The sequence below is a fragment of the Heteronotia binoei genome, chromosome 17 (assembly GCF_032191835.1).
Source record: "Heteronotia binoei isolate CCM8104 ecotype False Entrance Well chromosome 17, APGP_CSIRO_Hbin_v1, whole genome shotgun sequence".
Taxonomy (NCBI): domain Eukaryota; kingdom Metazoa; phylum Chordata; class Lepidosauria; order Squamata; family Gekkonidae; genus Heteronotia; species Heteronotia binoei.
In genome coordinates, this window is record NC_083239.1 from 45,021,852 (window position 1) to 45,082,799 (window position 60,948).

General features: G+C 44.7%; 3 protein-coding genes across 4 annotated transcripts in view; 2 read left to right on the forward strand and 1 right to left on the reverse strand.

Moving 5' to 3' along the window:
• CD79A (CD79a molecule) overlaps positions 1–7,666 on the forward strand; it is a 19,785-nt gene extending 12,119 nt beyond the window's left edge. The window contains exons 3-5 of the mRNA XM_060258178.1: positions 4,484–4,602; positions 5,677–5,742; positions 6,466–7,666. Coding sequence (XP_060114161.1) covers positions 4,484–4,602; positions 5,677–5,742; positions 6,466–6,588 — 308 coding nt within the window. The 3' untranslated portion in view covers positions 6,589–7,666. The remainder of the gene's footprint in view (positions 1–4,483; positions 4,603–5,676; positions 5,743–6,465) is intronic.
• Positions 7,667–9,425: 1,759 nt separating this feature from the next.
• LOC132586039 (zinc finger protein 271-like) lies at positions 9,426–39,167 on the reverse strand. 2 transcript variants are annotated; one of them, XM_060257961.1, is made up of 9 exons: positions 39,048–39,167; positions 38,064–38,171; positions 36,380–36,453; positions 34,223–34,358; positions 27,872–28,012; positions 24,987–25,258; positions 23,163–23,230; positions 13,954–14,135; positions 9,426–11,366 (listed from the first exon to the last, which is right to left on the reverse strand). In XM_060257961.1, the coding sequence occupies exons 1-9, from the start codon at positions 39,112–39,114 to the stop codon at positions 9,454–9,456; spliced, it is 2,961 nt and encodes a 986-aa protein (XP_060113944.1). In that variant the 5' UTR covers positions 39,115–39,167; the 3' UTR covers positions 9,426–9,453. The 2 variants fall into 2 exon arrangements, with proteins under 2 accessions (XP_060113944.1, XP_060113945.1); XM_060257962.1 differs by lacking the exon at positions 36,380–36,453 and having other exon boundaries at positions 39,048–39,069.
• A 6,519-nt stretch (positions 39,168–45,686) lies between these two features.
• On the forward strand, positions 45,687–60,118 carry PRR19 (proline rich 19). The gene is made up of 4 exons (XM_060257852.1): positions 45,687–45,854; positions 53,307–54,326; positions 57,310–57,467; positions 58,619–60,118. The coding sequence occupies exons 1-4, from the start codon at positions 45,827–45,829 to the stop codon at positions 59,747–59,749; spliced, it is 2,337 nt and encodes a 778-aa protein (XP_060113835.1). The 5' UTR covers positions 45,687–45,826; the 3' UTR covers positions 59,750–60,118.
• The last annotated feature ends 830 nt before the right edge of the window (positions 60,119–60,948 follow it).

Consider the following 60,948-nt stretch of genomic DNA (forward strand, 5'->3'; position numbering starts at 1 on the left):
GCCAGCGCTATGCCAATTGCACTGGTTACCAAGAGAGTACTACTGAATCAATTTCAAGGTGTTGGTATTGACTTTCAGAGCTCTGTGCAGCCTGGGACCAACATACTTGAGAGACCACCTCTTCCCATATACATCCCACAGAGCCTTACACTCTGCAAAACAAGGATCACTGGTTGTTCCTGGCCCAAAGGACATCTTCTTTGCCTAGATCAGGGGCAGTTCCTTTTCTGCCCTGGCCCCAGCCTGGTGGAACATGCTCCCAGCAGATTTCAGGGCCTCGCAGGACTTGCTACCATTCTGCAGGGCCTGCAAAATGCAGCTGTTCCGCCAGGCTGAAGTCTTTGGCATCCACTAACATCTTCTGTCCTCTCCTGCTGCAGCTGAGGCTACCTTCGTTAAGGCCCAAAGTTTGTTTACTTCTGTTGATCTTTCCAAGCACCAGATGGAAACCATATGGATGTACATCTTAATTATGTTCTTTTAAATGTAGTTTAATTAATTGTATTTACTGTTGTTTTACCCTGCTTGTAATCTGCCCTGAGCTCATTTCAGGCAGGGCAGACCATAAATTCAAACAAGAAAATAAATAATAAATAAAAATCAGAAGTGGCTGTCTGAATCTGACTCAGACAGCAGACAACCCCAGAAATCAATTCCAAGGAGCAATATTTAGTGTATTTTTAGCCTGCTCTTCCTCTAAACCAGGGGTGTCAAACATGTGGCCCAGGGGCCAAATGAAGGCCCCCAGAGGGCTCCTGTCAGGTCCCTGAGCAACTGATTCTTGTCTGCTTCTTTTTCCCTCTCTCTTGCTTCCTTCTGCATCACAGCTTGCTTTGCAAGCCTCGCTCAATTGCACAGGAGTGACAGAGCAAAACCTCTGTTTTCTCCATAGGCTCCTCCCTTGGAAAGGAAAGGAAAGGAAAGGAAAGGAAAGGAAAGGAAAGGAAAGGAAAGGAAAGGAAAGGAAAGGGGGGGAGGTAGAGCTTGCTTTGCCAGGCTCTCTCAATCGCACAGCAAAGCTACTAAGCCAAGCCTCTCTTCCTTCTACTGGCTGAGGCTCTTCCCCATCCTGGTCCCCTGGATGCCCAGTTCCCTGGATCCCATGGGAGAAATGCAAAGAAAACACCTTTAAGACCAATAAGTGCTAATATTTTAAGCATTTTTTTAAAAAAAATATTTAATTGTGTTTGTCTGTGCCTTTATAACATTTATATCTCTGCTACCTGGCATTACATTTTATAACACACATGGCCTGGCCCGATAAGGTCTCATTTATGTCAGATTCGGCCGTCATAACAAATGAGTTCGACACCCCTGTTCTAAGGAGTTTAAGCTATTATTGTCAAACACAGACTGTAATGAAAGGACTGAAGGGCCCAACTGTCATTTGCCAGCTATCTTTTTATGAGTACTATACCAGTCAGGTCACCAAAGTGTTCTGAGAGCTTCATGATTCCAAGGTATGTTGAGGCCGCATCTGAATCAGGACGGCAGTGCATGCAGAGAAGAGGCATGGACTCCCCTCCCCCTATACCGGTTTCTGCACTAGGAATGGCCTCAGAGAGCTCATCTTTGACCTGTTGCCAGCTGTGTGTATACTGATAATGCCACACGGTGAACAAGATGGTCATTGCAAAAGGCAGGAAAGACCTCCGGTAGTCTAGAACAAGAAAAACAGCTTCTGGAACCGAAGGAGATGTTTTAGCAAGAAAGTGCCCCCTCCTCTTATTGAAGTAATCACAGATAGCCATTCCTCCAGTTTTAACTTGTCATGAATTGCATACAAACTCTTGGTAAACTGGCTATCTGTTATCCTAACCAAAGTGTGAGTAGAATTCTACCACTGCATTGTTTCTCCACATTTCTGAGCAGGTGTTATATGAGGCAAAATTCTCATCACTTGGCAAGGAAATACAAACACCCAACTTTCTGAAGGGACATACAGTTTTATATTGGGAATTGTATAGAGTTTTAGCTAAGCAGGGGCTACACATGCAGATGTTCTGCACTGAAGCCTTCTTGAGGGATGCAGTGTGTTTAGCTTGCATAGCAGCAGGGAGAGGGGCAGGTATGTTCTGGGGTGTAAATGGAAAACCCTGACATGAGCACACAATATTTAATTGCTTTATTCTGCCCTTCGTCCAAGGAGTTTAATGTGGTATCAGCGGACCTGAGCACTTTATCCTTACCACGGCCCTGTGAGATAGGGTGTGACGGATAGCAGGCAATTACATGCTTAAAAGCAATGCTGCTTGGATGAGAGGAGTGAGATGGCATGATGGAACTCACTCTGATTGGGGGAACTGCAGCTGTCAAGAAGGGAGTGACAGTTAGGCAGTTGAAGAGCTGGAGAAGTATATGGAGAAGACAGTGGAGTCTTGAGAGACTTTATTGGAAGAAGATTCACAAAAAGCGGAGACTGTTTCAGAGACAGAGCTGTATGGCTTTGAACCTAGGAGAATCTCTGATGAGAAACTGTTCCAAAAAGTTTAAAGTCTCTGTGCATATGAAACAAAGAAACACATCTTGAGAAGGAAAATAATTCTCCTGTTTTAAGCTTAATGTCCAGTGTTAAAAGACTGTCAGTATGGAAGATCAGAGTTTGGCAAAGGTTTTGAAACAGCACTGAAAGGCCCTCAACACGCCAAAGGCCCGGTTTATTTACCTTATGGTGCATTCACAGTACACTATATAATGCGTTTTACATCCAGATTTTACTGTGTAAGAATAGCAAAATTCCAGATGTAAAACGCATTGTTTAGTGTAGTGTGAATGCACCATTAAAGAATAACAGTCTTGCCAGAGAAAAGGGGTCTAGTGGGAAGACCTTAGTCTTAAACAAAGTGACAAAGTTGAGTACATTCTCAAGCCCGTATGCTTATCACATGTGAAGTGTAATACAAAACCTATACCAAGTAATCTCTAAGACTAAGGATTATAACATCTGCCATACCTTAATGAAAGCCAAAGAATGTTAAGTATAAAACCGTCTCTTGTGAAGTCAGCATTCAGATGCAGTTTTGTGTTTAGATTTAACTTCCTGTCTACCTATTCCAAATCCCAAACCCTATATAAATATTGATTCCCTTCCCTGCCAGTTTTTTCAAATAAAACAAAAATTGTTTAAATCTTTACTTATGCCTGAGGGTAATATTTGACAATTGAAGCAACGACGGTGATCATTTTAGAGGGATGATTACTCAGGTGGTCGCCTTGTTACATAGGCCTAGGCTGAGAAACAGTGACTGGCCCAGGGCATCTACTAAGTTCCATAAACCAAGATAGGTTTGGCACTCTGGTTAAATGGTATCTTGGGCAGAGCATCTCCTGTCCCCTCCCTCTGTTAATACTCCACCACCACATACAGTCAACTGGAACTTCCATTTCTGCTCTGAAAGTGCTGTCGACTTGTGACACAAAGGACTGTCGGCTGACACAGCATTGCCTTTGAAGTTTGAAAAGTGTCCAGAAGCTTTAGACAGACTTTATAGTGCAACTTTGCCCTTGTGGTTCCCTAAGTCTTTTAGGAGAATTTCTGCTTGGAAGTTTGGCATTGTAGCGTACCCACAGAAGACAGACTATGCTCGTCATGGAAAAGCAAACATTGTGCCATTGACTAGGTCAGACTTAAACATAAGGGCACTGAAATAAAGTATGGTTAAATTGTGCTTGATTCCTATTGAAACTAATATGGCCAATTAATTGCAACTTCTTTCTCAAATATATATATATATATATATATATATTGGCTTGTGTTTCGTAGGGGGAAAAACAGCAAGATAAATTAACTTAGGTCTACTCATATGTGACCTGGATGGCTCAGGTAACCCAATCCCATCTGATTTCAGAAACTAAGCAAGGTAACCCTGGGTAGTATTTGGATGGGAGACCCCCCAGGAAACCCAGAGTCACTATGCTGAAGCAGACAATGGCAAACCACCTCTCCTATCTTGAAAGTCACCATAAGTTAGCTGCCACTTTAAAGCACTTTCCACCACACCGAGTGTCTCTGGATCAGGTCCCTGTGTGTCATAGAGCTTGTATGTATCTTAAATTGTAGGTAAGGTTCATTTAGTCCCAAGTTTTTGTCAAAGCTAGACAAAATTACTCAAAGTGATACATCTGATGATCGACCGATATTTTCCAAAAACAGAATTAGGTTTTCCTTTGTAGTTGTTGTTATTGCTTCTGTAGTGTTCACATGGGACCAGTGTTCCCTCTAAGCTGAGTTAGCTTGAGCTAGCTCACAGATTTTTGTCTTAGCTTAGGAAGGATGACCCCAGTGCACACTTTATGCTCACAACTTTAATGCCAGTAGATCACAACTTTAATGCCAGTAGCTCACAAAGTAGAATTTTTGCTCACAAGACTCTGCAGCTTAGAGGGAACATTGCATGGGACTGCGGGAATGAGCAAAAGGGAGGGCAGGGATGCCAATGGGGAGTCTGGACCAACCCCCTATCTCTTGCTTCCTTTCTTCTAGGACCTCACCCCACTTCCTTTCTGAATATAAGGGAATCCGTCAAAAACAAGATCATCACAGCTGAGGGTTTCCTCCTACTCATCTGTGCCATCGGACCGGGTCTTTTTCTCCTGTTGAGGGTGAGCAGTTTCTTCCCACTTTTGCATATACGGAGACACACGCAATATATGACCCATTCTGAATCTATCTACCTACAGTTTCCAGTCACCAGATCTTGTTCCGCTTTAGATTGCTATATTAAAAAGCATTCTGCTTCCTTCCTCCCCAGACAGTAACAAACTGTAATGGAATCACTGGTGGGGTTTTTTTTTAAAGTGGGTTCATCAAACCATTTTAAGGTTTTCCCAATAGGCAGGCTTTTCATTCTATCCACAGTTTTATTCTATAGGATGGACCCTTGGGTTGAGCACAAATCCAACAGCCAGACCACCATCCCCAAATGGGAGTTTGTTGGAACCATACAGGCAGGCTGCCAAGAGCTCAGGCTCTCAGCCTTTTATTCCCGCTTTCCTGCAAGGAGTTCAAAGTGGCCTCTTTCACAACACTGTGGTTAGGCTGAGAGTGATTAGTCCAAGGTAGCCTGTGGGTTTCACTGTACAGCATCACCTGAACCCAGTTTTTCCAGATCCCAGTGTGACTGTAATCATTACACCACACTAGCTGTTGGTGCTCTGTGCACTGTTGAGCCCCCAGTATAGCATGTGTGTCTCTCTTAGTAAATAAAAATAAAAATCTGAGACATGCTGGCCTAATGTCTTCAGTGATGGCTGCTGATAAATCCGCACTTTAAACTGAAGACTAATTCATGTAATCATGACTCTCTGCAGCTACACCTTAAGATGGATACATATGTGAAACAGGCTGCAGTCCACAAGAAATTGTCAGGCACCTGAGATTATTTTCTCATTGCAACAGACAAATATCATCACCCTACCAGTGTTAACCCACTTAATGCAATATGCAGCTGCTTTTCAATCTAATCACTGCTGGTAGGTGGGAAACTGAGGAATCTCTTCCCCCTTAAGAATTATAATCGAGGGGAATGACAGCTAGATGATGCCATATACACTCAAGTGGAATGTACCAGAATCTGATATTACTCTGTAGCTGGACATAGGTCCAACTCATACTGCCCATTGTGTCTCTCTGGTTGTCTATGTGGCTCTCAGTGTCTTGTTTACTTCTTTTTACAGAAGAGGTGGGAAAATGAGAGCCTGATTCAGGCCAAGAAGAAATACGAAGAGGAGAACCTGTATGAGGTAACTCAAGGAAACATTATATGCAATGGAATAGAGGCAGATTTCAGAGATGATTTATTCATAAAATAATGCAAATAGTAATCCCAACCAGCAGCCTCCTTCCTCTGTAAGAAACTCTCCAACATCTGGCATAAAAAAATATATGTACACAATGGCAGTAAGCTAAATGAGTGAGCCACAGCTGTAGAAATTTCATGGCTTTCAAAGAAAAAAAATCAGATCTCTTTGATCCTAATCAAGCAGAAAGTTTGCCTTTTTTTGTTTTGCTTTTTACCATGAAGTCGCAGCTAACATATGGCAACTCCATAGGGTTTTCAAGACAAAAGACACTCATAGGTAGTTTGCTATTGTGTCATGACCCTGGTATTCCTTGGAGGTCTCCCATCCAAATACTTGCCAGGGTCAACCCTGCTTAGCTTCTGAGATCTGATGAGATCAGGCTAACTTCGGCTATCTAGGTCAGGGCCATTTTCTTCTTAATTTGTTATAGGCTTCCTTCTTAGTTACCCAAGACAGCTCATTATGTGAGTTTGGGACTGTATTCTGATGTTTGCTCAGGTTCATCCCTTTTGCTCTGTGGACTGCACAAAAAGGAGCAAGCTGTCCCCCTAACAATTCAATCTTATGCATGTCTTCTGAGAATGAAGTCCTGCCGAGCTAGTTTAGGATTGCAGCCTAAAAATACTTGCTTCTTTATAAATGACTTGTTTCTTCCCTCCCTAGGGATTGAATCTGGACGAATGCTCCATGTATGAGGATATCTCACGGGGGCTGCAAGCTACCTACCAGGACATAGGCAATGTCAAAGTGATTGATCTGCAGTTGGAAAAGCCAGAAAAACCATGATACCTTTGCCTTGTGTTGTTTTCAGAAAACTGCTAAAAAGTATTTTTGATTCCCAAATCTTCTAAGTGTCCTACAAAGCCATGGGGAAAATATGCATTCCTCTCTCTTGGATGCTGACAATTTGTGTAACCATTTCAGCGTTACAAGGAAACTGAGGAAAATGGACTAATGATGTTTTTCCAGAAAAATATCCTAGTAAGAACTATGTTGTTCGAAATGTCCTCACTCTTTTGATTCCCCATGTGCTGCTTCCTGATTCTGAAATGGATTCCAAGCCATAAGTAATGCTGTTTGTTTCAATGAGATTCAGAGGATGCATTTGCCAAGCATACATTGACTTGTCTGTGCTTCTGTCTTCCCTTCCTGAGGTAGAGACTACAGACATAATATTTGCAGAGCAAGGGTAGATTTGAAAGTCCCCCTACTACATGCACCATCCTTTTCATTCTGGGATCATGTTAATAATGGCCCTACAAAATTGCTGCAAAACCAAACTATGTTCAGTACCTATTGGGGGTAGTCCCAGATCTCAATTCCCCCAATTCAGATTTTATAACCTTTTAAAGCTTTTCATCACTGAAAACAAATGCTGAACAGTTAATGGCTAAAGCAGCACTTTGGTTTAAAAAGGTGGGTATCTCATGTAAAACATGCAGAGGGGAGGAAAAGGATGGTAAACAGCTTGGTAGGCTGTCTTGCAAATCTAGTAGAATTCCATAATGCCTCTAATTCAACATCTCTTTTGTCTTCAACACCTCTGAGGTATTTTCATACTGTCCCATTATTTAATGGGAGAGTTATTATTTCAGTTCTTCTGAGTAGGGTTCACTAAAGGGCTCCCCTGACATTCTTCAAGGCTAAAGCAAGGACAGAACAAATTGGGGACATTTGAGGCATGTGGACCTGACTTGTAGCTAAGGATGTATGTGGTTCCATGGACCAATGAGTTTTGGTTTCCAAGGGAACCAACAAATAAATGACTAGGCTTTTCCAAGGGCCTGATCATTTCCAGGAAGTAGTGTTCTGGTAGCTTTGTCTCCTTATTGTGGCATGCAAGGCTCTGGATGTGTATTGTAATACAGAGGGCAATCACAGACAATAGCAATGCCCTGGCACAGTCATAAGAACATAAGAGCATAATAGAAGCCATGTTGGATCAGGCCAATGGCTCATCCAGTCTAACAGTCTTTTCAAGTCAGTACTTAATAAGGAACCTACTTTGCGAATCATCTTGTAATCCTATATTGCTGTAACTATATTGCTGTAACATTTTTTTTGCGTGCTTTGAGATGTCAATAAAATAATCAAATCTAACTTTCTCATTTGGTAAATAAAAATTGGGAATGGCTTAGTTCTAAACTAAAGACGGAAATATGTGGAATGCAGGCCTGGTGGCTGCTTTGATAGCAAGGCAACTTTGGTAGGAAGTAATTTGAAATGGAGAAGTAGTGGGAAGATGCTTACCTTTTCCTCCAGCACTACTTTCTCCCCAGCAACTCCTTTTCAAATTGCTTCCCTGCTCCTTATTCCACATATTTTTGGCCAGCTAAACAAGCAGCAGAAGCTGCCCCTCAAAGTGGTAGGGGAGGGACAATAGGAGATTGGTTGAAGAGCTACATAATTCTGTAATTATTTGAAGAAAATAATTTGAGAGAATATAAAAGGTGAAGGAGATTCTTAAACTGCTGGGTGAGGTTATCGGATTTGGGCTAGATTGTCACCAATATGCAGAAGACACTCCGTTCTATCTCCCATTTCCGGCTGATCCCAGAGAGGCTCTAGAAACCCTGAAGCAGTGCCTGGAGGTGTTTTTGGAGTGGATGCAGGCTAATACACAGAAGTTTAATTCCAAGATCCTGTGCTGCTAGTGAATGCAAAGTCTGACCTAGGATTTATGGTGTCAGTTGTTCTGGATGGGATTGCACTCCATTTGAAGGAACAGGTCTGTAGCCTGAAGATGGGGGGCTCTTAGGCCTAGGCCCACAGCTAGGTATGCAGTTGGCAGATGTGTCCAGGAATGTGTCCAAGAACTGGCCCTGTGGTGCATGCCCTGGTTACATCTAGATTGTGTTAGCGATGAGCTCTACAAAGGGCTGCCCCTAAGAAGTGTTTGGAAACTTCAATTGGTGCAGAATGCTGCCACCAAGATGTTGACTGAAGTGGGTTACTCCAGTTTTGGCCCATCTATACTGACTCCCTGTTTGTTTCTGGGCACAATTGAACATGCTGGTGATGACTTTTAAAGCCCTATGTGCCTGGGGTTTGGGACCAACATACCTATAGTATCATCTACTCCCCGTGAACCTGCCCAACCATCTGGTACCAGTGAGTGAAGCGTTTTCTGTTTCTTTTGGTACGCCCTCAGTGATCTCACCTTCCTACCGAATGTTTTGTTGTTCTATGCCTTTGTATATATTTTGGCCTTGGTTGCAATGTGTTGGTTTTAAAATGTGATTACGTTGTATATGTTTTAATTTGTCATCTTCCTGGATGGCGCTTGTGAGGGCAGAAAGATGGGTTATAAACATTGTAAAATAAAGTTATCACATTCATATATTACAGAATGTAAGCATTCTCCCCAGGGGATGATTTGTTACAAACTTTATTTGGTTTGCATTAAATGAAAAGTTGACAGCATTTCATATACAAGCCTGCTTTAACTTTTTTTTTAAGTACTCAGCCTTACTGTACTAACATTGTCCTGCTTCCTATATCAAGTAGGAAAAATAATTAACATACAGTTGGGACAAGAAGAAGGCATAGCTGTTTATTTCCACCACCACCCCCACAACACACACACAGGCACACAAAACCAGAGTTGCTACATTGGAACTGGATGCCCTTCATTAAGATCTAGCAATTCACCTACTCTCCTGTGTGTGTTCGCTTGTGCTGGGCCAGGTTTGATGACTGGGAGAAACTTTTCCCACACACGCTACATGAATATGGCTTCTCTCCTGTGTGCGTTCGCTTGTGCTTGGCCAGGTCTGATGAGTAGCTGAAGCTTTTCCCACACACACTACATGAATATGGCTTCTCTCCTGTGTGTGTTCGCTTGTGACAGGCCAGTTTTGATGACTGGGAGAAACTTTTCCCACACACGCTACATGAATATGGCTTCTCTCCTGTGTGCGTTCGCTTGTGCTCGGCCAGGACTGATGAGTAGCTGAAGCTTTTCCCACACACACTACATGAATATGGCTTCTCTCCTGTGTGTGTTCGCTTGTGACAGGCCAGTTTTGATGACTGGGAGAAACTTTTCCCACACACGCTACATGAATATGGCTTCTCTCCTGTGTGCGTTCGCTTGTGCTCGGCCAGGACTGATGAGTAGCTGAAGCTTTTCCCACACACACTACATGAATATGGCTTCTCTCCTGTGTGCGTTCGCTTGTGCTTGGCCAGGTCTGATGAGTAGCTGAAGCTTTTCCCACACACACTACATGAATATGGCTTCTCTCCTGTGTGCGTTCGCTTGTGCTCGGCCAGGACTGATGAGTAGCTGAAGCTTTTCCCACACACACTACATGAATATGGCTTCTCTCCTGTGTGCGTTCGCTTGTGCTTGGCCAGGTCTGATGAGTAGCTGAAGCTTTTCCCACACACACTACATGAATATGGCTTCTCTCCTGTGTGCGTTCGCTTGTGCTCGGCCAGGACTGATGAGTAGCTGAAGCTTTTCCCACACACACTACATGAATATGGCTTCTCTCCTGTGTGTGTTCGCTTGTGACAGGCCAGTTTTGATGACTGGGAGAAACTTTTCCCACACACGCTACATGAATATGGCTTCTCTCCTGTGTGCGTTCGCTTGTGCTCGGCCAGGACTGATGAGTAGCTGAAGCTTTTCCCACACACACTACATGAATATGGCTTCTCTCCTGTGTGCGTTCGCTTGTGCTTGGCCAGGTCTGATGAGTAGCTGAAGCTTTTCCCACACACACTACATGAATATGGCTTCTCTCCTGTGTGCGTTCGCTTGTGCTCGGCCAGGACTGATGAGTAGCTGAAGCTTTTCCCACACACACTACATGAATATGGCTTCTCTCCTGTGTGCGTTCGCTTGTGCTTGGCCAGGACTGATGAGTAGCTGAAGCTTTTCCCACACACACTACATGAATTTGGCTTCTCTCCTGTGTGTGTTCGCTTGTGATGGGCCAGGGCTGATGAGGAGCTGAAGCTTTTCCCACACACACTACATGAATATGGCTTCTCTCCTGTGTGCGTTCGCTTGTGACAGGCCAGGGCTGATGAGTAGCTGAAGCTTTTCCCACACATGGTACATGGATATGGCTTCTCTCCTGTGTGTGTTTGCTTATGACGGGCCAGTTTTGATGAGCAGCTGAAGCTTTTCCCACACAAGCTACATGGATATGGCTTCTCTCCTGTGTGCATTTGGCTGGCCAAGTGTAACTGTCTTAAGGTTGCCCCACCTTCACTGTATAAAGGAAGCTTTTTTCTTTGGGAAGCATTTAGAGTTCTATTCTCTATCATTATGTTCCCATCTTTTAAAAGTAGCTTGTCTTCTTCACTTTTGTTCACTCCACTAGGCATTAGCTGCTGCAATGTAACACTATAAGAAGAAGCATTTGTGATTTTGGATAGAGACTTCTCTTCCACAACATCTTTTGGTTCCTTACTGTATATTCCATACTCAGAATGCTTCCATCTCATATGTTGGCTGAGGTAGTGCTTGGAAGTGAAAGCCATTTCACAACAGGAGCACTCATGACAGGTTATATCTTGCAGCAATATCAAGCGTGAATTCTGGCAATGCACTATTTACAAACAAAAATCCCCCCCCCCATTTTTTTTTGTAATGCACATTGAGTCTCACAAGACAGGGAAACTGTATAGTAATAAATAAAATAATTTTTGTTTTTTCCTCAGTTTTCCTACAATATTTCTTAAACTTCATTTGGTACGATTGCTTTGGAAAGACTGTGATTGAAGGACCTTTGCATGCAGTGTTCTCCCTAAGCTGAGTTAGCATGAGCTAGCTCACAGATTTTTAGCCCCCAGCTCACTTCTGTCTTAGCACAGGAAGGGTGAGCCCAGAGCACAGTAATGTATGCAGTAGCTCACAACTTTAATGCCAGTGGCCCACAACTTTAATGCCAGTAGCTCACAAAGTAGAATTTTTGCTCACAAGACTCTGCAGCTTAGAGGCAACATTGTTTGCATGCCAAATAGATGGAAAAGTGCATTCTGCAAGTCTTGACACCTCAGTGCCATTTTTCTTGCCTCAGCCACCATGGGCATGATCTTCTCATCACCATTTTTTTAAAAATCAATCAATAACTGACTGTCACTACAGTGTAATGATTTTAACCATCTGTTCTATTGTTACAATCTACCAGTTCCCAGTTTTCATTCCTTTTTATTTTTTAATTACAATTGGGAACCAGTAGATTACAGCAATAGATTGTTATTAGCAACCTGCCAATTACTATTTTTAAAGCAAAAAAAGCCTTTAAGAGAAGGGAAATCTGGAGAAAACTGCCATGTAGACACTACTGTTACCAATGCAAATTCCTCTGCCTTCACAGCACTACAAGATTTACACGAAGAACTGTTGCTGCAAGGAAACAGTCAAACTACAATAATCATGAGAGCACATTTCCAGTTGTTTCTTCCACAGTTATTATTTGTGCTTGGAGGACCCATAGTTCTCCAAGATAATGTAGGAGTATAATGTAGGAATGTAGGAGTATAATGGCATAGTGTCATAGCTATTCATGTGTTGACATATTTTACAAAATTATGCATCAGTCTTAAAGGGTGAAAGAAGTATTTTTCCTTTTGCTATATAAATGCATGTGGTCGCATAAGTAGTCCTTAAAAGAGTGGCTCAGCTTCCTCCCCATGTATGTATGTATGTATGTATGTGTGTATGTGTGTGTGTGTGTATATATATGGAATAAAATATCTATTCCCCTAAATAAGGGCTAGCTGCTATGAAAGAAATTCATTTGTCATCCTTGGAAATGCCTTGAATCTACCATAGTTTGAGCAGGAACGCACAGGAACGCAGTTCCGGCTGGCCTGGTGTCAAGGCGTGTAGCCTAATATGCAAATGAGTTCTTGCTGGGCTTTTCTACAAAAAGCCCTGTGTAAAACAATGGTGACATCGGGGTGTGGCCTAATATGCAGATGAGTTCCTGCTGGGCTTTTTCTGCATAAAAAGCCCTGGCTGTTCTAATGTACCAATTTATTCACCTCTATAGCAATACTGAGCACAATACACCTCTGTACAAAAGCATAATACTGAATATGCTACTTTTAAGGGACTATGATGTCACACTTGAGAAAGTTCTAAAGTAGTAGTAGACTTCTCATTTTGTGTTAGGTCTTTCACAAGGACTTTCCATCAGACTGTGCTACAAGTTTTCCTCAATCAATTTGGTTTCCAGGTGTGTAGGGGTCTAATACAGATGGGCCATAGGGGAAGGGGGCTTAAACTTCCCCTTGTGTCATTTTTCCAACCTGAAACAGCTGCTGGAGCCTACAACATGCCCCACTGTGGAAACTTTGTCAATTGTCAAAAATTGAGACTCCAGTGGAACAAATAGCAGCTCCCCCAGATTAGGGAAATGGAGGTGGGTTTAAGCCCCATCTTCCCATATTCCAGTCTGAAATAAGACTCCACACAGCTAAAAACAGAGTTCTCAGTGAGAAACACATTGTCTGATACAAAGTCCTGTGGTAAATCCAAACAAGATGGAAGGACTCAAGTGTATAGATAGGCCATGAAAGTAGAAGTTCCATGCACATTTTTGGAAATGATAGAAGCTGTTAAGCGATAGTTTCAGCATGTGCCACCAACAACTGTTGAGAAGATTAGGTTATGGTTTAGCTAAGTTTGGGCTGAATTATGAACTGGGCACATACTGCAACATACATATCAGTTCCATTATGTCCAAAATTTGACATTAGTTCTCTTAATTAACCATATAACTTTACTATATAAAATAGTATTTTAAAGGGCATAAGAACAAGAAATACTTTCTTTATCCACAAGCTCTGGCATATTTCTCGTACCAATGTTAACCTGAAGATTACATAAAATGAACAGAAAAATATGCATCTACTAATGAATATGTAACTACTAATGTATTTACACAGTCACTTTTTGCAACTGCATATTGAAAGTATTCCATGTTCTAAAACTATAGAAAAGACTGGTATGCAAAAACTGAACACAGTATCATCTGGATTGCCAATTTTTTTTAAAGGAGGAGAAAGCACATTGTAGAAACTCTAGACTAAATGCCTAATGTGGAATCAGCACATTTTGAAAAAACAACAACCCAAAACCCTGCATTATATCCATTTAGCTGTAATGAAGTAGAATTAATGTAATACCTCTTTGTGATTTCCATCTTGATCCCCACTTGATACAAAGCTCCTTTCCATATTCTTCTCCATACCAAACCAAAAGCTCTGAATGAAGGAATATTATCTTACATGCTCGGTAGAAAATTTTACCATGATACTGAAATGCAACAAGGTTTTGTTCTTCCTCATTCCTGGCACAGTTAACATACCTATAAGTGCAAAGTTAAGAGCAAGACTCATAGCCAGGGAAAAGTGGCAACAGAAAAAACAGTGAAGATTGCACTTTCGATTATTCTTATTGTAATATTCTGCTGTAATATTTCAAATTAAAATGTTTCCAGACTTCAGATATAAAGTAAAATATTATAACCTATATTTGAGCAATAAGCACAAAGTCAGCTTGCATTTAAAGAAAATACTGTAAGAACCAACATAAAATTGTATACCATAAAACAGCAAGCAACATTAACAGAAAAAAGTCAGTCACTAGTAGTATAAAAGAATAAAGTCTTAACTTGCCAACTGAAAGTTAGTTGATTAAATATTATTCAAGAGTTCTAGAGACAATATTCCTTAAACAGGACAGTACCACAAGAGAGAGGTAGAGGTAGTCCCCTGTGCAAGCACCAGTTGATTCCAACTCTGGGGTGACATTGCTTTCACAGCATTTTCACAGCAGACTTTTTTACAGGTTGGTTTGCCAGTGTCTTCCCCAGTCATCTACACTTTCCCCACAGCAAGCTGGGTACTCCTTTTACCAAGCTCGGAAGGATGAAAGTCTGAGTCAACCTAGAGCAGGCTACCTGAACCCAGCTTCCGCTGGGATCAAACTCAGGTCGTGAGCAGAGTTTAGGACTACAATACCGCAGCTTTACCACTCTGCGCCACAAAGAAGGTCCCAACTAAGTCATTACCAACTTAAGTTTTGATCATAGAGATGCTTAAAGCTCTTTAAGAAAAAACTGCTCTGTGAGAGCTGAAAAGGTTGCTCATGACATAACATTTATTTAATCCCAATCTGCATGATTTATTTAATTCAACCTGCATGATTTGTTTACCAGAGGTATACAGAGATACAATACAACAATCCCATTGTAACATACTCGATCAGGAGACACGAGTAGGGCAACATTCTTTATTAGGAGCACGTTGCAAGAGAGCGAACACGCGGGCCGGGCCCCGCTTATATACAATCCCCGGTACAGCCTACAGGGCAGGTCAGGCCAATCCTGACCTGTTAAACTTCCCGCCACAGCTGGTGATTGGCGGGGGACTCCGCGCTCTGCACTGGAGGCGCCTGGGACAGCCCAGTCGCCTCTGCGCATGGCGCGGGTTGCTGCCGATACACTACACCCCTCCCCCCCGGTTAATGAACATAGTCCTTGAGATATGCGGGAGGTTGGCGCTCCCTGGTGGACCGCCTGGGGAGGTCCGGTGGAGGCGGCACGGCTTCCGCTGCTGGTGCGTCGGTGGCCCGTGGCGCTGCCGGCTGCTGCAGGTCTGGTTCCGCGGGTCTCTCGGGCTCTGTTGGTTCCGGCGTGTCGTGCGTTGGTGTAACCGGTGTTGGGGCCGCGTCCTCTGGTTGGCCCCTAGTGGGCTCCTCCCCGGAACTTGCCTCTTCTGTGTCCGCAGGCTCCTCCGGTAGCGTGCGGCAGCGTAACTGGTCTATGTGCCGCCATAGTACTTGGCCCCCCTCTGTTGAGATATCGTAGTGGCAGGACCCCGTTACGCGTAACACTCAGCCCGGCACCCACTCGGGCCCCCTCGCGTAGTTCCGGGCGTATACGGGGTCTCCCACAAAGAAACCCCTGGCCGCGTCTCGGACCTCTGGGTTCTCGCGGATGTCTGACGCCCTGTCGGGGTGTAGTCTGTCCAGTCGGGTTATGAGCTTGCGCCCCATGAGGAGCTCTGCCGGACTAACCCCTGTGACCGGGTTGGGGGTGACCCGTTTATCGAAAAGGAACGCTGCTAACTTGTGGTCCCAGTCGCCCTGCACGATTCGGCTTAATGCTTCTTTGGTTGTGCGGACCATCCACTCTGCCTGGCCGTTTGTGGCCGGGTGGAAGGGGGCAGACCTTATGTGCCTAATCAGATATCGGTGGAGGAATGCCTGGAAGTCCACCGAAGTGAACGCGGTCCCGTTATCTGAGACTATGGTGTCCGGGATACCGTGTGTGCATAAGACCCTGCGCAGCGCACGGATTGCGGCGGCGGACGAAGTGGACCCTACGGGAATGACCTCTAGCCATTTGGTGTAGGCGTCCACGATGATCATGAAAATCTGCCCCTGGAATGGCCCCGCGAAGTCGATGTGGAGTCTCGACCAGGGCTTCCTGGTGGACTCCCACCGTGTGGCGGGGGCGCTGGGAGGCTCGGGCCGCATTTCCTGGCATGTCTGGCACCTGTGGACCCAGCTCTCAATCTCCCCGTCCATCCCCGGCCACCAGACGTAGCTCCTGGCTAGCGCCTTCATTCGGACTATGCCGGGATGGGTCTCGTGTAGGGATTCCAGAACACGCCTTTGCAGCGGGGGCAGGACCACCACCCTACTTCCCCATAATAGGCACCCTTTGTGGGCTGCTAGTTCCTCCCTCCTGGTCTTATACGGCTTGAATTCCTCCCCCATGTTCCCTTCTGGCCAGCCCCTCACCACCCAGTCGAGTACCCGTGCTAGTGTCTTGTGTTTTTGGATGGCCTTGGCAACCTCCGCTGCGTGGAGGGGCTGCTCCGGGAGGCTCTCCATTAGCATGACCTGGTGTGTGGGGGCGAGGTCTGGACCTACTTCAGGAAGTGGCAGCCGGCTGAGGTCGTCCGCGTGACCCATAGCTTTGCCGGCTCGGTGAACCAGTGTGTAAGTGTATGAGTTGAGGAATTGGTTCCACCTCAACACCCGCTGTGATAGAATTTGGGGGGTTTGTCGGTCTGGGGCCAACAGATCTAGGAGGGGCTTATAATCCATGCCAATAGTGAACCTCCGCCCGTACAGATATTCATGGAACTTTCGGACCCCCGCCACGATTGCCAGAGCCTCCTTGTCTATCTGCGCGTAATTGCGCTCGGCCGGGGTCAGTGTGCGGGAGTAGTATGCTACCGGTACCTCCCTCCCGTCCGGGAGTTGGTGCCCCAGGACTGCTCCCACCCCATAAGGCGACGCATCGCAGGCCAGGATGAGGGGGAGGCCCTCATCAAAATGGTGGAGCACCGCATTGGACACCAGGACGTCCTTGACCGCCTGAAACGCGGCGGCTTGTCGTTTGCCCCAAACCCAAGGGGCTTTTTTGTCCAACAGCCGGTGCAGGGGCTCTGCAAGGGCTGCTTTGTGGGGGAGGAATGAGTGGTAGAAGTTAAGCACCCCCAAGAAGCTTTGTAGCTCCGCTTTGCAGGTGGGGGTCGGGGCTTGCACGATGGCTCGGGTCTTTTCTTCCGTTGGGTGGATTCCTGCTGCATCTACGGCGAACCCCAGGAATTCCACCCCTGGGACCTCCAGCAAGCATTTCTCCCTTTTAACCTTGAGCCCCGCTGCCTGGAACCGGCGGAGCACCTCTCGTAGGCGGTTGCCGAACTCTTCGGGGTCCGGGGCGGCGACTAAAACGTCATCGAAGAACGGCTGGACCCCGGGGATCCCTTTAAGGAGAGCGTCCATTATACTCTGGAAGATCCCTGGAGCGACGCTTACCCCGAACTGTAGCCTCCTCACCCGGAAGGCCCCCCTGTGTGTCACAATCGTTTGGGCCTCGGCCATCCTATTGTCTACCAGGAGCTGTTGGTAGGCCTGTGCCAGATCCAGCTTCCCGAAGATTTTAGACCCTGCGAGGGCAGCCAAGACGTGGCTCACCACCGGCACTGGGTAGGGGTTATCCTGCAGTGCCTTGTTTATCGTGCATTTATAGTCTGCACAGATCCGCACCTCCCCGTTTGGCTTGATTGGGGTTACGATGGGGGTCTCCCAGGTGGCGTAGTCCACTGGCTCCAGGACTCCCTGGGCCGTGAGGCGGTCTAGTTCGGCCTCTATTTTTGGTTTCAAGGCGAACGGGACCCTCCTCGCCTTGAGCCGGATCGGCCTCACTGTGGGGTCTAGTAGTAGGGAGATGGCCGGCCCCTTGCAGCTCCCTAGGGAACCACCGAATACGTCCGGGAACTCTTGGCATATCTCCCCGAACCCTCTGGGCGTTAGGGTTTGCCCCACCCCCTCCACGCGGATCCCCAAAGGTTTGAACCACGCCAGTCCGAGCAGGGTGGTAAGCTGGCGCTTTACCACCAGGATGTCCAGCGGGCCGTAGAAGGACCCCCGCTCGACTTGCACCCGGGCCCATCCCGCGATTTGCACCGGATTCTTCTGGAAGTCCCAGAGTGTTAAGTCCGCCGGCCTTAGCTGAAGCCGCTGGCAGGGGCACAGTTTCCTCAGGGTTTCCTCGGCTATGATGGAAAGGGAGGACCCTGAGTCCACCTCCATTTGGCAGGGGTTCCCTTCTATGAGGACCGCCAGTTTAATTTTGCCGGGGGTGTTGAGGGGCAAGTTCAGTACCTGCGGGGTTGTGGAGTCTGCGGTGTAGAGCTCCGCCGACTCGTGATGTGCGGTCGGCCTCCGGCGGTTAGCCTTGGCTCGGCAAGCCCGTGCAATGTGGCCGGTCTTCCCGCAACTCCGGCAGTCCCAGGTCCGGTACTGGCAGTCTCTCCTGTCGTGGGGGTCACCGCAGCTGGCGCACTTGGTGGCGGGGGTTCTCTCCGCTGCTGGAGGCCGTTCGGACGCTCGGGGCCGTTGGGCTGCTCCGCTGGTTGGCCCAGCCGGGCGGCGCAGCTGGTAGGCTTCTCCTTCCTCCGGGCGGTTCTGGTCCGGCTCTTCGTGGTGGACGGCGTCTGTTCGGGCCTTGGGAAAGGTCCGGGAGGTCCTCTCGAACGCCGCGGCTTCGTTGAAGGCGTTCTGGAGGGTGAGCTCTTCCTTGGCGAAGAGCTTCTGCTGGAGCCTTTCATCTCGGAGGCCCCACGTGAAGCGATCGGCCAGGGTTTCTTCCAGCTGGGGGAAGTTGCAGTTCCCGGAGATCCTGCGGAGGGCCGCCAAGTAATCGGCGGCCGACTCTCCCGCGGCCTGGTCCCTCTTGTGGAACAGGAACCGACGGGCCACGCGGGATGGCTGAGGCAAGAAATGGCCTGTGAGGAGTCTTGTGACCTCCGTGAAGGACTTCTCCGTGAGGCGGGCGGGGCCCAAGAGACCCTTGGCGATCTCGAAGGTGGCCGCACCGCAGACGCTCAGGAGAACGTCCCTCTTCATGCTGTCCTCTGTGACTTTGTTGGCCCTCAGGTAGCATTCGACCCGTTCCAGGTAGGACTCCCAGGCCTCTGGATTCGCGGGGTCGAACGGCTCGACGTGACCGGTGGTTCCGCCCTGGGTGGCCATGGTGGCTGCGGCGGCGGTCGTGGCCTGGTGGTGCCCTTGGTCTCCTACGTAGCCAGTGAGGCTAGAATCCCACCTTCGTCGCCAGTGTAACGTACTCGATCAGGAGACACGAGTAGGGCAACATTCTTTATTAGGAGCACGTTGCAAGAGAGCGAACACGTGGGCCGGGCCCCGCTTATATACAATCCCCGGTACAGCCTACAGGGCAGGTCAGGCCAATCCTGACCTGTTAAACTTCCCGCCACAGCTGGTGATTGGCGGGGGACTCCGCGCTCTGCACTGGAGGCGCCTGGGACAGCCCAGTCGCCTCTGCGCATGGCGCGGGTTGCTGCCGATACACTACACCCATTTTCAAGCTACCTTCAAGTTAAGGAAGTTATAATCTCCCAGCCAAATATAACTTGACAGCACTGTTAGCAAAAGGCATTAGAACAGAGGTGGCCAGTGGCTCAGGAGCCACACTTTCACACATATTGTGTGGCTCTTGAAGCCCCCGCCACCCCATCAACAGGCTTGGAGAAGGCATTTGTCTCTTTAAATCACTTCTCCAAGCCAAGCCAGCTGTCAGCTTGGAGAATGCATTTAAAATTAAAGTTGTTTTTTTCCATCTCTCTCTCCTTTCCTATCTATTTGCAGGGCCAGATCAAGGAGGGGCAGAGGGGGGTGCTTGCCCCGGGCACCAACGGGGGGGGGCGCCGAATTGGGTATGGAGTCCATTGTATTCTATGGGACCATAAGATAGAATGGCCCATATATGGTGTGCCATTTTTTAATTTTGCCCCCCCCTCAAAAAACATGTAGATCCAGTCCTGTCTATTTGCTTTCCTCCCTCCCTGTTTTGCATCTTTCAAGCATCTGACATTCACGTCTTGTGGTTCTCAAATACCTGATGTTTATTCTATGTGGCTCTTATGTTAAGCAAGTTTGGCCATCCCTGTATTAGAACATTTTCTTACAAGCTATATGCTGGGGGGATAGAATTATATTTGTAATGGCAATAGAGCATCCACACCACATGAGAATTTTAATGATTCATTTATTTATTTATTATACTTATATCTCACCCTTCCCTGCTAGCAGGCTCAGGGCAGCTCACAATGAAATCAGCAGTAAAACCAGGGCTTTTTTGGACAGGAACGCACAGGAATGCAATTCCGGCTGGCTTGGTGTCAGGGAGCGTGGCCTAATATGAAAATGAGTTCCTGCTGGGATTTTTCTACTAAAAAAGCTCTGAGTAAAACATTTAAAATAATAAAAACAATAATCCAATTAAAACCCCATAATTTAACCACAAGATAGCAGAACAAATTCACAAAGTTCCCAGGAGCCATTGTGTATATGCCTGATAGAACAGGTGTTTAGGAATTAGATGATGGTAAGATCACCTAAGAATCAGAAAGATGGAACGCAGAGGATGGATTGAAGTAGGAGAGGCTGAGGTACCTGTTGCCTCAACCGGAGGCCTGGTGGAAGAACTCCATTTTACAGGTCCTGGAGAACTGTAATAAGTCCCACAGAGCCCTGATCACACTTGGTAGAACCTATTTTTTAGAAGATACTGGATTTAAATCCTGCCCTATACTCTGAATCTCTCAGAGTCTCAGAGCGGTCACAATCTCCTTTACCTCACCCCCACAACAGACACCCTGTGAGGTAGGTAGGACTGAGAGAGCTCTCCCAGAAGCTCTCCTATGAGAGCTATGGCTGACCCAAGGCCATTCCAGCAGCTGCAAGTGGAGGAGTGAGGAATCAAACCCCGTTCTACCAGATAAGAGTCCATGCACTTAACCACTACACCAAACTGGCTCTCTTATAGGGTTGCCAAGTCCTCTTCAAGCCCCCAGCGGGGGACTTTCGCGCTCATGTGTGATGTGATGTCGTCACCCAGAATCCCCGCCCAGACTTGGGGCTTGGCAGCCCTATTCTCTTATGCAAATGGTAGAGAGTTCCACCAGGCCAGGACCAGAGCTGAAAAAGCCCTGGCTCTGGTTTAGGCTAAGCAGATGTCTTTGGAGCCAGGGACCACCAGGCCTGTAATTATGGTAGGGCCCTGGGGAGCCCAGACCCCACCAATTAACCCTCTGTGTAACCTTTCTGGCCCCACCAATCAGTCCCCCATTGCTCGCCTCCACTCTGTTCAAGAGGCCTTAACCCCTTTCTTTCATCCAGCCTAATAAAAAAGTGCAGGGGAAGATGAAAGCTTGTGTTTAAGATCCTTGAACCTGATTCAGTATTCAACTAGCAATCAATGGCAATGGCAATGTACTGGCTGCATGGGCGTCCGCAGAGATGTCCCAGTTAGCAGGCACACTACCACATTTTGAACCAGCTGAAGTTTCTAGAGTAGAGTCAAGGGTAGATCTGTATAGAGTGAGTTGCAGTAGTCCAACCTGGAGATGATCATTGCATGGATCACCACGACTAAGTTGCAGAGAGAGAGGTAGTGAACGAGTTTCCCACATTTTCTAGGTCTCAGCCCTGTAATGACTGCTGCTCCACCATCGGAGGGATTTTAAAAAAAAGAAATAGCTTGATTGCTATAGTGTTAGAACATTATGATGATATATTGCAATAATGTACTAGTTTCCAGCTTTCATATCAAATGAAAATTACCCCTTTTCATTGCATAATAAATTATGCAAAAGGAGAAGAGAATCCCTTTTCATTGCATAATTATAAGAAATGGGTGTGTATCTGATACCTTTCATCATAGAATTCACAAAACAAAAACATCTAGAGATTTACTACCATTTAAAAAATTAAAACTGGGAACCAGTACATTGTTACAACTAATCAGGTTATAATGTTCTAGAAATTATCTGTTTCTAAGAAGCCCTTTGTCAGGAAGGAGAGAATGGTTGGCAGGAGCTATATAAATGCATATCTGCCCATCTACACAGCATCCAATGGCATCCACAGGTGCTTTGACCATTGTCTTTCTAAGAATAGCATACCACCACAGCAAAATGGGAAACAAAGAAACAGGACACACAGAGGATGACATTATATGAATGGTCCCCAAAACACCATTTGACTGTAAAAGGAAGCCATGGTACAGCAAAAACAATATAAAATATCTCTAATTGATTTCTCCAACTTCTCAATAACGTGAGAACTAATTTTGGCCCAGCCAAGCACCTACTAACTGTCAACATAATTGCATCTTTCAGAAATCGCTATTAGCGCTAACATACAAGACGGATGTTAGCTTGGCCTTCACTTTTATTGACCTCCAGTATGATCTTTAGTTCCAGTACTGTAAAGACTCACAGCTTCCGTTAGGGAACAGCCCATCTTCCCTCATAAGTGTACATCTCCCCAAAAGGGACTAAGCAAAAGTTTTCAAATAGCAGCTTGAATTTATACTGTAATATAGTATTCTTATGGATGTACTGACAAAAACACACAGTTCTGTCCCTCATACAGGCTATTAATGACTTTTCTTCACAAATACACATAGAGTTCAGTTTTCATGTCATCGGTACTATAACCTTTAAGCATCCTGTCCTTCTTTTAAAAAAAGAAATCTTTTTTTCTGATGAATACATTATTAGAACCACCCAGGATTCACAATGTGTTGTGAAGACTTCTGAGTTTGCCAAATGAATTGTTTTAAATTGTTAGATGGTTTACTATTTTGATTTAAAGTTGTATAATCTGTCTGGCTGCAATCATAAGCATGGATACCTTGGAAAGGACAATTAGTCAATGAGACGCATAAATTAATGTGCTTAGAATTGTAATAGGATTATATTAGTTTAAAATATTATAGTTTTCTGCTATAGGCCTTCTCACTTGATTCAGCAGTCTTTTCCTTATTTAAGTTGACCAGCATCTTTACCTCATCCAATTGGAGATAGTTTCATCCTTTCCATCAACATAAACATAGCAGTTTTGCCCCTTAGTAATCTGTAATTAAAAGCAGATATAAGACTTACTTATCAGTATTCTAGCTACATTATTCCCAGAGTGCATACAATACAAATGCAGCAACAAACCCCATGCTAGTTTCTGGTTTCAGGAGATATCCACTATTACTTTGTCTAGCTTCATAAAAACATTGATTAGAGTTTGTTTTCCATGAAAAGTAGCACGCTAGTTTCTTGTTCATAGAAACTAACCACACGAGAGAATTTTTAGAGTATAGTTATTAATATTCATATTAATGGTCCCAGAAAAAAGTAAACTAGATACTGGGCAGCATCCACACATTGCTGGGTATTGTGCTATCATTGCAATACAGTAATTAGCTGCACCTAAACTAGCCTGTTCAAATAGGATAACCAGTTGTGAATTACTGCTATAGTACAGAGTAACAATAGCACAGCATCCAAGGAAGTGTGGATGTAGCAACAACCAAGAAGTGAGCAAGGGGACTAAACGGCAGGTGAAATTAGAAATGCTGTTTTCAGAATTCAGTACTATAAGAAACATAGATTACCTACAGCAATAGAGCATGTACTCAAATGCAAGACATTTTCCCAAGTATGCCATCCAAAAATAAGGGGGTTGTCTTATATTTGCATACAAGTTATAATTATGTCCAATAATTTGTTTGTGTGTGTGTATAAAATATTTTAGGGGGGTTGTCTTACATTCACTCCTTTTGAGTGAATACAGTATTTTCTCATCTGGACATGCAAGAAAAAGTAGAATGACCAAGGTGTCTTGTGACAATTTAAAAAGATTAATAAATTGCAGCATGAGCTTTTCAGAGCATTAGATACAGAAAAAATTAAGCAATTAACACAGCAAAAAGAAAGCAGCTATCAGACAAAAATCATATAAACACAGCAAAACACTACTACAAAATAAAGCTGCGTGAATACAACAACAGAGTAGTCCCCAAGGTACAGCTTTCTATTGGACAGGGTTATACAGCCCTAGTTTACTGCAGAAGTGAATGCTCAGTTATAACTTTGCCTCAAAATTACGGTTTTTGCAAGATGAAACAGGAAGAGCAAAGCCATTACATTAGGATACAAGAATGAAATTGCATTAATCCAACAGATCCAGGGGTCCACAATGTGGTGCCCACTGAAAACTTTCCTTTTACCTGCCAAGTATTTTTATAGAGGAGTGGCTTTTGCCCAGCAGGGCTTCTGATTGGCTGTGCAGATTTTTAAAGAGTTGCTTCAGCAGCAGCTGCCACCACAGCATAGGGATCCTTACTATGTGACTGAAAGTAAGCTCTTTTTATGCAACACAACATTTTAAATAATATGTATTTTAAAGGGCATCCTATTAAACAAAGCTTCTGCCTCAACTATTAGAGTTATGTATGATCTCACTCCCTAATATTTTGTAGTTGGCTCTGCCTCCTGAAGCAGCTATTTTGTGGTTGTACCCACTATCCCCTTTCAGAATTTTGAAGCTGCCCACTTACTGAAAAAGGTTGGAGGCCCCTGTGATGATCCAAGAAGTGCTACAAAACCCAGCAACCATCCCCAAAGTGAAATAAAACTAGGAAGATTGTTTCTCTGAATTTTATAGGCTTTGCATGGTCACTAATTAAGGGGTGGAGTCCACACAGTTAATTTAGAAGCAGAAAAAAAGATGGCCAGTTAAATGTTCAGTAGAATGAATCCTGAGCACTCATCTGAATTTTTGCAAGGAAGATCAGCAAAAAAGTTATAAAACAGAAGCACTATGAGTAAAAAAATACCAGCCAAGAATAACCGCTGTTGGCTGCTTCCTCTTCCTCCGTTATTTCCCCTTCATATGGTCCAAAGTGAATTCCTGCAGGGATAACTTCTCCTTCATTCCAGACTCCTAGGCCAGCATTGGGGATATCAGAAGGGCCAATTCTCAAACCTGAGGGTAAAGTGAGAGCTGCTCTCTTTTCTAGTCCTATTTCTGCAGCTGCATCTTTGATGAAAACTGGAAGACCATGAACTGAACACTCATCAATAAAAAATACTGAGCAATATTCACAATCTAGGAAATTAAAAAACTGAATTAAGTATTGATATTATTCAGTAAAAAGTCCTTTCATTTCCATATTTATAAATTTCCAAAAGTAATTATGATGAAAACTGGTATATAGTAATCCATCACTCCCATCTGTGAAATTTGCATTACTTCTCATAAAGATACTGCCAGTTAATTGATCCACTGTTAATGGATCAAAAACTAAACTGTTTCAGTTTCAGTTTATTTCAATTTATATCCCGCCCTTCCCACCAAAGTGGCTCAGGGCGGCTCACAACATATAAGATCTAACATAAATTTTAGATTTAAAATACATCAAGTTACAGCAGTTAAAACAATAAAATAATAAAACATATAAAACAAGCGATCTATCAGAATACTACACTACAACCTTCTATAGAAGGTTGCCATGAACTTCTATTCTGTCATCTTAGTGATCGCAAGGTTGTAAGGAATAGGTGAACTTCTGAGGCTTCTGTGTCAAAAGGTGACACTTACAGCCAGTGTTCCCTCTAAGCTGAGTTAGCGTGAGCTAGCTCACAGATTGTTAGCTTCCAGTTCACACATTTTTGTCTTAGCTCAGGAAGGATGATCCCAGAGCACACTAATTTATGCAGTAGCTCACAACTTTAATGCCAGTAGCTCACAAATTCAAATTTTTGCTCATAAGACTCTGCAGCTTAGAGGGAACACAGCTTACAGCCCTCTGATACTGAGGCCACAATTGAACCATACTCCCAGATGGAGAGACTTCAACTTTTTGGAAGCTGTGGACCTGTGGACTATCAACTTGTTCCTAAAGACAATCATGTGATCAGAGATCAGGGCACAGGGGGGGGGGGTGGAAACTAAAAGTGAATAACAGAAATGAACATCCCTAGCAGACCCTGAAGTAAGCATCTCAATAACTTGCCAAATAATTATTTCAAGGAACTGTGCAGGCAATGGTGAGCAAATGAGAACTCCACAATAACAAACCATTTAGAGGGGCTGACTTCCTTTCCACCACAAAGAAATTCACAAGAAATCCAATCTTCCTTTCTCATCCACTGCACAAAGGAAGCCAGAAATTTACTATTCCAGGGCAGTGAAATCACCATGGGGAATTCTCTAGATCTTGTAAGCTACCTCCGTAAATTTCTGTAGCAGCTACAGGATGCTTTGTTTTGTTTCAAAGCAAAGAGATGTCATTTGTACTGCTTTGAGATGCATTTGTATTGCCCCACTCAGAGTTATAGGTAAAGGAAATCATCTAAAGATCTCTACAGAATTGACTGGGAAGTTTCTGCTAAAACATCATTGGTAGCTGAATGATGCAAATACAACTAGAGATCCAATTCCCATTCCCTTGGTGATAATTTGCTGCCCTGGCCCCTGAGATAGTCAAGTGTTGGAAAGAACTGACCCTTCAGTTCAGGAAAGCTTATCAACTTACACATCCTCCAGTACATCTAGCAGCAGCTGTTTCAGTATGGGAACCATCTATCAACCACAAGTCCCACTGGGGAATGGTACTGCCCACTGTCCTGGGACAAAGGGTGGGTAGCGGCTTAGGAAATGGTGCTCTAAAGAACCACAGATGGCATGTCAAAAAACCACATGTGGTACATGTGAATTCTTAAAGAAATTTTAATGCAGCTTATTTGAAACTTATTTCAAAAGAACCATTAAAACCAGGTAGCTGCATCCCATGCCACAATGAATTGTTACAGCCAATACTCCCTCTAAGCTGTGGAGTCTTGTGAACAGGGCTTTTTTTGAGCAGGAGCACACAGGAACAGAGTTCTGGATGGCTTGGCATTGGGGTGTATGGCTTAATATGCATATAAGTTCCTGATGGGCTTTTTCTATTAAAAAGCCCTGCTTCTGAGCAAAAAAATTGTGAACTATTGGCATTAAAGTTGTGAGGAAGCGATTTGTCCACTGAATATATTAGTTCCATCTGGGGTCATCCTTCCTGAGCTAAGACAAAAATGTGTGATGTGAGCTGGAGGCTAGCTCACACTAACTCTTCTTAGAGAGAACACTGGTTACAGCCCAGGACCAATGTGTATGGTTGAATTTAAAGAGATTGGGGTTAAGCAATCTGAGAATATCCATCTCTTCCCAATCCTACAGTCACTACAACTCAAGATATGGGCATATTTGTTAAAATATTTTAAATAGTTTAAAATGTAAATATAAGGCCTATTTTTTGTTGTTTAGTCCCACAGTCAAGTCCAACTCTTTGCGACCCCATGGACAAAGTCACACCAGGCCCTCCTGTATTATAAGCTGTAGAGTTACATGAATAATGTGAAAATCTGAAAAACAAACCACAGTGTATTATAACATGGACTCTTGGAGCTGCCTTATATTAAGACAGACCATTGTTTAATCATTGTCTACTTTGACTGGCAGTGGCTCTCCAGGGTCTTTGATCCTTTGAACTAAAAATGTTACCTGAACCTTTGAATGAAAATGTCAGGGTATGGTCCTAGAATTTTCTCTGTGGAAAGCAGATGCTCTACCACTGAGCATGGCTCTTCCCCAAATAAACATTAATTATAAACATTTTTTTCCAAGCAAACATAGGACTTGAAACTAGAAAATTCTTATTTAAAAGATTTTATCACTTACACAAGAAATCATCATCTTTTGGTTCATTTATTTCCATATATGTTTTTTTCTCTCTTTTCCGTAAACTGTATTTACTACCTGGTTTGTTCTGCTCTTTTTTCTCAGACTCTTTTTCCTCAGAAAAAAATTTCTTTGGTAAAGCTGAAGATGAGTATGTATACAACTTAGTTTTTGTAATGCATGAACTCAAGGAAAACACATGGAATACATGCAAGACTAAGAACAAAACTATTTTTGCTGTAAGATGGCTGTAGAAAGCCAACCGAGAAGACCATATTATATTATACTTCATAATGGTACTACCTACTTTAAATCTTTAATAACATTTCAGATTCTCCAATAAATTCTGTAAAATATCAAACATTAGTAAAATAATGAAATTATCAAACTGGATAGGATGGGAAACAAAAGAAATAGGATATGAACGGATGATTAGTGACATAAACTGTTAACAACTGCACAGAATACCTGAATCATTATGCTTTTTCCTTGACCAGCAACAAGGGAAAAAAACATGTGCAAACAACTGAGAGGGCTAATAAGAAACAATGGAAGTGTACAGTGAACTATCAAGCTTAATAAAAACTAGTGCATCATGGATTCCCAGATTTACCTCCATCAAGGATTATAGATACTTCTGTTTCTAAATTTTAGGAAAGTTCAGCACTTTTAACAGCTAGCATAATTGCTGCCAGTGCTATGCTAGTGCATTCTGTATAAATATGAAAAATATGGACAACTGAACATGTATCTTTACATTCCAGAATACTCTTATGTGGGAAATCCTAGACCTGTGTATGAGGGTATTTAAAAATGTGGATAAATTATCCACATTTGGACTGTCTGTCATGGAAAATATAGTACAACCGTTGAATCTGCTGGACAAATTATGTGAAGCCACCAAAAAGGCAGCCCTAGATTGTTTTTTGTTTGACCAAAAAAGAAAAAAAAACGTGCAGTCTTTCTCGATCCTTACGATGTAGATGGATTTATGTAAACAATTCCCAAATGTTATCAAACACAATGAAGAGTTGTTATTATTGTTTCCTAAATCTCTTAAAGTAGGGTAACAATCTTCTGATAAAGTAATATATCCTACCTCAGGTCTCACCCAGAAGTATATACCATGGAAAAGATATGGTATGGTGACTGAATTAACATAAAGAGTTTCAGAAAGAAAAGTAGTAATAATAATGGCAGGACATTACAGTGCCAAACATGACATTGAAAACGAAGGAATTGCCTAGCTTCCATAGTGCCAGTGTCAAGAGGGAAGCCTAGCTTATCTCACAGAGTTCTGAGGATAAAACAAAGGATAGGAAATCCATACAGGCTACTTTGAGCTCCTTAAAGAAGAAAAAGAAAGGTCCCCTGTGCAAGCACCAGTCGTTTCCGACTCTGGGGTGACGTTGCTTTCACAAAGTTTTCACAGCAGACTTTTTACAGGGTGGATTGCTATTGCCTTCCCCAGTCTTTTACACGTCCCCCCCAGCAAGCTGGGGACTCATTTTACCGACCTCGGAAGGATGGAAGGCTGAGTCAACCTCGGGCCAGCTACCTGAATCCAGCTTCCACCAGAATCGAACTCAGGTCGTGAGCAGAGAGTTCAGATCACAGTACTGCAGTACTGCTGCTTTACCACTCTGCACCACAGGGTCACTTCCTTAAAGAAAGGGTGGGATAAAAAATGCTGCTTTAAAAAAGATATGCCAACTCAGCTTCCAGAGGGCAAAATAAAAATATAATGAATGAATGCATTTTGCTTTGCATAGAGTACCATTTGAGCAGAAAGATTTTAAGCCCTAGTGTTGGGGAATGCTGTTTAAATTTCAGTATGAATTATTTCAATACCAATTGTAAAAGCCACTAACGTTTTAAAGAGATTTCCCCCTTCATATTATAGACTTAATAGCTGAATTATTTTGAGGTTGTGGAGAAACGCCATCTGAGAGTGTTGGTGCTTCATCCAAAAAGGCAGGGATCAGTAAATCCATTCAGCAGGCTTTGTAGCCTTCCCCTCACTCCCCCCCTCCCTTCCAGAGCCAAACCAACAACGCTAGGGGGAAAGTCTCCTAGAGAAGCAGGAAGTGCTGTTGTTCTTGCCATGTGCTAGGCAGGAAGAGTTTCTCAGTTGGCAGCAGGCGCTCCGGAAGGGAGGCTGCTTGCCTATGAGCTCCGGCCTGTGGGGGAGGCCTGCTCAGGAAAATGAGGCCTCCAGGCAGTAAGACAAAGTAAGTCATCAAGAAGGGCAGAGTATGTTTAGATCAGGGCCAACCGGATGCGTTTATAATCAACTTTTCTTTGTTATGCTGTTTGCTGTGCTGTGCTGTGCTGGGCTGTGCTGTGCTAATTTTGTAGATGCAACTGCTTTTGTTTTGTTTTTCTTTTCCTATCATTTTTACTGTTTAAATAAATGTTTTTTCTGTTTTAAATACTGGCAGTCAATCTCTGTACCACATAGATCCCCAGACCGCTTTAGACCACGCTGTTTTATAAAGGGGGCCCCGGGGAAGGGGGAAGGCATGCAGTTGGGTAAGGTGCCAATCCTCCAGGGGTGCCCCAAAGAAGCGCTGAGGTCTCTGTGAAACCCAAGTGCAGGGTGGCAGAGGACCTTGAGGCCTAGCCACATAGCAGGAGAGGGGGATTGGGAGTCCTGTTCCTCTCAATCTGAACCCCGGGACTGAGCAGGTGGTGGCAGCGAGCCCAAGGGGCAGGAGGAGAAATAGCTCCCTCCAGGAGTTGGCGACTCAATAGGGAGCTGACGGGACCGGGTCTGAAGGCCGAATCGGGCCGGTTCCGTCACACTTGGCGGCAGCGGTGGGATAAGAACAAACAGAGAACTTGATTGGCCAGGCATTTTTGGTTTTTGATGCGTGCAAGCACCCAAAGGAAGCAACAGCGGTTTTGTTTTATTTTCGGGTCAACTGGAGTAGGGAAAGTTTAGCTAGTTAGGATGGAGCGTGCTAAGAAACTGGAAATCCTGAAGATGACAAAGCCACAGCTCCAGGAAGAGTGCGCAAAGCAAGAGCTGGAGTGTGACAACCTGACTGTAGTAGATATGCAAGTCCTCCTGTTGGAGCATCTTGAGCATGCAGGGGCACCTGCAAAAGTGGCCCCCACCCAGTCAGACGCAACCTTGCGGCTACAGATGGAACTGGAGAGAATGCGTATCGAGGCGGACCAAGACCGCAGGCGGGAGGAAGCAGAGAGGGATGCAGTCCGCAGACGGGAGGAAAGAGAGAGAGAGGAACGACAAGCAGAGAGGGATGCGATCCGCAGACAGGAAGAAGCAGAGATCCGCAGACGGGAACAAGAAGAGCAACGTCGCCATGAGCTTGAGGTGCTACGTCTGGAAGCTGAACTAAGCAAAGAGATCCAAGTCACCCCCAAAGACTTTGCAGTGTACAAGGAGGGAGAAGACCCCTCCATGTACCTCTCCAACTTTGAGAGGGCAGCCAAACAGTGGGGGATTGCAGAGGAGGACTATATGTCTTACCTCTGTAGCAACCTGACTGGAGAGCTTTCAGCCATCTATTACAGCATGCCTATGGAAGATGGGGGGATAACTTTTGCGGCCTATAAGGCCACTGTATTTAAAAGGTTTAAACTGGGGCCAGACCACTCCCGAAAGCAGTTCAGGGGTTTGGCTCCACAAGAATGTAAGTCCTATTCTGAATTTGGGGTAATGAAGGAACAGACAGTTCCAGTGTTATTGGGCCGGGATTTGTTGGTTGGCCAGTACTCTATCAAGGCTGTACCCCGCAGCCAAACCCCCAGGGGAAAGTGGGAGGAGGAAGGCAACTTTAAGGAAGCCGCCTCACCACCAACCAGGGAGGGGGAGGTAGCCCAGGTTACTGAGGACGAAGAGAGGGCAGTCACCCAGGAGGGGGAGGACCAGCCTGTCTCCAGCCCTGGAGTAGGGTGTTCTCAAGGGGAGAAGGGGTGTAGCTTTCCCCAAGTGCAGCAGGAGGCTGTGGATGTTCCTAGCGAGGAAGGGAACCTGTCTAGCGTAAAGGATGTGCAAGCTGAAGAGACCGAGGTGGAGAGTGGAGATTTCACAGGAGGTTCTGAGAGCAGCAAGGCTAATGTGGGCTCAGAGGAGCACATAGCTGAAGGCTTGGGGGGACGGGAGCGGTTCCAGAAGGGGGTCCGGAGCGGCCTTAGGTTGGAACCGGTTCACCAAGTAGCTGTGGATCAGGAAGTGGGATCGTCCGAGACGCTCTCAAAACAGGTCGTCTTGAAGCAGGGCAGACAGGAGTCCTGGGAAGCTGTGGAACCTTCCAGGCAAGAAGGGGGTCAGTTTGGTAGTGCTGAAAAACCAACCGAGGGGACTGAGAACCCAAGCCAAACCCTCAGGGGAAGGTGGGGGGAGGAAGGCAACGTTAGGGAAGCCACCTCACCACCAACCAGGGAGGGGGAGGACCAGTCTGTCTCAAACCCTGCAGGAGGGTGTGCCCAACGGGAAGAGGGGTGCCAATTTCCACAAGGGCTGCAGGATGCTGTGGAACCTTCCAGGCAGGAAGGAGCTCAGTTGGCTGACATTGAAAAACCAACTGAGGGGGCGGAGAACCCAGATCAAACTTTGGCTGGGTGTTCTGGAAACAGTGGGACTAGGGGTGGCTGGAAGGAACAGATGATAGGAAGTCTGGGGGAGCCAGGAATGTTCCTGTCTGAGGTTCAAAGTGACCCTAGGCTGGAAACACTGTGTGAGGTGGCAAGGGACCAGAAAGTGGAGTTCTCAGAAGCTGAGACAGGGGATAGGGTGATGGATTTCCTGCCACTTCATACTGGTGAACGGAAAGTGGAATGGGAGGGACCCCATATGATTGGGGATGACCTGGACGATGCTACTTATGTGGTGGCTATGGAGAAAATGGGAAAGGCAGTTGAAGTGGGGCAGGTGAATATACCACAGCCATTCTCTGCAAGGCCCATGGTGTTGCATATAGGTAGGAAGGAAGGAGACACAAAGAAGCTGGGACAGCAATTGTTTGGAGCCCCAGAGGTGGTTTTCTGGGAGGACAGAGTGGATCGAGGGAACATTCCACCAATGAGGGATAAAGAAGAGGCAACTGTGCGGGAACTGGGCAGTTTCCAACCTCATATGTGGGGCCAGGAATTCCCTCCTTTGATGGGCCGCTCACCCCAGCAACAGCAGCAACGGAGGGAGAGCACCAAACTCCAGAGGTGGTCCTGGGAGATGGAGGAGTACATCTTAAAGACTGGACATTCCTGCTGCATGCAGCCATGCAAAGTTTTGTCCAGAAAGGACATGGGCACCTAGGGTGCTGGACTTTGTGTATTATTGGAGAAATACCTGAATGTTTGTGTAATGTTTTGGTTAATGGGTTTCTCCTTGTTTGGTTGGATTCTGCTACGGGGTCACCTCTGTAGGAGGCAACCCCTTCGGCTCAGAATTTAAGGAGGGGGACGTGTGGAGAAACGCCATCTGAGAGTGTTGGTGCTTCATCCAAAAAGGCAGGGATCAGTAAATCCATTCAGCAGGCTTTGTAGCCTTCCCCTCACTCCCCCCCTCCCTTCCAGAGCCAAACCAACAACGCTAGGGGGAAAGTCTCCTAGAGAAGCAGGAAGTGCTGTTGTTCTTGCCATGTGCTAGGCAGGAAGAGTTTCTCAGTTGGCAGCAGGCGCTCCGGAAGGGAGGCTGCTTGCCTATGAGCTCCGGCCTGTGGGGGAGGCCTGCTCAGGAAAATGAGGCCTCCAGGCAGTAAGACAAAGTAAGTCATCAAGAAGGGCAGAGTATGTTTAGATCAGGGCCAACCGGATGCGTTTATAATCAACTTTTCTTTGTTATGCTGTTTGCTGTGCTGTGCTGGGCTGTGCTGTGCTAATTTTGTAGATGCAACTGCTTTTGTTTTGTTTTTCTTTTCCTATCATTTTTACTGTTTAAATAAATGTTTTTTCTGTTTTAAATACTGGCAGTCAATCTCTGTACCACATAGATCCCCAGACCGCTTTAGACCACGCTGTTTTATAAAGGGGGCCCCGGGGAAGGGGGAAGGCATGCAGTTGGGTAAGGTGCCAATCCTCCAGGGGTGCCCCAAAGAAGCGCTGAGGTCTCTGTGAAACCCAAGTGCAGGGTGGCAGAGGACCTTGAGGCCTAGCCTCACAGCAGGAGAGGGGGATTGGGAGTCCTGTTCCTCTCAATCTGAACCCCGGGACTGAGCAGGTGGTGGCAGCGAGCCCAAGGGGCAGGAGGAGAAGTAGCTCCCTCCAGGAGTTGGCGACTCAATAGGGAGCTGACGGGACCGGGTCTGAAGGCAGAATCGGGCCGGTTCCGCCACAGAGGTTCTATAAAAACAAACACTGAATGACTTGGTAGTCAGCATTTACCAGCTTTGGTTTCTGTAGCAATGTCCGTGGTATGAACAGACATGTCTGTACATGTATTTTTGTGAATTTTCCTGACATCATCTTGATTTGGGGAGACAACTTCTTTAGGGAATTTCTCCATGTTTATCTGCTTATTCTGTAACAAAAATTGTTTTTGTTATATCTTGGCATCTTAACTCATATCTAAAACAGGAATTCTGATGAGGAATTAACAAATACTAACAGAGGTTTTTTGTAGAAAAAGCCCAGCAGGAACTCATTTGCATACTAGATCACACTCTCTGACATCACCATTGTTTTGCACAGGGCTTTTTTGTAGAAAAAGCCCAGCAGGAACATTTGCATTTTAAGCCACACACCCCAACACCAAGCCAGCTGGAACTGCGTTTCTGTGCATTCCTGCTTTTTAAAATGCCCCGCTTATTAACAATAGGCTTGTGCATCAGTTATATTCCATAGCTTGGAGATGTTTTAATATTTATATTGACAAATTAAAATTTTCATAATGTCAATAATATTTTAAATAGATTACCTGTTAGCTTGTTAAGGAAGACTACCCTGTCCTTATCTAAAGTTTTCCTAAGAATTTCTATTCTACAATCAAAAAATATTTGGCCATAATGTACAGAGTATAGTTGGAATAATTATGACAATCTGACTATGAGCATAATTGTTAACATTTGGAGATATTCATTAATTTCACAGAAAAAAAGTTGCATTGTCCTCTCAGTCACCTGCTAAAATACACTAATGGCTGCATTCCTACATTTCCCCTTTGATTGTTCGTATGCGTGAACAAGAGTAATGTCATCAGCAACAGTATAAATATATCCACTATTTCCTTCTCAGCAATCATGTTTTAAATCAATTCATGTGAGGTTCCTTTCTCAACAAGTGTTCAAAATCAATCAATAATTTTAATAAAATAATTAGAAACAAGCCTTCTATTCTTACCTATCAAAACAGGTTTGTTCGCTGCAAATTAAAGAGCGTTCAGCACTGTAACACTGTTAAGGGTACTTCCTAGCCTCTAAAATAACTAAGAGGAGAAAGAAACTTTGAAAACCCCATAAGAAAATATATCAGCCTCTAATAACAGGAAGTCTTGCAGCACCTTAAAGGCTAACTAACAAATTGCTGCATAAACTGTCATGAGATAGAGATCACAGTGAGATGCTTAATATGTTATCCCTAGTTTACTCTCTGAAACATTTGATTCCTAAATTGTCTGAAAATTTATGTGATAATTGCAAATCCAAACCCAAATAATTCCCCTGAAAGCTAATGATTCTGAACAATTCGCTCTGTCAAATAAAATCTTGGGACAGAAATCATACACCCCTACTGTTGTCAGTGACCAATTTCACACTGCACCTTTAATCCTGGTCTAGCCCTGTCCCCAAGCTGACATTCTACACTAAAATCATAGAATCATAGAGTTGGTTTCTCTGATTCTAGTGTAGAATGTCAGTTTGAGGACTGGGCTAAACCAGAATTAAAGGTCTAATGCAGGGGTGTTGAACATGCAATTTGGGGGGCAAATCAGGCCCCCGGAGGGCTCCTAACAGGCCCCTGAGCAACTGGCTGTCATCTGCTTTCTTCTCCCTCTCTCTTGCTTCCTTCTGCATAACAGCCTGCTTTGCAAGGCTTGCTCAGTCGCACAGGAGCTACAGAGCAAAGCCTCTATGTTCTCCATTGGCTGAGGCTCCCCCCCACCAGTTCCCTGGGAAAGGAAGGAAAGAACCAGAGCTTCCTTTGCCCAGTTCTCTGGATCCCATGGGAGACATACAAAGAAAGCATCCTTAAGACCAATGAGTGCTAACGTTTTAAGTTTTTAAAAATATATATATTTGTGTTTGTGTTCTTTATAAAATTTATATCTCTGCTCCCTAATCTTAAATAGATAGACATATGGCCTGCCCGACATGACTCGGTCCAACTCGACATGGCCTGGCTCAACAAGCTCTCATTTAAGTCAGATCTGGCCCTAATAACAAATGAGTTTGACACCCCTGGTCTAGTGTGAAATTGGTCACTGTCTTTTTTACGTCAGCAAAATGTTTCTTAAAACTAATTAGAGTCTATGCCAGTACATACAATCCAGATTTAAAAAAAAATTATTACAAACACATGGACAAATATTCAAGAGGATCTTACTTGGTCATGGTTCTGTTTCTTCTTCTTTTCTTCTTTCAGGCTATTCAAATTATATGATAGTCTAAAAGGTTTAACTGGGGATAAAATGTGAGCAAATATTCAATAAAATAAACATATTACTTACTGAGAATATAAACATATCTATGATAATCATAAGAACAAAAAAGTAAACATGTATTCTGATCTTCCCTCATATTTTAGTTAAAGCCCATCAGTCATATTGACAAAGTTACAGTACTATTGCTCTAAATCTAGTGTTTAAAATACAGCAAGATCCATTCTATGAGAATCACACGTTATATGTGAATGTACGTAACAAAGCACCATGTCAACTTCTAAGCAAATGCAGTTGGAGGTAGCAGTTTCCACCAGAATAATGGAGGGAAGTATGTTTAATGCTTTCACCACCTATCATTTCCCTCCAAATCCGTTTCCTTTGTAAGGTTCCAGATGTGTTTGCATGAACATGTTCCACTTAGAAAAAAGATGCTTAACAGAATGTGTTCATTATAAATTCAAATAATTTGTGTTTGAACTGGTAGCTGGGTCCCTTGCAGTTTATGGAAATATAAAAACAATAATTGTACAGATTTCTCTTGATTATTTCAGATGGGTGTTAATCTACAGCAGAAAAATAAAACAGAAATCTAGTGGAAGCTTAAAGATCAACAAATCTATGCCATTTTAGTTTTCATGAGATAGATCTATGCATCTGATAAAGTGCAAGCTTATGCCAGAATAAATTTTGTTAGACTTTAAGGTTCCACTACTCTCCTGTTTCATAAGAACCATTCAAAAGGAAAATAAAATTTCATATTTTTCTTCCCCTTATTTTTGCATTTCCACTTACATGTTTACTACTGCTGTATCACAGAAATGCATCCCATGATATATACATGCATTGGTAAACATTGGGTTGCCTAGGTAAACAGCGTGATAAAAGACATGGATGGAAATAGGGGATTTACACATTAAGCTTTCCTTGGTTATATTAACCTGACTCCTCATACAAACTCATTGTAGTTCAGTTACGTGTAATGTAAATTTCCAGCTGATGCTACAGCCTTGATTTTCATGTAAAAATTTAATCCCATCAAAAATAATTCACCACAAGTATAAATCAATCTATGTGCAGTAATGTGACAATCAGGAGGATATCCATACATCCCAGTAAATGTGGACTTTTAGTGGTTATGCAAAAGAAAATATGGTATAGGGCACCAGCAACTACTAAGTAAGATGAGTAGAATCACACTCCTCTTGTGAATTTTCTTCCTCAGAAAATGGCAAGTATAATGTTTCTGGCAGATTGTGGCAGGGTAATCAGCAGTGGTCAAGAGAAAAGAAAAAGTGACAGCTGCTTTTCTTGCAGTAGGATTTGTAAAGGCAGAAACAGGATAAGAAAAAGTGTCTTGAATAATTTATTTTAGTTTCCACTACTATCTATGGCCTAGGAAGACATTCAATATCCACCAGATACATTTGTAGGGCAAAACAGATTACACTGTAACTATTCAACAAACAAACAGAATTTATACAAGCTCTCAACTAAACAATCAAAGGATACAGGATAACTATATCTTCCATGCAGTTTTTATACACAGAGGTGTCTTTCAAGAGAGGCTTTCAGCCAATTACTCCATATGTCTCATTATATCAAAGAAACATTAGGATTGTCATTTACCTAAAGGTTTTGGTGTCCACTCTTCATCTGACTCAGAAGACTCATTCCCTGCAGTTTTTTTGGACTGCTGCACATGGTACATAAATGCTGGTTTAGGATTAGGAAGACCTAATAAAATAGTCCATTGTGAGGGATTGTCTTGTAATTTCTGAAACAATCGTACTGAAAAAAATGTTTGCACAAAGCTGTACCTAACAGAGACTTATACAAAATTGATCACCAGCAAACTGCTGTTGTGAAGGAAAGCCAGACATTTGTGTGAAATCTCTACCCAATCGGAGAAACTTCAGATCAGTGGAAGAATACATCTACCCTCAGGAACATTTAGCAAGGTGAAATATAATCCCTGTTTATTTAAACAAAATAAAGCCACAGTTGAATACTAACAGAACACTGCAAAAGTAGTTTAATAAGTGCTTTATAAATCAAGTCAAATACACAAAACATGTTTTAAAATATTATCTTCGGCATTCTATGAAATTGGTCACTACTGCTATTATGCTGATTTAGAGATGAAGCTGAAAGATAGTGGTTTCTCCAAGGCTACCAAGGGAATCCCATGTTTGGGCAGGAATTTGAATCCAGATCTACCAAATACAGTTTCAGCATCCTGTTCACAACTTCTCAATAAACTCTCCTTCTCCTAAGTTTGGTCTCCAGATTCTAACTACCTAACAATAAAAACCCAGCATTTTAAATGTATTTTCAAATGTTAATACACACTAAATGATGTAATCCAGTTAGGTAAGGGTAATAATAATGTAAGCAATTGGCATGTTTGTTTCAGCATGTGGTGGCCTAACTATATAAAATACATATTTGTCCAACATTAATAAATGTAGATGAGCCTCTTGCAGGATCATTTTCCCACAAATAAACGTTAAAAGGTTTTAGCTATGTTCAATTTATTTTGCAAATGACAATCTTAATTATTTCATTATTTTACTCTTCCTCCCTCTTTTCATTTCCAGTAACTCCTCTCACCTAGTTTAGTCATAAATTCATAGTTCTCTTTCATGTTTTTATAGCGGATTTTCTCCCATTCTCCCATTTCAGCCCATTGCTCTTTGGGGAAATAGATGGATAGCTCTTTAAAAGCATCATCAGCCTAATGTAAGGGAAGGAAAAGGGACATTATACATTTTGTGGCTTATGATTTTGCTAAAAATGTTTTGCAGACAGGTTTTACAAAGGTAATCAGTATACCAATTGTATTTTTTAAAACACAGATTAAATGTGCAATTAACTAATAGAGCTGACAACAAAGGCTCAGAAGTTGCTATGTAGGCTGAAAAACTACACCCGTTCACGTACCACTTAGCAAATTTTTATGAAAAAGAAACAGCTTTTCCTTCAGGTCTGTACCCCAAATTAATGAATATTTTCTATTTTATTATATAATGTTATAGCTTAATTTAGTAATATGCACTAAAGCAGAGTATCCAGTTGAAATTAGAGTAATTTTTTAAAAAAATCTAGATCAGGGGTGTCAAACATGTGGCCCAGAGGCCAAATCAGGCCCTTGAAGGGCTCCTACCAGGCCCCTGAACAACTGGCTGTCATCTGCTTCCTTCTACCTATATCTTGCTTTCTTCTGCATAACAGCTGGCTTTGCAAGGCTTGCTCAATTGCACAGGACCTACAGAGCAAAGCCTCTATTTTCTCCATTGGCTGAGGGTTCTCCCTTGGGGAGGAAGGGGGAAAGGAGAGCTTGTTTGTCTGTGTCCTTTATAAAGTTTAAATCTCTGCTACCTAAATAAGTATACACATGGTCCGGGCCAACATGGCTCGGCTCAACAAGGTCTCATTTATGTCAGATCCAGCCCTCATAACAAATGAGTTTGATACCCCTGATTTAGATCTTCCATTGAAGAAGCAGGCATGCACATGAAAGCTTATACCCAGAATAAAACTTTGTAGGTCTTAAGGTGCCCTTGGACTCAAATTTTGTACTGAAAGGGTTTGTTTGTTTTTAAGTCATTTTTCTCTGCATGTTACTGTAACAAAAAATGTACCCAGGTGGAAGATTTGAGGAGTGGTGTCAATCAAGGTGGTGGTGGGGATAATGCTCCTGATACCTGGACAAAAATTTAGTTGATCCCTGCTAGTCCAACTGGCAGACCAGAAATTATCAGGATCAGCAGCACTGGCACAAACCAATAGAGCAATCATTGTGTGAAAACCTTGCACCATTTGGCTCCACTTATTTTTGCTATAGCAAGTCCTATGAGGAAAGGCTGAAGGAGCTAGATATGTTTAGCCTGGAGATTGGGGGTGCTTTTACATTCAGTTTGATCCAGAGTTTGAGTCTTCAAATCACCTGCCACTGTTACACTTTAATTATTTTCCTTTTACATTTAAGTGTTTCAATTTGGGGCAGTCGGAATACCAGTGATTAGTTAAATGTATAGGATTGCTTGGAAATCGTGCCAACACTGCAAAAACAATACAAATTTAAATTACTAGATGAGGCAAGCAATGATATGTAAAAATTTCAAGTGCTGTCAGTTCTCATGCAAATTATTGCACCTTGTGGTGGCTTTCGGAGGAATCTCTTAAAACGCATGAAAACTTCTACAAGTTTGAAACGCCTGTAGAGAAAAGACCAGATCAAAACTAGTGTCGAGAAAAACAGTTGCAGGAGCAGCCTCAAAATGCATCTCACCGAAACAAATGTAGATGCTTTGGGCAGCAACGAGAACATTAGGTAATGTAAAAGGTGAATTTCCAATGTGATAATAGTCACAAACTGTCAGTGTAAAAACACCCTGAGAGGTGATATGATCACCATCTTTAAGTACTTGAAGGGGTGTCATACAGAGGATGGTGCAGAGTTGTTTTCTGTGCCCCAGAATGTCAGACCAGAACCAACGGGTTGACATTAAATCAAAAGGACTTTTCGGCTAAACTTTAGGAAGAACTTCCTGACAGAGCCGTTCCTCAGTGGAACTGGCTTCTTCTGGAGGTGGTAGGCTCTCCTTCCTTGGAGTTTTTTAAACAGAGGCTAGAAGGTCATCTAACAGCAGTGCTCATTCTGTGAATTAAGAAGATTATGAGAAGGAGGGCTGGAAGGGTTGCATCAGTGCTTAATTCTCATGGCCCTTTCTTACACTCCCAAGGAAATGCCAATCAGGAAGCAATTTTCTCCAGGCCAGTTTGGCCATGAATCCTGGAGGGGTTTTCTGCCATCTTCTGGCCATGGAGCAGAGGTCACTGAGTGTGCATGGAGGAGATAGTTGTGAATTTCCTGCATAGTGAAAGGGGTTGGACTAGATGACCCTGGAGGTCCCTTCCAACTTTATGTTTCTACAATTAAACAAGCCATGGGCAAATCTACCATTTGCACAAGTCCTAAATGTTCAAACCCCATACCCTTTCCCTGAAGTCAGGATTTCCAGGTTTGTGGGGCCCTTCCTAGCAAAAGCTACACAGTAACAGTCCAGTTCTATGAGTCACACCCTTCTAAATCTATTGAAGTCAATGGGATTTAGAAGGGCGTGTTTAGGACTACATTGTAAATCTTATTTCCCTTCTTCCCAGATTCTCATTCAAATTATTTATGTCACGGCTATTTCACAAGATCCCACATCTCACCCATTTCATCCCTCACCTTGGGTTTCTGCCCTTTTTTCTTATTTGTCTGTTTTTTGCCCCTCTCTGTGGAGCTCTTATCCCCTGAGTTTCTCTTTTTGGTACCTGACACCACCCCACCTGCCTCAGTGGCTTTTGTAAGTGGAAAATGAGGAGGAGAGGCTTCACTGGCCTCGTCCTTTAAAGACTTTTCTCTCAGATCTCTTGGATCAGTTTCCTCCATCTCTTTTTCTTCTATAGCTCCCTGACATTCATTTTGAGTTCCCATATGCCCCTGGGCTCCAGTTTTGTCTGAGGTCTCTCCTTTCACCCCCTGCACCTCAGACTTATCTGCAATTTCTTCCCCCAACCCCTGACCTTCTGCCCCAGTGGACATCTCTCCCCCCACCCACAAAAAAAATCCCTGGGTTTCAGTCCCTTTCCCCTCAGTTCCTAAAACAGTTCAGTCAGCTATGCTAAATCCCTCAGCTACCATCCATCACAACAGTCCCCACTCTTCTAATCCAAGCTGGAAATCCCCCCCCCCCTTTTTTTTTTGTTTGGGACTGCTCTGTCCTAATTTATCCCTCAGGGCTAAAAGACCAGCTAAATTGTGGTCCAGCCAAGTCTATCTCCCTTTCTCCTCTTCCCCCCTCAGCCTTCTTCTCCACTCTCAAGCACAATTCTCCCCTCAGAGCGCCCTCGAAGCCCGCCAAAAGCAAACGGCCAATCAGCGACGAGCGCCAGCAAATGACAGCCAATCGTCGGGCAGCGCGGGAAAAAATAAGAACACAGATCGCGCTGCTTGTGATTATTACCTCAGCGCTAGGGAAAGGAGGGTCTTGTCCGTTTTAGAATAGAAATGGGGGGAATAATCTCGAAGGGATGGGGTTCAGCGTCCTATGACAGGCAGAGACGGAGGGGGTGGAAAGAAATAAGAGGCGAACTCCCACAATGTGTATGCGGGAGGTGCCTCAGTCTAGAGTACAGCTGACATTGATTTAAAGACGAGGGAACTTTTTAAAAGGGGGCGTGTGCCTCTGAGCATGTGCAAAGTGCATTGACCCTCCTCGCACGAACGTTGTAAAAAGCCTTGAATGACAATTGTGTAAAATGAACCCTACGTGCGTTTTTAGTGCACAAAATGTCTAGGAGCGGGGGAAGACCCCAGAGGAAAAAAAATAAGGGCTCATGATAGCTCTAAATAAGAGGTATTTCGGCAGGTGCAGCTTTATTATTCTCCGTAATAAACTTCACCTGCCGAAGTTCTACCTTGCTTCTCGCCTGGCGCCATCAGGGCGCTGCTGAAAGGCTTTGCTTTGCCATCAGTGGCCACTGGGTGTCAGTGCAGCTCCATTGGACTAATAAACCCAAATTAATATTGGGTGAATTAGTATTTTGAACAATTTGGGAAGGCAATCAAGCTCTTACTCCTCATCTGTGACCTGGGATCCAACAATAAATTAAGATAAATAACTTCCCCCCTCCCAATACGCTTCTATAGCCATCTTTTCCTCTTTACAATAAAAGCCAGCTGCTGTCCTGAATTCTAGCTGTGGAATAGAACTTGTCCATCCAATTTCCCCAGTGATAAATAGGGAAATAGAGATAGAAATCTAATCTAAGTGGATAAGAAAGCACTGGTCTGCTCTTCTCTTTATGAATTGCAAACCTCTCTGCTTTTGTGGTTTAAACATTCTTCACAATTTACAAGGCCCGGCAATAGTGTCACTTCCAAAATGTGATTAATTTTGACTGCTATTCTCAGGTTCATCCTGTCCCAGGGGTTCCCAAAATTTTTTAGCCTGTGGGGACCTTTGGAATGCTGACACAGGGTTGTGAGCACAACCACAAAATGGCTGCCACAGAAGGTGGAGCAAACCACAAAATGGTCAGGGTATACGGTTATGTATACTTCTAATTATAATTTTTCAACATTCCAGCCAGAAGACCTGTTTGTTTAAAACAGCCTCACCTCACCCTGACCACTTTCTAAAAGCACTTTGTGAACACTATAAAAGGTGTTGGTAGACGCCATTATGGGGACTCCTATCCCAAGGACTTAGGGTGAGTCACAGAGTTCAGTAGGGAAAGTTCCAGCTGCAGTCGTAAAAATGCTCTCTTAGGAGTAAGGCCCATTTAATAAAATGGGACTTGCTCCCAATGTGTACCTTTACTGGAAAAACTCAAACTATAAAGAAAGAAAACACAGGTATCTCTGAGAACATGACAGTCTGGGGCAATCTGGGGCAGTGATGCTCTTGTATTCTTGGTGCTTGGGGGGTCACAGTGGGAGGGCTTCTTGAGTCTGGCCCTGATGGTGGACCTCCTGATGGCACCTGGGTTTTGGCTGCTGTGTGACACAGAGTGTTGGGCTGGGTGGACCATGGCCTGATCCAACATGGCTTCAGTTATGTTATTTCTAAGAGCGTATCTCATTCCATAGCCTAAAGTGATTCCTGGTGACTTGTTTTGTGGAAACTAACATGTAAACCAACAAGTAAAATTTTTATCAGGAAAATCATCATAACAAACCCTGTACACCGTGCAGTGGGCACAATGCAAACTGATTGGCGGAACAGGTTGTAGTCAGCCTAAGGAGCTATCTATTGTGATCAGCTGTTTTTCTCAACCTTCTAAGTATGTTCTTCTAGTGAAGTGCCCAGAAACCAATGCCATGTAATATCTCTTGTTAGGAACAACCAAAATCATATACAACTCTGCAAGATTGCAAGTTCTCCAAAACTCTTCATCAAGCATATTAAAAAGCAAAGGGAGGGAATTCTGATGGAGTGATCCAGAGACCTTGAAAGCTTGCTTTCTGTTTTAAGTTATTTCGCTTTGGGTCATTGTGGATACCCACAAACTTTGGCTGTTTTAAATACTCTGGATCAGGGGTGGCCAAACTTGATTACTGTAGGAGCCACAAAGAATAAACATCAGATGTCTGAGAACCGCAAGACATGAATGTCAGATATTTGAAAGCAGGCAGGCAGGCAGGAAAATAGACTGGGAGGGAGAGGTGGAAAGAAAGCAATTTTAACTCAAAATGTATTCTCCAAGCTGCTGGCTGGCTTTGCTGGGCAAAGCGGTTTAAAGAAATAAGTCCCTTCTCCAAGCTGACCAACAAGGCAGTGGGGGCTTTGGATTGAAAAATAACAACACAATCCTAAGTAGAGGTATTATTTATTCATTTATACCCAAGGTGGCTTACATCATTCTCCTTTCATCCATTTTATCCTCACAGCAACAGCTGTGTGAGGCAGGTTAAGTTGAGGGTATTTGCCTGGCCCAGGGTCATCCATGCTCATTTTCTTTCCAAAGGCATGTCTGGTTTTATGCATTCCAACACTTGCTTGTTTGTCACTTTAGCTGTCCAAAGAATACCCAGGAGCCTTTTCCAGCACCACAGTTTAGTGGAGTTAGAAGGGGGTAACTCAGTTTAGGATTGCCCTATAAATTACAACATACCGAACATTTATCTAATGTTTCTTGACCATCCCCAAATGCAACAGAGGATGGTACTGTTGCTCCAAAACTGAGTTTGGGGCATTTTCAGTTCAGGACTGCGGTGCTACCAAGGGGGAAAAAGATTCGAGAAGCTAAATAGGCCTACTGAAATATTAATGGGTCTGAAAATTCATCTTAGTATTATAACCCTTTGTGGTCTCTTGAATAAAATATTTATTAAACACCATGGACTGAGGATCTGAGTTTTTATGAGTATGGCGGTAATAAATGGTATTCATCATTCCATGTAAACCCAACTATCTGTTCAAATATTGATATTAAAAGATTGATTACGTTCACTTGACAGGGATGTTGAATTTTTATTATTATAGCGCTAACAAGTCATCTGAGCTATGAATAACATGGAAATTGCATTTGTCTAAAAGTTCAAATCACTCTAGGACAGGGTGGCCAGCGGTAGCTCTCCTGATGTTTTTTTGCCTGCAACTCTCCTCAGCCCCAGCCAGCATGGCCAATGGCTGGGGCTGATGGGAGTTGTAGGCAAAAAACATCTGGAGAGCTACCGTTGGCCACCTCTGCTCTAGGAAATCAGTCAGTTAATAATAAAACACCTCTCCTATGTGGACTCCTGGAGGCAAAAGTTTTCTTTCTTCTCTTTGACTGATGTGTTTGTCTACGTTTTGCTTAAAGCTGATAAAAAATAATTCTGCCTGAATCAGACAATGAATCGGATCAAACTTTGCTTGCAAGGTACCGTGTCCCAATACAACAGGAAACTTACATTTCTCTCCAAAAGCAGCATTTAGTTTGATTATAAGAATAAATATTTTCATTTGTCAGAGAAGTGTGTAGGATTGCTAAGTCTGGGTTAAAAAATGCCTGGAGACTTTGGAGGTGGATCCAGGAGAGGGTGGGTTTGGGGAGGGGAGGGGCCTCAGCATGGTGCAATACCACCAAGTTCACCCTTCAAAACAGCCATTTTCTCCAGGAGACCTGATCTCTGCCAGCTGGAGATCAGTTGCCAAAGCAGGAGACCTCCAGGCCCCACCTGGAGGCTGGCAACTCTAGAAGTGTGCCTCTAATTTTAATCCATCCGCCCAGTCAAGCTATAAGAACTTTGGCAAAAATTGTGTTAACATACTTCTGGCTCCTTTTTCTTGTTAAATAAAAATAATAATTTCAATTATGTTTCCATTTTTGCCTTTGCTAAACTATTAGGAGTTACTAGGATTCTTCTGGGTTCAACTTTCTTGAGGGCCAAGAGAAATTTAATTTTTGAGCATGCAGGATATTTACGTGCCGGAATCAAACATTTCTGTTTATGTGGGCTTTTAGAATCATAGAGTTGGAAGGGATCTCCAGGATCATTTAGTCCAGGGGTCCTCAAACTACGGCCCGCGGGCCAGATGCGGCCCGCTGAGGACGTTTATGCGGCCCGCCGGGTTATGGCAAAATCAGACCGGAAGTGACGTTCGACCTAAACTCGCGTTAGCAATGCACACTTCCGGCACTGGGCTGAGGCGGTGGAGACAGAATGTGAGGTGATACCGAGGTGAGGTGAGTTCCCAGGCCAGGGTGTGTGGTGTGGGGAAGGGAGAGAGATGCAGAAGACGGAGAACTGACGGCCCGCGGCCTTGTACAGTAATGGCAGTCCGGCCCTCCAACAGTCTGAGGGACAGTGAACTGGCCCCCTATTTAAAAAGTTTGAGGACCCCTGATTTAGTCCAACCCCCTGCCCAATGCAGGAAATTAACAAATACCTCCCCCACACATCCCCAGTGATCCTGGTTCCATGCCCAGAAGATGGCAAAAAACCTCCAGGATCTCTCCCTGGCCAAACTGGCCTGGAGAAAAATTGCTTCTGGACCCCACAGTGGCAATCAACATTTCCCCAGGTGTATAAGAAAGAGTCATGAGAACGATGCAGTGATGCAACACGTCCTGCCCTCTGCCTCATGATCTTCCTAATTAACTGAAAGCTTTATGCCTAATTACAAAGCCCCATGAAACAGAGTGGTAAAGCTGCAGTACTGCAGTCAGAGAGCCCTCTGCTCATGACCTGAGTTCTATTCCAGCGGAAGCTGGTTCAGGTAGCCGGCTCCAGGTTGACTCAGCCTTCCATCCTTCCGAGGTCGGTAAAATGAGTCCCCAGCTTGCTGGGGGGGGGGGGAGTGTAGATGATTGCAGAAGGCAATGGCAAACCACCCTGTAAAAAGGTCTGCCGTGAAAACGTTGTGAAAGCAGTGTCACCCCAGAGTTGGAAATGACTGGTGCTTGCACAGGGGACCTTTCCTTTTCCTTATGCCTAATTAATTGAAAGTATCCTGTCATTTTGTATTGTTGTAAGGTCTGTGTTACCACATACAATGCTATGTGGCAACAGCATACTGTTTATGCTGAAAATTTCTTCCAATTTTTGATGCCACTTCTTTGTGCAATTTTTATGTTTATATTCCCTTAGTTAATTTAGTTCTAGCTTTCGTGCTGGCTTTATTATTGATGGATTTTTGTTTCACATTTGTATGATTGTATTGCTGAGCATTTCTTTCTGTCTTTCCATTGAGCAGAAGAAGATGAAGATATTGGATTTATATCCCGCCCTCCACTCCGAAGAGTCTCAGAGCGGCTCACAATCTCCTTTACCTTCCTCCCCCACAACAGACACCCTGTGAGGTGGGTGGGGCTGGAGAGGGCTCTCACAGCAGCTGCCCTTTCAAGGACAACCTCTGCCAGAGCTATGGCTGACCCAAGGCCATTCCAGCAGGTGCAAGTGCAGGAGTGGGGAATCGAACCCGGTTCTTCCAGATAAGAGTCCGCACACTTAACCACTACACCAAACTGGCTCTCCTTCATACTCATTTTCTAAATAACTAAATGTAATAACATATCTTGTCATTAATGCAGGCACAAGTCAATGTATGCATTTTATATGCTGGCAAGGTTGTTTTTAAGCCATCGAAAGACTGTTTGTATTTTCTAACGTATCTTTAACTAAAGAACAAGCAGTTCCGTGGCATCTAAAACACTGCAGGATAAACTATTTTAGAATAAGTAAATATAGCAGATAACAAAGAAAGGAGCCTTTAGTTCACTGTAGATCATACCCAAGCAATAATGCTTTCATTTCTGTCCCTATTCTCATCTGTGAAATGTCAAAATTCTCTGGCGAATAGGTTCGGATCTCTGAAGAATGCAAGCACAACAGTCGCGATGGGATGAGAGAAGGTGCACAATCTAAAATTCCCTCTTTTGCACACTATTATTTAGGCAGGAAGGCTTGACACTGTTTTTCTCTTGATTCAGTCGAATGCACACAGCAACACATGACCATAGAGGTTTGATGCATGACTGACGAAGGTTTATTTTTGTGGCTTTTCAATTTGACGGTAAAAAAGCTCTTTAAAACCCTGGCTCTCTATTTATTCATCCAAGGAGTATTTGCCCAGTTTTAGCTCATTCAGTGTGTTTGCTGCTGGTGTTAACAGAAAGAGTTGCTAGGTTCTGTGTTGGAAAATACCTGTAGACTTTGGGCATGCATCTGGGAGAGGGTGGGAGGGGAGGGGCCTCTCAGCATGGTCCAATGCCATAGAGTCCACCCTTTAAAGCAGCCATTTTCTCCAGGGGAGCTGATCTCTGCCAGCTGGAGATCAGTTGTAAAAGTGGGAGATCTCCAGGCCCCACCTGGAGGCTGGCAACCTGGAGCATGCACATCCACGGTTCACTGGATATATAAGCTTCCGTGTGCGTGCACACTTCTTCAGATATCTGATGAAGCGTGCATGCAGATGAAAGCGTATCTCCAGAATTCTACTTTGCTGGTCTTAAAGGTGCCACTGGACTTTAACTGTTTTATTGCTTCAGACCACCCACCTGAATCTTAAAAGCTATCAGACATCTCGGTTAGAAAAATCATCTTGAAACCAGCGTTCCCTCTAAGCTTAGTGTGAGCTAGCAGCTTGCAGTTTTTTAGCCTCTGGCTCACACATTTTTGTCTTAGCTCAGGAAAAATGGCTCCAGATCAGAGCAAACTAATGTATGCAGTAGCTCACAAAATAGAATTTCTTCTCGCAAGACTCCACAACTTAGAGCCGGGGTGGCCAAACTGTGGCTTGGGAGCCACATGTGGCTCTTTCACACATATTGTGTGGCTCTCAAAGCCCTCACCTCCCCTTAAGCCAGCATGGAGAAGGCATTTGTCTCTTTAAATCACTTCTCCAAGTCAAGCCAGCTGGCAGCTTGGAGTAGGCATGTAAAGTTAAAGTTGCTTTCTTTCCACCTCCCCCCATCTATTTGCTCCCTCCTTCCCTCCCTTCCTGTCTTGTGGTTCTCAAACATCTGAAGTTCTTGCCTTGTGGCTCTCAAACATCTCATGTTTATTCAAAGTGGCTTTTGCGTTAAGCAAGTTTGGCCACGCCTGGCTTAGAGGGCGTATTGTTTGAAGCAGTTTTCCCACCTCAGTTGCAAGCCAAATATACGCAGCCAATGAAAGTTAAACATTGCTCCATGGCGACCAATCACCGCCAAGTACAGGCGGGGTCAAGCCCGCCTGAGAGAATGGGGGCTCAATTGGAAGCGCGGGAAAGAAGTTCCCGGTCTCTCGCGCCTCGCGTGTTTAACTGACTCAGGCCGAGGCGAAGTGGGACGTCAACTGCGCTTGCGCGAGGCAGGGGCTTGCCGTGTGAGGCAGTTGGGGGAGACGGGGGTGGAGCCTGAAATGGCGGTGGAGAGTTTTCTCCCACTCCCTCCAGCATTTCCAAAATGAGCGGTGCTGGTGTTGAGACCTGTTTGGAAGTCCTCTTGCAGACGTAGAGGCTGAGTGGGGTACTCAGCGGTGAGAAGGAACTTTGTACATGCTCAGATGCACCCTTGCAAATTAAGGTGGCCACCCTCAAGGTGGTAGCTGGAGGTCTCCTGGAATTACAGCTAGGGATGCCAGCTTCAAGTTGAGAAACACCTGGAGATTTGGGGGGGTGGAGGAGCCTGAGAAGGGCGGAGTTTGGGCAGGGGTGGACTTCAGTGGGGCATAGTGCCATAGAGTTCACCTTCCAAAGCAGCTGATCTCTGTCACCTGGAGATCGGTTGTAGTAGCGGGAGATCTCCAGTCACCACCTACGGGTTGTCATGCTGCAAAGACTGGATTCCCCTGAAGAAAGTGGCAGCTTTGGAGAGTGGATTCTATGGCATCATAGGGGAGGGACAGTGGCTCAGCGGTAGAGCATCTGCTTGGTGAGCGGAAGGTCCCAGGTTCAATCCCTGGCATCTCCAACTAAAAAGTGTCCAGTAGGCGTGAAAAACCTCAGCTTGAGACCCTGGAGAGCCGCTGCCAGTCTGAGTAGACAATACTGACTTTGATGGACCGAGAGTCTGATTCAGTATAAGGCAGCTTTGTATGTTAATATCGTTGCTGAGCTCCATCCCCCAAAGTCTGGAATTTTCCAGCCCTTGTTTGCCAACCTCTAAGTGGGACCTGGAGTTCGCCTGACATTAGGGCTCGTCTCCAACGTACAGAGATCAATTTCCTGGAGGAAAAGAAAGCTTTCTACTCTTTGTCATCACTTCCCTTCTGAGCTCACTCCTCCATAGGCACTGCCCCCTAATCTCCAGGAATTTCCCATGCCAAAGTTGGGAACTCTTATTTAAGAATGATAATTCCAGATGGGTAGCCTCTCTGTTAGCCTGAAGCAGCAAAATAAAACTCCGGTTTGCATGGTAAAGATGAACAACATTTATTCTGGTATAGTGAGTTCTGACTTGCAGATATTTATGCAGGAATAAATTTTGTTAGTCTTTAAGGAACTACTGGCCTTCTGTAATTTAAGGGATAGATAGATAGATAGATAGATAGATAGATAGATAGATAGATAGATAGATAGATAGATAGATAGATAGATAGATAGATAGATAGATAGATAGATAGCCTTTCTTGAGCAGGAACACACAGGAATGCAGTTCCAACTGGTTTGGTGTCAGGGTGTGTGGCCTAACATGCAAGTGAGTTCCTGCTGGGCTTTTTCCTGGATGAATGGATAGATCGATCGATCAATCACTTGCTAATTTGGCTATGTGCTACATGAGAAGAAAAGTTTAATAGAAGAAGCTTGTGCAGCAGCCAGCAAAACCGATCTATAAATAATTGCAGCTCTGCCTCTCTCACACACCCCCAGGTTGCCAAAGATACAACACCTGGATTGGTTCTAGCTAGCATTTGCCTGCCTCTTGTTGCTCTTTGGTTAATGAAATATTGTCTGGTTTCTATGCACTGAGCTATAAATGTTCATCATATTGATGACTGAAGGTAACACATGCAGCACACTCCTGTTCGTGTTTACTGGGATACAAGCCCCACTACGTTCAACAGCATTGACTCCCAAATAGTAAGACATAGAATGGCAGCCACAGGCTGATTTTTAAAAAGCAGCAGGGAGAGGGGTGGGGGGGAAGCTTTCCAATTGCATACATATTTTTGTTCTTCTGCATGCTGGCTGTTATATTGTCAAACATTGTTTTAAATTGTAAGATGTCTTGAATATATTTATTTAAGTTATATTTATTTAAATCTAGAGTATATCTATTTATTTATTTTAGTAAATTTATATTCTGCCCTTTCCCAGGCGGGCTCAGGGCGGATTACATCCAAGTAAAACCAGTCAAATGCAATAAAACTAATAAAATGCAATTAAAAACAAAACAACAGAACACAGTACTATGTAACAAAGGCGGGTGGTCTCATAGTGCAGGCTGGAGTATAATCCATGGCCCAGATATAATAATTCAGATGACGGATCATTGTGGGGGAGGATAGCTGATGGTGTAGGCAATAAGGAGAAGGATGCCCGCTTGCCTCAACCAAATGCCTGGCGGAACAGCTCTGTCTTACAGGCCCTACAGAAAGGTAACAAATCCATAGGGAGCTGATTCCACCAGGTTGGAAATTCCACCAGGTTGGCCCTGGTCGAGGCAAGACTGACATCCTTTGGGCCAGAGATAACCAGAAGATTTTGGTTGGCAGATCGCAGCAACCTTCGGGGCTCATATGGGGAGAGGCAGTCCCGCAGGTATGTCGGTCCCAGGCCGCGTAAGGCTTTGACTGTCAATACTAGACCCCTGATGCAGATCTGATACTCAACTGAACAAAGGTTGAGTCCAGTGGCATCTTTAAGACCCAACAAAGTTTTACTCTGGGTGTAAGCCGGGGGCAGCCAAATTTGCTTAACGTAAGAGTCACATAGAATAAATCTCAGATGTTTGAGAGCTACAAGACATGAATTTATGTCAGATCCAGCCCTCATAACAAATAAGTTCGACACCCAGGACTAGACAGCCTGTACGGCCCCTCTAGCAATATGATTCGAAAACAGCTTGAAGGCTGAATTAAAAGCTCCCTGGGGCCGTTTGAGTCCCCTGGGTTATAATTTGCCCACCTCTGCGCTCTCCAGTTATTAGTAAACTCTCCATTATGTTCAGGGTGATAATACATGTGGAATTTGTTTTAGCCTGCATATTAAAAAGGATATAGAGAAGCTGGAACGGGTCCAGAGGAGGGCAACGATGGTGAGGGGTCTGGAGACCAAGTCCTATGAAGAAAGGTTGAAGGAGCTGGGCATGTTTAGCTTGGAGAGGAGGTGGCTGAAAGGTGATAGGATCACCATCTTCAAGTACTTGAAGGGCTGTCATATAGGGGATGGGGTGGAATTGTTTTCTGTGGCCCCGGAAGATAGGACCAGAACCAATGGGTTGAAATTAAATCAAAAGAGTTTCCGGCTCAACATTAGGAAGAACTTCCTGGCCATTACAGCAGTTCCTCAGTGGAACAGGCTTCCTCGGGAGATGGTGGGCTCTCCTTCTTTGGAGGTTTTTAAACAGAGGCTAGATGGCCATCTGATAGCAATGTGGAGCCCATGAATTTGGGGGGAGGTATTTGTGGGTTTCCTGCATTGTGCAGGGGGTTGGACTAAATGACCCTGGAGGTCCCTTTCAACTCTATGATTCTGTGATATACAGTGAATCATTCCATAGACAAACTCCTTTATTTATTTATGCATGCATGCCTGTATTTACCCCACATGTTTTTCCCCAGTGAGGACCCAAAACAGTGTACAACATTCCCCACTCCCAGTTTCCCCCCATTAGTCACTTTTCCTAGAGAGGATCAGGCTGTAAAACTTAGCATGGGCTTTTTACTGTTGTGTGTGTTTTCCCTAGGATTTATCTTCAGCATGAATCCTTGTGGCAAGGGAGAAAGAAACCAACATCCCGTTGGCAGCGCTGGTTTACCCTGTTCTTGCCACCAGCTGAAAGCATCTCTTACTGAGCAGAACAGCTCTGGGGAGAAACCCATCAGGGTCAAACGCCGCAGAACCAGACGGGAGCGCAACGATGTCAAATTCGGCAGGAATGGTACTGACAGTGTCCTGGAGCAGAGGCCCAGCTACAAGGGGCTACAAAAGGCATTGCCCCCTTTCTGGAGTTCTCAGCTGACCCACTGTGCCAAGCCAGCCTCCTTCAAAGGGATCAGTGGCACGAAACGCGTGATTATAACCCAGAACAGACTCTCTCAGCACTTGGGCATGTTTAATAAGGAGGTGAAATCTGTTAACATAGAGAGGTTGCTGAACCCGGGATGCAAGCAAGATTTTGTGGAGGCATCCCCATTACGAAGAGACAGCGGGGTGGACATGCAGGTGGAGGAAGAGAGCCAGGTTGCTAAATCCACTGGCTCTGATCGGATATCTGTTCCCTGTGAGCAGCTGGGATCCAGTGGAAGTAATCTCTGTGGGACGAATGAGGATTCTCTTCCTGTAGTCGTACCCGCTGTCTCTGCAGTGGTTACAGAACAGTGTTCCACAACTCTTGTAGATGCGACGGATCCCAGAACCCAGTCTTTGGTTGCACCTGCTGTTGAAGAGGTGAATCACCAGTCAGATGCTGATCCTTGCCAGAGCAATGCCACGGTGGTTGCAAATGAAAAGGAGAATGTCCCTCCTGCCTCCCCGGCAGGATCCAAGTCCCACAATGCCAAATCTCTCGCCAGGGAACTGGCTCATGACCTGGAAAAGCGTCTCAACCTGGAGGCGATCTTCCCCGGGCGCAACTTAATCAACGAGACGCGTCAGGCTATCATCAGCACCCTTTTAGAGCAGAAGCGAAAGTTACCTGATGTTTCCGTTTGGGCACGGTGCAAGAAGTTAGCAGGCAGTTCTAAGGGTGGAGCTGTCCAGGCAGGTAAGCTGTCTCATGAAAAAAAAACCCAAGTTGTATCTTTTATGAGGACAATCCAAAAGCACGCAGAAACTGCACACGAGCTTTCGAATTCTCCAGGACTTCTCTCTAGCCCGGATGTCAAGGAGATGAGGCAGAGAGAGATCTTTGAGGCCATGGTCATAATCATGGTCTGAGCCAGGGGTGTCGAACATGCAGCCCAGGGGCCAAGGGTCCTATCAGGCCCTTGAGCAACTGGCTGTCATCTTCCTTCTACCTCTGTCGCTTCCTTCTGCATCTCAGCTTGCTTTGCAAGGCTTGCTCAATTGCACAGGAGCTACAGACCAAAAGCTTTATTTTCTCCATTGGCTGAGGCTCCTTCCCTTCCTGGTCCCCTGGAGAGGGAGGGAAAAAGCCAGGGCTTACTTTGCCCAGTTCCTTGGATCCCATGAGAGAAATACAAAGACTTTTAAGACCAACAAGAGCTAATGTTTTAAGTGTGTTTTATTTTAAGGGTTTTTAAAAAAATATTTAGTTGTGTTTGTCTGTGTCATTTAAAAAGTTTATATCTCTGCTACCTGATCTTAAATAGCTACACACATGGCCCGACTCGGCCCAACATGGCCTGGCCCAACAAGGTCTCATTTGTCTGATCTGGCCCTCTTAACAAATGAATTTGACACCCCGGTCTAAGCTGTGGCGCCTTGTGAGCAAAAATTCTACTTAGTGAGCTACTGGCATTAAAACTGTGAGCTACTGCGTAAATTAGCTTGCTCTGGGGCCATTTTTCCTGGGCTAAGTCAAAAATATGTGAGCTGGAGGCTAAAAAACTGTCAGCTAGCTCACTAACTCCGGTTAGAGGGAACACTGGTCATAATCCATCTGCATTCTCTTTCACCTGCATCCTGTTTAGAATGTGAAGCAGGTTGGAAGAGGAAACTGATGCTGGCAGGATCTGGTGTCAAGACTACACCTTTGGTCTTCTGGAACAAAGAAAAAAACATGACTCGTGTATGCTATTGCTATGTTATAGGAATCATTTGCCACTGGATCGTCCCATGTGGATAAGACACTGCAGTTGCAAATGGTGGCTGTATCCAGCTAGGTGTGGCTGCAGCTAGTTGTGATGCCCTTTCTCAAACCCCTTCACTGACTTTTTATCCATCAGAGATCTCAACATGACTTTTAAATTTGGCCTCATCCTGACCCTTTCTACCTGTTTCCTGTTGTGTGTGTTAAGTGCTGTCAAGACAATTCCAGCTTTGGTGACCCCATGAATTAATGACCTGCAGAATGTCCTAACATTAGCAACACTGCTCAGGTTTTGCAGACGGAGTTCCATGGCTTCCTTGATTGAGTCCACCCATCTCACGCTGGGTTTTCTTTTTCTGCCGCCTTCCACTTTTCTGAGCAAGATTATCTTTTCAAGTGACTCTTGTCTTCTCAGAATGTGACACAGGGCTTTTTTTGAGCAGGAACACAGAAATGCAGTTCCGGCAGGCTTTACGTCAGGGGGTGTGGCCTAATATGCAAATAGTTACTGCTGGGCTTTTTCTACAAAAAAGCCCTGCGCAAAACAATGGTGACACCAAGGTGTGTGGCCTAATATGGAAATAAGTTCCTGTTGTGCTTTTTGTACAGCCCCCCCCCCCCCCCCCCCCCGATGTGACAAAGTACAATAGCTCCAGTTTAGTCATTTTAGCTTCTAAGGAGAGTTCTGGTTTCATTCAATATGAAACCCACAATATCTGGGGTTTGGTGGAGGTAAAAGAGAAAAAAATATTTTTTAATCAAAGGTCATTCAAGGGAATACCCTGCAAGTACTTAGGAAGGGGTCTTTCCCTTTAGAGTGGTGGAACAGAAAGATTAAAAACAAGCCCCGTGGTGCAGAGTGGTAAAGCTGCAGTACTGCAGTCAGAGCCCTCTCCTCATGACCTGAGTTCGATCCCAGTGGAAGTGGTTCAGGTAGCCGGCTCCAGGTTGACTCAGCCTTCCATCTTTCCGAGGTCAGTAAAATGGGTACCCAGCTTGCTGGGGGGAAAGTGTAGATGACTGGGGAAGGTAATGGCAAACCATCTCGTAAAAAAGTCTGCCGTGAAAACGTTGTGAAAGCAACGTCACCCCAGAGTCGGAAACGACTGGTGCTTGCACAGGGGACTACCTTTACCCCTTTTTTTTTAATTATACAAACTTGGACCAGGCTAGATATAAAGTACAAAAGAGAGCCAGTTTGGTGTAGTGGTTAAGTGCGTGGACTCTTATCTGGGAGAACCAGGTTTGATTCCTCACTCCTCCCCTTGCACCTGCTGGAATGGCCTTGGGTTAGCCATAGCTCTGGCAGAGGTTGTCCTTGAAAAGGCAGTTGCTGTGAGAGCTCTCTCAGCCCCACCCACCTCACAGGGTGTCTATTGTGGGGGGAGAAGATATAGGAGATTTGTAAGCCGCTCTGAGTCTCTGATTCAGAGAGAAGGGCAGGGTATAAATCTGCAATTCTTCAAAAATAAATAAAAAAATTTTTTACTAAGAACAGAACAAATCCTGGATATAACATACAAACAAAAATGGTGCACACTACTAGCAAAGCTAGCAAAACAAAAAAACCCTAACTATCTATGCTTACCACATAGGACCACAGCCTCACCAGCCCCCCCTTTAAAACTCACATTAAGCTTCCTGCTTTGTCCAGCCTCACAAGCCATTTTGTGCTGTGTTGAAGGCTTGTTGTCCAAACTGTCAGTGACTTTAGATTCAGGTGGGTTGCTGTGCTGGTCTGAAGCAAAAGATCAGAGTTTGAGTCCAGTGGCACCTTTAAGACCAACAAAGTCTGGCCCTGGGTATAAGCTTTTGTGTGCATGCACCTGAAAGTTTATCCCAGAATTAAACTTTGTTGGTCTTAAAGGTGCCACTGGACTCAAATTTTGTTCTGTTATTAGTTTGACAGACTTCTGGTTGTAGATTTTGTGACTCTGGATGGAAAGGCCCAGTTTCCTTTGTTCTCTCCCTCTAGATTTCAGGACCCCAGCCGGAAGGGACCAAGAATCAAAATCCAGTGGCAGCAGCTGGAACTCCAGTCAGGGCATTTTTCCAAAAAAGAAGAGAAGTCGAGATCTGTTCTTCCTTACCAGCCCCATCCTTCCCAGTCTTGCACAAACAGCTGTAAGAACGGTGAGCACCCTGAAACTTTAGACAGCATCACTCTTCATTCACTCAGACTAGTTTGAAAAGATAATTTTGGGGAATGAAGTGTAGCCAGTGGGCGAGGGATGTGGTGACAGCAACAGTGAGTGACAGTTTGGTGTAGTGGTTAAGTGCACGGACTCTTATCTGGGAGAACCGGGTTTGATTCCCCACTCCTCCACTTGCGGCTGCTGGAATGGCCTTGGGTCAGCCATAGCTCTGGCAGAGGTTGTCCTTGAAAGGGCAGACTCTTATCTGGGAGAGCCGGGTTTGATTCCCCACTCCTCCACTTGCAGCTGCTGGAATGGCCTTGGGTCAGCCATAGCTCTGGCAGAGGTTGTCCTTGAAAGGGCAGACTCTTATCTGGGAGAACTGGGTTTGATTCCCCACTCCTCCACTTGCACCTGCTGGAATGGCCTTGGGTCAGCCATAGCTCTGGCAGAGGTTGTCCTTGAAAGGGCAGACTCTTATCTGGGAGAGCCGGGTTTGATTCCCCACTCCTCCACTTGCAGCTGCTGGAATGGCCTTGGGTCAGCCATAGCTCTGGCAGAGGTTGTCCTTGAAAGGGCAGACTCTTATCTGGGAGAGCCGGGTTTGATTCCCCACTCCTCCACTTGCAGCTGCTGGAATGGCCTTGGGTCAGCCATAGCTCTGGCAGAGGTTGTCCTTGAAAGGGCAGCTGCTGTGAGAGCCCTCTCAGCCCCACCCTCCTCACAGGGTTTGATTCCCCACTCCTCCACTTGCAGCTGCTGGAATGGCCTTGAGTCAGCCATAGCTCTCGCAGAGTGGCCTTGAAAGGGCAGCTTCTGGGAGAGCTCTCTCAGCCCCACCCACCTCACAGAGGGTCTGTTGTGGGGAAGAAAGGTAAAGGAGATTGTGAGCCACTTTGAGACTCTGAGATTCAGAGCAGAGGGCAGAATAGAAATCCAATATCATTTTCTTCTAAAGCCAGACTACAGTGTCTTTGATTGTTGCTGAGCCATGCTTTAAGATATTTTCCGTAGCCTAGAATTAAGTGGTTTCCAGTGCCCACCTAGAGAGCAGCCGGCTGAGGGATATCTCTGTAAGCCAAACAACAGCATTCATATATTCTTCATCTCTGACTTTTCTGAAACATGTTGCTTCTTTGCTTGGTGCAGGGTGAAGAGAGACCGTCCCCGGGAGAAGACATGGACTTCTTTGTGGAGCCGGATAGAATTAACCAGCAGAGCTTTGGCTTGGCAGCTGTCCAGCCCCACCCTCGTAGTCCATTTTCCCAACATGCGAATTCAACCGCACAAAGCTCCCTCGCTCCAGAGAGACATCCTCTGTGGGAGACTTTGCTCAAAACCACGTGGCCCTGGGATCAAGGGCTGAGAGATGTTCCCCGGCAGCCCAGAAGCAGACAAGAGAGGGCCGAGGTAGCCTACAGACCGCTACAAAAGAAGACTGCATCCCAAAGGCATTACTCGTCTTCCGGTACCTGGGATTCCTGGAGTCTGGCCAATGGAAGCAAGGATAACAGATGTCCCAGCCAGTTCCCTGTGGTAGATTCCCAGCAGTATTCCTATGTTAACGAGCTCGGATCAGAGCAGTGGAGCTTACAGGAGGCAGAGCCTGTTCCAGTCCATAGGCTGCATCTTTCGCAGAAACCATGGGATTCCCAGACTCTGGGGGTGGGGATCAGATCTACAGAGAGAGCCGCCTCTGAGTCTCAGACTTCCTTTGATGTCTTAAAAAGCATCTGGAGTCCCAATGTTCCGCGAGCCCTGGGCTGTCCCTTTCTAGCTCAGCCATCCTCTTTAAGGGAGCCAAACTCATACCGAGATGACTTTTTCCAGCTGTACAACGTCAGCCCTGAGCAGAATTGCTGCTTACACAGGCAAAACCCTCAGTCAAAATTACATGTGCCTGGCAGACACCCCCTGAATGGACATTGGGTGTTCTCTGGACCGGCAAAGCCAAAAACCCACCATCAGAAAGCTGCTTTAGAACCAGGTAGAATCTCAAACAGTTACCCATTCTGGGGACCATCGGAGGCTTCCATGAGAATGCAGGGAACCACGGAGAAAGGCTGCTCCAGTTCCAGGATCCAGGCTTGCGGTTGGGAGAGGCTAAGCCAAATGGAAGAATTGCAGCAGTTGCGACTCTTCCAGCAGTTGCCGATGTCATATTTCCCCCCATCGGAGGTTCTAGAGAATAAGCAGTCCCCGTTCCACACTCTGCAGGACCATCTATTGGGACAGTCCAGCCCTGAGCCCTGGTCCTTCCCACGCATGAAGCTGTACTGAAACAGTGCAAGGAACTGCATCCTGTAATAGGAGATAGTTCCAAAGAATTGTTAGGTCTCTAAGAGTTGGACAGCCAAGGATATAATTTGCTTTTACCTAAACCACTCGCCTTTACCTTAACCATAACTCTTTCTTCTTTTTCCTCTCCCTCTCGCTTAATTCTATCATTTCTATCCACCCTTTTAAAGCAGTTTTCTTTGGTCCATTCATACATGGCTGAGCGTCCCCTATGAAAAATATTTCTCTTTTCCTGATGGAGTCAGCGCTTGGCAAGCAGAAGGCGTGGGCTGGCTGTCTCTTAGTACTCACAGTGCTTTTACCTTGATAGTATCACCTCACTCCATTAAATTGCTACGTTTCACAAACATAGTACCATTTCGCTGTTTATTTTTGAGTGAAAGGGTTGAATTCAGTCGCTGGGGTTGGAACACATCAGAATTCTTCAGCAGCAACCATTTACAGTTCAGCTTAGGCTAGATTTGTTTGCATTCCATCCCTTGTGTATTTTCGGTGTGTGCTGGCTGCCTCCTCTCTGGGTCGTAGGCTGTTCTTACATTATTTTTTAAAAAGGATTCTGGACGGACCCTGCGTAGCACTGACTTGGGGGAAAGAATGATTGTGGCCAGAATGCTGATCAGTGCCAGTGATAAAAGCAAGGAAAGTTGCAGCAAAGTTAGTACCTGTTTAATAAGGAAAATTTATATGCTTTTATACACAGGGGTTATTTTGTAGAAAAAGAGGTGCCAGAGCTCATTAGCACAATTCACTGGCATAACTCGTTTACATCTGACCACACACCCCTGACATCACCGGAAGGTATACGAAATTATATCAGCTCAGCCCCCGCCTTAAAATGTTTCTTGAATTCTAATTGTCATCATAAAACCTTACTCCCATCCCGTGTTCCCTCTAAGCTTAGTGCGAGCTGGCTCACAATTTTTTAGCCTCCAGCTCACACGTTTTTGTCTTAGCTCAGAAAAAAATGCCCCCAGAGCAAGCTAATTTATGCAGTAGCTCACAACTTTAATGCCTGTAGCTCACAAAGTAGAATTTTTGCTCACAAGACTCCACAGCTTAGAGGGAGTATTGCAAATCATACTTTTTCAGTTAATTTCTCCTATGTGGCCACAGTGGCACAATGAAGGTTTCCATCTGTCTGCTTTATATGTTTTGGTTCTGGAGCTCTGCTCCTGTGACCT

What these genes read in the sequence shown, in the direction of transcription:
- LOC132586039 (XM_060257961.1), bottom strand. Translation starts at nt 39,114, where the DNA reads ATGGGAGAATGGGAGAAAATCCGCTATAAAAACATGAAAGAGAACTAT. An exon ending in AAAAGATGATGATTTCTTGT is followed by an intron (nt 25,259 to 27,871) that starts GTAAGTGATAAA and finishes TTAATTTCCTAG; the next exon opens with ATTGTGAATATTGCTCAGTA. An exon ending in ACTATCTCCAATTGGATGAG is followed by an intron (nt 14,136 to 23,162) that starts GTAAAGATGCTG and finishes TTGCACTTATAG; the next exon opens with GTATGTTAACTGTGCCAGGA.
- PRR19 (XM_060257852.1), top strand. Translation starts at nt 45,827, where the DNA reads ATGAATCGGATCAAACTTTGCTTGCAAG. An exon ending in GATCAAACTTTGCTTGCAAG is followed by an intron (nt 45,855 to 53,306) that starts GTACCGTGTCCC and finishes TGTTTTCCCTAG; the next exon opens with GATTTATCTTCAGCATGAAT. An exon ending in GGGTGGAGCTGTCCAGGCAG is followed by an intron (nt 54,327 to 57,309) that starts GTAAGCTGTCTC and finishes CTCTCCCTCTAG; the next exon opens with ATTTCAGGACCCCAGCCGGA.